The sequence below is a fragment of the Artibeus jamaicensis genome, unplaced genomic scaffold (genome assembly GCF_021234435.1).
Source record: "Artibeus jamaicensis isolate MK-2021 breed Jamaican fruit bat unplaced genomic scaffold, CSHL_Jam_final contig_64, whole genome shotgun sequence".
Classification (NCBI taxonomy): Eukaryota; Metazoa; Chordata; class Mammalia; order Chiroptera; family Phyllostomidae; genus Artibeus; species Artibeus jamaicensis.
Window position 1 is genome coordinate 416,522 of NW_026521911.1, and position 61,120 is coordinate 477,641.

A 61,120-nucleotide genomic window follows, 5' to 3' on the forward strand; every position below is an offset into this window, starting at 1 on the left:
TGCATTTAGCAGAGCTGACTGCCCCAGTCATCCCACAAATGCTAACTAGAGAAGCTGGTAGCCAGCCAACGCTTACATATGTGAGCAAGCCCAAGAGAAGTCAGCAGAGCCACCTAGCTAACCACCCAACATGTGTGAACAATGAATACTTACAATAAATTTAAACTGAGTTTTTGTGGCTGTTTGCCGTGCAGCAATTTTATGACAAGAGATAACTGACAAAATGACTCAACAGTGGTTTATACACAGCACGTCTGCAATAAAAGTCTTCTTCCTTTATCACATTGGATAAAGGAAGGATGTCTTTTCACTTTTTGATGATGAGTTCTGTAAGGACAGAAACTATTTTAAAGACAGAGTAAGGTAGTGAGAAAACATTATTAATTTAATAGGAAAGTCACTGTTTGACAAAATACATTGGCAAATTCTTGAAGGTAGAAGGTACTAACAGTGAGGGGATAGTGCCCATTCCAATAACTACTACTCTTTAATCAAAGAAATTCGGGATTCTCAGGGAAATGGCTGATTCTAGGGCTGGGGCATGAAAAGTGAAAGATGATCCTGGATTATCTTATTGTGCCACAAAGTAAGGAAGTGCTCAGATATAACGGGGGCCTGTCAGAAGGACAGCAGGACCAATGTGAAGGGCTTTCCAGTAGCCAAGTCAGGGAGAATTTGGGCAACAACATAAATAAAGGTAATTGATGATAACCTTTAGAATATGAATCCAAAAGTCCATACTGAATTAGATAAGTAGACAGACAGATAGATGGATGATAAGGGAAAGTTGTTCCTTATAGTAAAACTTCAATTAATTAATGTAGAAGGAATAATAGAGGTAGAAAATCGCCATTTGTCAAACATCACAGTAATAAACGTTTCAAGCAAGAACAACCAATGCATGCTAAAGTTAGCAAGCAGAAATCTCAAAATATTCCCTTGCAAGGTCCCTATTAATTACCAAGGGAAAACAGTAACTTTACCACAGAGAAACCTGGAAGTTTCTTAAGCAAACAATAGATGATAACATCCCCCGCAGTGGCACAAAGTGATATCAGGCACTTTCTGAAATGATCCCCTGAGAAGGGCACAATATCACTTCTGTGGTATTCTTGCAAAAAACTGCATAACCTGAATGGAATCAAGAGGAAACATGAAACCACCCCAAAATGAGGGGCGCTCCACAAAACAACTCGCTAACTGAAAGACAGGAAAAGCCGAAGGCCTGTTCCAAAGCACAGGAAGGGAGACATGAAAACTAAATGCAAACATGCAGTGCTGGGCTGGATCCCAGGTCAGAAAAGGGGTGTTAGCTCAGTATTCACATCTGTAAATTTAATAGTAGTAGTGTGTCCATCTCCATCTCCTGATCTTGATAATTATACTATGGTTATGCAAGATGCTAACACTGGTGAATCTGGGTGAAGGGTACACAGGAATTCTTTTTGGACTGTTGTTGCAACATTTTTAAACTCTGAAATTATCTCAAAATTAAAAGTTAAAAAATGTTAAAAGTAGGTGGAACTGTTCTCTTTGGAAAGTGGGGGAAATGTTCAGGTACTAGCAAGAAGGAAGATGAGAAAAACAAAATGGCGTAAGTGTACATAATTTTATAGTGTGACCCATTCCCTCTAACCCTCACAGAGAAAGCTACCAAAATCACAAAGCCACCCAGAAACCTAAGAGAGCAGCAAACACAACAGCAAAGCAAAGGCAAAGTGAATGTGAGGTACTAAACCAGAAGAACTTGCTGCAATCATGGTGAGGGCTCCGTATTATCACACCCCAGGAGAAGCTACATGCATGGTATATAGTATGTGTTACATTGTTAACTATTTATGTGAAATATTAAAGAAAGGTACATCTCAATGTAAAAGTCCAAACCATAAAGCTTTTACAAGATAATGAATATATCTCCATGACTTCAGGATGAGTGTTTTTAAAGAAAAGACAAGAACCACTAACCTTGTTACAAAAGAAAAAATGTTGTAAATTTGACTACATAAAGGAAAAAGGTGACAAATTTGATTATATTAAAATTCAGAACATCTGGTTCTGACAAAAGCCAGTGGAAGATGAAATTCAGCCCACATCACACTTGCAAAGCCAACAGACAGGGAGCCTTTTCGTAATTTGTGCAAAGCTACCCTGTGTACTAGACACAGTTTCAATCAAAAGATACCACAAGAGCCCTGGCCTATGTGGCTCAGTTGGTTGGAGCATCATCCTGTAACTAACTGAAGGGTTCCATGTCTGATTCCCAGTCAGGGCACATACCTGGGTTGCAGGTTCAATCCCTAGTTAGGGCATGTGCTGGACGCAACTGATTGATAGTTCTCTCTCACACTGATGTTTCTCTCTCTCCCTCCCTCTCTCTCTACAAGCAATGAAAAAATGTCCTCAGGTGAGGATAAAAACATTTAAAAAGAAAGGCACCACAAGAGAGTAAACAGGCAAGCCAGGGATTTGGGAAAGATATCTGCAATAAATTTAACCAACAAAGAACTATTATCCAGAATATATAAAGAACAACTACAAATCAGTAAGAAACAGGTAGATGACTTAAGACTTGAACAGTCACTTCAGCAAATAAGTATATGAAAAGGTATTTGACCTCCAGCCTCTCACATACAAATGGTCAGGCTGTGCACTATATAACCTCACAACATCTATCAGGTAGACATGGTAGATTTGTACATGAATCTCAACAATCTCCCTAGCAGATGACAATGAACACTGTCATCACTACTAGTGAGGCCGTAGATTGAAACAGCCTCTTGGGAAGACAATTTGCCACCATCTAGTGCAACTGAATATGTATGCATACCTTTGACCCCCAAACCTCCTCAGGTACATGGGCAGCAAAATACCTGTATAAGAATATTCACAGTGGCATTATTCCTAACTATGAAAACCCAGAAACAATGTAAATGTCCTTGAGCAATTAAATGCGTAAAATATGGTGCATTCATACATTGGCATGCTAACAAAGTAAAATAAACTTGTCACAATATGAATAAATTTTGCAAACATAATGCTGATTTTTTTCTTATTGTTTTCAAATCTTTTTAGGATATAATGGACTGTATAAAGCCAAAAATCTACTTCCGCCAAGATGGAGGCGTAGGTGGAAGCACTTCGCCTTCTCACACAACCAATTTTAAAAACAACAAAGTTTAAGCAACAAAAACGCAGCCAAACCACAGAAAATTGAACTACACGAAAGTCTGACAACAAGGAACCCTTCAGCCAAACCAGTAAGAGGAGCAGAGCAGGGTCAGGCAGGAAAGATCCACCGGGCTGACCCAGGCACGCGACCCAGGTGCACCAGCAGCCGTGGGTGGATCCCAGGTATGGAGAAGCAGGTGGACCTACTGAGGGCACAAGGTGGTAGACCCACTGAGGGCTGATCGCAGTCACACATTCGCGTGCAGATAAACCAGTGAAGGAGCTAGCCGTGGTGAGACAAACCGCGCAGGCCCCAGCGGCAGAAAGCGGTAGGGAGAACCGCCATTGTTCCTCTCTGACCCTGCCCCCACATATAGCGTCACAAACCAGCGACTTGGGTGGCCCCTCCCTGGTGAACAACTAAGGCTCCGCTCCTCATACATAACAGGCATGAACAAATCAAAACATGGCTCAAGAACAACTCAGAGCCCCAGAGCCAATAAATCTAAGCAATGAAGAAATAGCCAAACTTTCAGATGCACAGTTCAAAACACTGGTGATCAGGATGCTCATAGAACTGGTTGATTTTAGTCACAAATTAGAGGAACATATGAAGGCTAAACTAATTGAAATGAAGGGAAATGCACAGGAAACCAATAGTAATGGAAAGGAACCTGGGACTCAAATCAAAGGAGTGGACCAGAAGGAGAAAAAAAAATGACCAAACAGAAAAATATGAAGAAACAAGAATTCAAAAAAATGAGGAGAGGCTTAGGAACCTCCAGGATATCTTTAAACACTCCAACATCCGAATTATAGGGCTACCAGAAGGGGAAGAGGAACAGTCATGAGTGGAAACCTTATTTGAACAAATAATAAAAGAGAACTTCTCCATTCTGGCAAAGGAAATAGACTTTCAGGAAATCCAGAAAATAATTTTTATATAAAATTAACATTTAAATCAGTAGACCGAGTAAATCGGATTATTTTCCATAATGTGGGTGGCCTCATCCAATCAATTGAAGTTCTTAAGAGAAATAAGACTGAGGTTCCTTGAAGAAGGATTTCTGCCTCCAAATTGCCTTTGGACCTGCAGCATACTGCAGCAAGGACAGAGGAAAGTTACAGGGGAATCCCTCTCGTGTTTCACAAACCACAGGCCACAGAGACTTGTCCCTTCCTCAGCCCCTATAGACTGGCCGTGGGGCTCTCTCCTGGCTTTGTCCTCAGTGCCATGGATGATGACCTTGCTTTCCTTTCAGAATGTGAATTCCAGGACAGCAGGTGTAATAGCATACTTCTGGTGTGTTCACTGGAGTTTCCAGCACATAGCTACCATAGGCATACAGGGCATGCTTGAGTGTTGCATGTTGGTTGTTGAGTGGGCAAATGAGGAATGGGAAGATGGGAGGAGAATCAACTTTTAGTTGGGCTCTGAAAGCAGTAATTTCAAAGCTTTCGTCAGGCTTTTATATAATGAAGAGAGCAGATATTAAAAGAGATGTGATTACGTAATAAGTCTAAATCTTACCAAGATTCTTAGGGAGCAGGATTTGGTAGTGGTGAGTGTGATGACAAGAACTAACACTGGTAAAAGTAGCTAAAACCTATTGGACATTTGCACCTATCAGGCAGTGTTCTAAATCTATTAACTTTTTAATCCTCACCCAAGGACATGCTTACTGACTTTTGAGAGAGGGGGAAAGAGGATTGCTCCCTCTCTGCTCGCCCCGCCATTGCTCCCTCTCTGCTCGCCCCGTCCGCCTCACCGCTTGCCCCCGCTTTTATCTGAGTGTAAATGTGCGAGCCTGCCACCCTTCGACGGGGCCTGCGTGGTCTGTCTCAATGCTCACCTCTTCACTGGTTTACCTGCGCGCAAATGTGTGACCTCAGACAGCCAGCCCAGCCACGCCTTCCCTTGGTCTGCCTGTAGCTACCCCGCACCTGGGATCCATGCCCTCGGCTGCTTGTGGGCTGCCAGGGTGAGGGGGGGATCATTTTTGCCCAACCTGCTCCGCTGCTGGCTTCGCCCCTCTCACCGGTTTAGCTGAGCGGTTTATTATTTTCAGACTCTGTATTGTTCGATTTTCTGTGGTTTGGTTGCATTTATTGTTATTAAAACTTTGTTTTTAAATTTGGTTGTGCGAGGAAGAAAGTGTTTCCACCTATGCCTCCATCTTGGCAGAAGTCCTAAAAATGCTTTTCATAAAAAGCATTTTTATATGAAATTAATATTGCAAATTTTCATAGCATTGTTTAGATTAGTATTTGTACAAGTAGCCTAGCCAGCTGACATGTAAAGTAACCATCACAGATACCAAGGCTCCGAGCAAGCCTAGCCAGGTGTGGAAGGAGTGCTCTAGCACAAAGCCAATCTCAAAGACTAAGAAAGCTCCTGAAACCTAGTGAAATCTGTAAAAACACTAATGATGAATAAATAGAAACTATTTCTGGTGAAACTCAGTCATCAAGTTTCCTAGACAAAGACATTAAAACAACTGTCTTAAATATGCTTGAATAACAAAAGGAAAACATGAATAAGGAAATCAAGAAAACAACATATTGACAAAACTAGAACATTAACACAGAAATAGAATTATTGAGGAACCAAATTCTAGAACAGAAAGAAACAGTAACTAAAATTTTTAAAAAATCACAAGAGGGCTCAACAGCAGATTTAGCAGGAAGAATCAGTAAACTTGAAGATAGAACAACTAAAATCAGCAACTCTGAGAAGTAGAAAGAGAATGAAAACAGTGAACAGAGACTAAGACACTTGTGGAACACAAGCAACACACCAACAGATGCATATGGGAGCCCATGAAGGAAAAGAGGAAGGGCCAAAGACTACCTGAAGAAATAATGGCTGGAAACGTCCCAAATTTAATAAAAGATGTGAATCTACCAATCTGAGCAGTTCAACAAAATGCCAGTAGGATAAACTCAGAGACCCACACCAAGACACAGAATCAAAATGGCAAAAACCATTAAGATGGTTATCAGCAAAAATACAATAAAGTAACAAATGTTGGCAAAGATACGGAATAACTGGAACTTTCATATACTGCTGGTGGAAATTCAAAATAGCACGACTGCTGTAGAAAATAGCTCGGCATTCCTCAAAAGTTAGAGATTACCATATATTCCGGTAGTTTCAGTTCTCAGTATATAGCCAACAGAATTAAAATCAGGAATTTAAACATATTTCTGCAACAATGTTCACAGCATTATTCACAATAACCAAAAGGTGAAAATAATCCAAATATCCATTAACAGATAAATGGATGAGCAAACTGTGGTATATACATATAATCAAATGTTATCCAGCCTTTAAAAGGAAATCTTATGTGCTACATACATAAACCTTTAAAACTGCTAAGTGAAATATGCCAGATTGAAAACAACACATTTTGTATGATCCCATTATATGAGGTAGCCAGAGCAGGTTAATTGAGAGACAGAAAGCAAAATAGACTACCAGGGACTGAGAAGGGAATGGGAGTTATTGGGGTTTTTTTAATATAGTTTCTGTTTAGAATTGACAAAAAAAAAAAATCTAGAAATAGATAGCTGATGGTTATGCCACAAAACTGTCTGCTTGAAAATGGGCAACATGGTGGCATAGGGGAGTAATTACTCTCCTCATCAAAATTATAACTAAACTACAGAACCATCTTTGAGAACCACCTGATATCTAGCTGAATGGAAGTCCTAAAAGTATGGAATTCAAGAAGCCACATCAAAACTGATATAAGGATGGAGATACAGAATGGGCTGGTCCTACACGTGTGAATAAAAATTGGGAGTAACTCGGCAGCAGAGGTCTCCCTTAAGGAGTGAGGGGTCCCAGCTCCACACCAGGACCCCCATCCCAGGGTTCCAATGCCAGAAAAAGAAGGTCCCGCAACTTGTAGCTATAAAACCAGGAAGGGATTGAGGTCCAGGAGACAGAAGGTTTCTGGACTCCCAGGCAGTTCCTCCTATAGGACCTGATCACAGACTTACCTGAATTTACTCCCTCTGAGCTCAAGCGCTGGAGCAGCAGCTTGAAAGGCACCAGAAACAGAGAGAAAAATGAATCATCCAGCATAAGGGCCAGAGCTAGGGGTGGAGCACCTTTCTCTGACAGAAGTGCTAGCAGAGTCCATTGTTTTTTTTGATGAGCCCTTCCCCCCAGAGCTGGCAGGCAAGTGTCATATCTGAGACTCCTACCTGGCTCACAGTGTGCCCCACCCTGGTGATTCCCTCAGGTCCCACTACACCCAACTTTCAGGTCCAAAACACCTGTTTACAGTGGCTTTTCCATATCAATGCCCTATCTTGGCTCATGCTTCAGATTTTCCTAAAATCTCAAACAGGCAGCATCTGGCCTCAGTGTGCCCCAGAGCTCTCGCTAATTGACCCCAGGCCTGGCACTAGCAACAGCCAGGCTTGATTCACAGCATGCCCTTCCCTGGGCACCTCCAAGCCCAATACAAGTAGCAGCCATAGGCAGGTCTCTCTGTAGCTCATGCCAGGTGGCCCCAGGCATGACACTGGTGGCAGCTGACCTCGGCTGGAACCTCTTTAAGTCCGTAGAATCCAGCACACAGAATAGACAGCTACAGACAACTTCCAAGCATCACCACCCAAACACCTCCACAATACCAGAGCCCTGCTGAAGTCCTGCTCTGTGTAGTGGGCCCCTGCACAGCTGATCCTCCACAATGTTAGAGATCCCTGGTCACAGCCAGTCCTTGCAGCTGATCAGCCTGGGAGTAAATCATTTCCACCGGCATGCCAGTGACAGTCTAGGCTCAACTACAAGAGACTATACACAGTCCACATAGGGAGCACACCTCTAGTGGCCAGATGGGGTGATTAGGGAGGCTATGGCCCTGGACCCTACAGAATACTTACTACATTAGGCCACTCTGCCAAGCTTGGGAGACATAGCAGCTTTACCTAAAACAGAAACAAACACATGGAGGCTGCCAAAATGTGGAGGCAAATAAACAGCTCCCATATGAAAGAACAGAACAAAACTATAGAAAAAGAACTAAACAAAATGAAGACAAGCAAACTACTAGATGCAAAGTTCAAAATACTGGGTATAAGGATGTTCGAAGAACTCAGGGGAAGAGTATTTGAACTTAGAACTTCAACAGCATAAATAAGGACATGGAAACCATAAAAAAGAAGTAATCAGAAATGAAGGGTAAACTAACTGAAATGAAAAATAATTTATAGGGAACCAACAACAGTACACTAGATGAAGCCGAGAATCCAATCAGTGATTTGGAATATAAGGAAGAAAAAAACACCCAGTCTGAACAGAAAGAAAAAGTATAAAAAAGAATGAGTACAGTGTAAGAAGCACCTGGGAATTTAAGCATACCAACATTTGCATCTTGGGGGGTGCCTGAGCAAGAAACTGAAGGCCTATTTGAGAAAATAGTGACAGAAAACTTCACTAACTTGGTAAAGGAAATAGACATACAAGTCCGGGAAACACAGAGTCCAAAACATGATGAACCCAAAGAGGTTCACACCAAGACCAAGGGCATAATTAAAGACAAAGAGAGAAACTTAAAAGCAGCAAGAGAAAAGCAGTTAGTTACCTACAAGGGAGCTACATAAGACTGTCAGCTGATGTTTCAACAGTAACTTTGTAGGCCAGAAGAGATTGGTAAGAAATATTCAATTCAAAGTGATGAAAAGCAAGAACCAATAACCAATATTCCTCTACCCAGCAAAGCTATCATTTAGAATCAAAGGACAGATATAGGGCTTCTCAGACAAGAAAAAGTTAAATGATTTAATCAAACCAAACCAGTATTATATGAAATGTGAAAGGGTCTTCTTTAAGAAAAAAAAAAGATAAAAAATATGAACAATAAAATGGCAATAAACATGTATCTATCAACAACTGAATCTAAAAAACAAAATAAACAATCAAGCAGAACAGAAACAGACTAAAAGATACACAAAATGTTTTGATGGTTGCCAGATGGGAGGGGTTTAGGGGACAGGTGAAAAAGGCAATGGGATGAAGTTGTACAAATCAGGTGTTATAGAAGAGTCATGGAGATCTAAAGTACAGCATAGGAAATATAGTCAGTAATATTCTAATAACTATGTATGGTGTCAGATGGTTGCAAAATTTATCAGGATGATCACTTAGTAAGTTATGTAATATCTAATCACTGGGGTATACAACTAAAACTAATATAATAATGTATGTCAATTTTAATTAAATAATAAAAATGATTTTAAAATGGAAAAAAGAATCATTCCCAGAACGTGATATGAAATAATGTGACACACACACCGATAGCACAGCAATCCTGAAACACATAAACATCCCAACAATATAACCAAATAAACTCTAGATGTTATGCTAAAAATAAAAAAGAGAAAACATAAAAAATCAGAAATCTATACAGCGTATAAGTAATTTGCCTTAAAATATCCTCCTTGAACTCTCAAAGAACAGAAAAATGTTTTCAAATTTGACCTTTCTATTAAAAAAATGACAAAAATCAGTCTCACACAATCAGTTGCAAATGTTTATTTCAGAATGACCTTTATCCAGATAAAGGTTCTGTCAGCACTTCTCATGGTTTATGACATAATTTTGCTTCTATGGATCCACCAGACAATGTAGCAAAACCAAGTCTCTTTACCAAAACTGAAGTCACCAGAGAATGGGGTGCCAGATAAGTAGTGAAACCCAATCTCTCCCTATTTGTCAGAAGACTTCTGTTGCATTCCTAAAACTTCCACTTGGATTCCTAATATATCAATTTTTAAAAAACCTACATAGAAACAATACTTTAAATCAATTAATTGATCCATTTGCTGTAATAAGGTCCATCAAACCCTTACCACTTCAAGCAAATCTACTACACCTATCCATGCTGAAGTGGTAATGTGGTTACTGAAGAAGTGCTGGTCTCTAGGTTTTCCTCAGGATCCACACATCAGACACTCATCTCTATTCTCCAAAGAACACACCATGGCTGCTGTGTTCCTCTCCTTCTCTTCTTCCTCTTTTGATGCCTTTTCCTTATCTTTCAGCTTCTCTTTATTTAGAGTGAACTGGATTGGATTAGCAGCTGGTCTTGTCCTTAAATAATACATCCCAGTCTTCAAACCCTACATGGGAAGTAAATACAAATTTTGGAGAAACTGTTAAAACACTAGACATTCAAGGCCAATGTTTAATACATTTCCATAAACCAGGTTAAATTATTTTCTAAACTTGATATTCTATCTTCCCTAGGAAACCCTCTCAAAAATGCTTAAAGAGAGTCAGATGGTATACTCTGTTCTTTTTACTCCTAAACAAACTTATTATTTCAGGAAATGTCAAATGTTTTTCTTCTCTAGTCTTTTAAAAAAAATTTTTGTGTACAACTTCCAAGTTTGCCTAAGAGAACGTGTCTGTTTTAGATTATAACTATTTAGAGGGCTAGATTCTGTAAGAACAGATTATGACTACTTCAAGGATAAAAACCATCACCTTTTATTCCCTGGTACTGGCACATAGTGTATATTCAAGAAACATTTGCCAAGTATTATAAAAAAGGTAAATTATTGATTCTAAAGACCTAGCACAGTACCAGGGAATAAGAATAAAATCCAGAATCATGGGACTTTACAGTTGGCAATGACTAGCTATGTAATTGGCTTTTCCACTGTAGATGAAATAGGGAAACAACAGTTGCTTGAAGTTTGTTGACACGTGTAAAGTTTTGTTTTAGGAATGGTAGCAATGCACAAAATGCCCTACAGTGAAGATACCAGAAGTTAATAATAATAGTGGTATAACAGAAAGATGTTCAAGAAACAATACAAAGGGACAACCAATACAACTTGGTCAGAGACTACATAAAGAACAAAGGAGGATCATACATCACTCCAAGATTTCAAACATAGAAATGAAATAACTGTAAAGAAACCAAAAAAATCCAAAGAAAGAGACTGATCTAGTATAAAAACTATGGGCTATTTTTGACATTTTAGAACTGGAGGGAAAAGAACTTCTAGGTGGAAATATTTAATAGAGAGCTAGAATACAAAACTTTACAATTCCAAAATATCCCAAGTTGGTAATAAGACCTCCTTGATTTGCTCCACCAACCTGCTTCCAGCCATAGAAGTGCATACTAGTGAGTTTGCCGTAGTTAGGCTCAGCAATATGGATGTTCAAAGACTGGCTTTGATCAATGAAAGCACCTCTATCAGCTGCCATCTTGAGAACAGTTTTCTGAGAGATTTCCCACACAGTCTTATAAAGTTGCTTCAGGTCATCAGGAATTTCTGGTATGCTCTGAAGAAGGGAAACCAAATGTTTATTGTACTCCAACTGATGAAAGCAGTATGATTAACAAAATAATGACCCAAGGATCTGGCCTTCTACTCCCTGTCAGATCTGACCCTACCACTCAGTATGATCTTTATTACGTTTCCTAAGACTGCTCACCTCTGGCTTAGAAAGTCCAACAAAATCCCAGTCTGGTGGTAGTGATTTAAAATCCATCTTTAAATTAGTTTATGACCTAAACATTCATTGTGACAGAGGCATTTAATAAAGAGAAGAAATTGCTGAAAAGCAATAAATTACCGTTAAGCTTTGAAGAAAACACAAACTATCAGGGCTATTCCAAGGACATGATCCAGGGAAGCATGAAACAAAAGCCTTTAAATACGTCAGGAGTCCAAACTCCATTTGGAGTCAACAGAAATAAGTTTTTCTTAGATCCAGGGTTAACTTGTATCAAAACATATAGACTGACTAATGGTACAATTACTATCCAAAAAAAAAAAATTGAAATGTTACAGGAATCTTCATCTGTATTGCCAATCAGGTCAATGTTTAGCCAGCCTGTATGTACAAATAAATATTTCTTGATTCTCAGTTGCAAATATTTTATTGTTAAACATTATTTGTGGCTCTGTCTTTTGAACTATCAGTCCTCTAACTCCACCACACTTTTAAGTTAATTTTGACTCTAATCTCAGATTTTATATCAGTGGTCCCCAAATTGTGATGCATGCTGGAATTACCCAGGGATGATGCCTTGCTCCTATTCCCAGACACTTACCACTGCTTTATATCACTGCACAAACAAAAGGGTAAGACCAGGTACAGCTATGTGAAGATGTATATGATCCTAGCACAGCAAGCAGAGGTGAACAGAGCTACATAAGCCTATTATGACCATATGCCTATTACCACAGTGAACATTCTTTCCCTCCACTGCCTGGGATAAGTGAGAAGGTACCAATGTTCAACTTAGCTCACTTTTCTTTTCATTCTGTACCTGAATAGAGCCATTGCATGCAATAATCTGATTTTTCATCTCTTCATTCCACAAGCCTCGCTCAGTAAGATCTTTCAGTAAGTGAGGATTTACAACCTGAATGGAAAAGCAGAAAAGATGTGAAAGAATAAATAACAATGACAGGGCCTAAAGAGAATTATGAGCCTAAAACTTAAAGTAAATAAAATCATTGAAGAATTACTTAACATTAGCTTGATATTTCTAATTTTCATAAAACTGAGTCCCATTCTGTTACATGAAAATTATATTCCTTCAAAATATTGATATTTTTTATTCAGGCAAATGTAATTTGGTATTTGTAAAAGTACAAAGAACTAACATTGCCCTGACTGGTGTGGTTCAGTGGATTGAGGGCTGGCCTGTGAACCAAAGGGTCGCTAGTTCGAATCCCAGTCAGGGCATATGCCTGAGTTGCAGGCCAGGTCCCTAGTAGGGACTGTGCAAGAGGCAACCACACATTGATGTTTCTCTCCCTCTCATTCGCCCTCCCTTCCCCTCTCTGAAAACAAACAAACAAACAAACAAACAAAAGGACTAACATTGCCTAAATTGGGTAAATCTATATGGTTTGATTCTTTTTCCCCTAAGAATACAATAAATACTTTAAAAAAATAGAAGCTGTGTATTCACCCCAAACCTTACAGAAATTTATTCAATATTATCAGCAAATTCAAATAAAAACCTTTTAAATTAGTGGTTCTCAATCCTAGCTGCACATCTGAACTACCTGGGAACTTAAAAAAAGTATCACCAACTTAAACATCTGATGTTGTAATACATATCACTGATTACCTAATAATTAAATAATCACAGAAACTCTAATATCAAGTTACTTTCATACTCAACCCTCAATCACTCATTTTTAAAAAATATTTTTATTTCTTTTTTAGACAGAAGGAGGTAGGAGAAAGAGAGGGAGACACACATCAACGTGTGGTTGCCTCTCACATGGACCCCGCTGGGGACCTGGACTGCAACCCAGGCACGAGCCCCGACTAGGACTCAAACCAGCAACCCCTGGTTCACAGACCCATGCTCAATCCACAGAGCCACACCAGCCGTGGCTATCATTCATTTTTTGACAGATATTTATTATGTCTAGTATGTGTTAAAGTTACTTAGAACAGTATTAAGGATGAAGATGACCCATTTTATCAAAGCTCTGCCCTGCTGCTGAGAAAAAGGGGCACAAAATAAATACAAGTTAGCATTTATTCCCAACATCAAGCTTTTAGAAGATTTTCCTATAGTACTGGTTGTGACCTTCTCACCTGAAATTCTCCTGACAAGACTCTGCGAGTGTAGATGTTGCTGGTATAAGGTTCAATGGATTCATTATTTCCCAGAATCTGAGCAGTAGAAGCAGTAGGCATCGGGGCAATAAGTAAACTATTTCTTATGCCATACCTAAAGAAAAGGAGATTATAAGGTGCTGGTCCTAAAGCTATACTCTGCAGGAAGGCAGTTATTTTAAGTCATTGTACTTAATGTACCTACTATAACATAATACATACATTAGACTCACATAGGAATTTTTAAATGTAACCCCTACCGGCATGCAACTCCACAGTATGGGTGGTATAGCTCACCCCTTTCCTAAATGCCTCATAAGCAGAATTAGCACAAATTCTATTATTGGCAATCTTTATTATACCATGCCTTAGGCGACTGGCACTGTGGCACTCAGAATCAAAGTACTTAATATACTATCTTGCCCAAGGAAACACTCAAATAGCTGTTGGAGTGTCCCCACCTGTACCTGGGTACAACACTCATTCGATGCTCTCTCTTTTCTAAGTGCCTATGTGATCAGTGTGCTAGGCCCTTTCAGGAAATACAATGACATGAAAGTGGTCAGAATCTGACATCTATCACCACAAGTCTCCATTATCCTGACTAGGACAATGAAGAGTGAAAACTATGATCCAAGTATATTCCTGACTTCCTCTATTACCTCTTCAATTACCAGTTCCTAGAAGCATGTTAATATCTTTTGACTGAGCTTAAGGAAGAATATAGTATTTGAACCCTGAGAAAACTTCAACCTGCACTCAACTCATCCTTCAAAGTTCAGCCTAAGAGATACCTACTCTAGAACATCTTTCCTGACTGGGCAGAAAACACTTCAGTGTCAAATACAAATATTTGTCTACAAACACATTCCATGACCTGTACCTCTATATATCCTTAAACTGTTTGTGTTAAATGTCTTACTTTACTTAGTTTTAAGTTTCTCAAACCCAAAGAGTTTGTCTTTCCTACATAACATACATCTGAATTCATACAGTGCTTGGTATAGAGCTTCATATTCTAATGGAATCTGTACAAGTGGGTTCTCACCGTCTCCCTAATTGTGAGACATCAATTGAACCACCAACTATCTCAGACAGGAAAATGTTTGAAAACCCATATATACAATATAGCCAAACTATTAAAAACATTAGGCAGAACTGCAGGTACTAAGAAGAACTCTAAAAAAAATCAGAAAAAGATCAAGATTGGTCACATTTGTATAATAAAAACGTACACACGCATCTACAAATGCCATGAAAAAAATCTAGAAAAATACATACCATCAACAGTGGTTATCTCTGGAAAAATGAGTAAGTTGGTTTTTTGTTTGTTTAATGGGACAAATGGTTGGCTGAAGAGGTATAAAGAAGAGCTTATACCTATTTCTGTATTTGAACTTTATTAACAATGAATATACATTCATGTATTAACAATGAATTTTTAAAAGTTGTATGTAAAAATACATAAACTATAGTATTCTGAGGGAAAAATACAATAAAATAGAGGACAGGTCCATTTTTGTAAAAGTTGTATTTGCATATAAATACACACAGGCACACATGCTCAGAAGTCAGAAGGATTATGGGTGAAAAAAATGCAAAAAGGTTTTTTGGGGAAGGTAGTACTGGCATAATTTTCATTTTTTCCCCCTTCCACACATAGGTTTTTCTAAATTTTTGAACATGTACTGAGTAATAAAAAAATTTTTTTAAGGCGAATGGATATTTTTTAAAGAACATTTTAAAGTCACTGCTTCTTTCTTCAAATTAAAACTCTGCAAATGTATTAACCTAGATGACAGACTCATAACAACAGAACATAACAACTTTTTTCATTATTCACTCAGCAAAACATTCTGCCTGCCCTCAAATCTCTTATGTTTATTAGTTTGAAGGACCTATAAAGACTCAATTTTTGCACTGTTCTTTCACACGGTTTAATCCATTACCCTCCAAAAGCTCTCCAAAGATCTCCTATTCTTATGACAATTCAACAAGTCATTTATGTGCCGAATGTAGTTAAGCAATAAATAAAAGTGAACATATTTTAAAAGCAAGCACTGATAGGAATATGAAGATTTAATTAGAAAAAGAATTACCTAACCTAGGTAGTTAAGCCTCTAAAATACAGGTGGCAAACACAAGGCCTGTGGGCCGAATCCGGCCTCCACCTCGTTTTATCCAGCCCAGCACCTTGTTTCTGCCTGGGGGCAGTGCCAAGCTCTTGCATAACTTTTAAGGAGCAGTTACATTTATACAGTCCTAGAATTACATTCGGCCCTCTGAAGGCAACTGTGAGGCTGATGTGGCCCCCAGTAAAAATGACTTTGACACCCCTACTCTAAAACAAGATTGACTGATAATAACTACCATGTATTGAAATGCTTTCCTACACCAAGCAATTTTCAGGTTATTATAAATGAATTATATTATGAAGTATTTAAAAAATATTTCCAAAGACAGGTCATTTTAGGCCCACATAAAGAAGGAAAAAGTTAGTTTCAGCAATTAAAATAACAGCTAACCACTGAAGAAGTAGAATGAAAACCTGAATTCTTACTTAGAAGCCACTTTACATATTTTACTTACTTTGCAATCTTCTCCTTGAGAAGTTTCCAGTCCCATAGGTCTGTGGGAGTAATATTCCACATATCATACTGAAGGACCTAAGGAATAAACAAGTCGACTAATGATAAATCAATCTACGACAATTTAAAACTATGGCAAAAACCAAACAAAGACTAACTGTATATCCTACCCCCCCCACCAAAATCCCAAAACTCTGTCCTCTACTAGAACTGTGTCAAGAATACGAAGTCCAGAGATTTTTCATAGACAGTGTCCATGAAGTCATATTCATCAGAAGCAGGGTTAAGAAAACTGGTTGAGGTTTACCTCTTCCCCATGATGCAGCTGAGCCCCCTCCGAAGCCCCGTGTGTCTACAAACCAGGAAATCCTAATATTCATGAAAGTGTGTTGCTGAGATGCATTCTCTTTTTCTATAGTAAAAGCTTTGCTCTAACCTCATCTTTCTTAATTGCCGTGATCTGGCTCTTTATTTACTCAGCTAACAAACACCTATTTCTACATCATACATTTAGATTTCCTAAATATCAAGAAGGTCAGAACTAAAAATAACACCTCATTTTACATGGAACAGACTCATACAACTGATAATAAAGACAGTGTAGAAGGCAGAATTCTGACAGCTCCCAAATTCTCACCCCCTGAAACACAGGCCATGTATAATCTATTCTTCTCTGTGTACTGGACCTGGAAATATGATGACGGCACTCACATAATTAAGGGTGCAAATCACTCAATTTTGAGTTTAAAAAAGAGATTATCCTGGGTGGACCTGACATGTCAAATGAAAACCCTCAAAAGAATGCTTAAATTAAGCCCATCTTGAAATGAAGGACTCTCCCTCCTCCAACTGGCTTTGAAGATGCCATGAGTTCTAGAACTGCAAGGAAATGAATTCTGCCAACAAGCAAGTGAGCTTGGGGCAATATCCTGACCCTCAAATAGCATCACAGCCTCTGCTGACACCCTGATTGTACCCTTGTGAGACCCAGAAAAGACAACTCAACTAAGCCAAGCCTACACTCCTGATCCATGAAAACTGAGATAATCAATGTATGCTGATGTCTTTAAATTTCATTTCTTTAAATATATTTTTTAATTAAAGTTGACATAGAATATTATTTTAGCTTCAGGTGTACAACATAGTGACTAGACATTTATATGATTAAGTCGTTGCCCCAATAATACCCTAATACCCATCTGACACCATCTATAGTTATTACAATACTATTGACTATATTCCCTATGGTATACTTTATGTCCTGGTCACTATTTTATAACTTCTTACCCCCTTGACCTTTTCCACAATCCCCCAACTCCACTCCCATCTAGTGTTCTCTTCTGGTCCTCTGCCCATTTTTTAATCAATATATTCTTTGTATATTTTAGTTTTTTCATTTGTTCATTTGCTTTTAGATTCTATATGTAAGTGAAATCACATGGTATTTCTTTCTTATTTCCCTTGGCATAATATTCTCTAGGTCCATCCATGTTTTCAGAAATGGTAAAATTTTATTCTTATTCATAGCCAAGTAACATTCCATTGCATATATGTACTACATCTTTATCCACTCACCTATTGACACTGAGGTTGCTTCCCTATTTTTACTACTGTAAATAACACTGTAATGAACATAGGGGTATACACATCTTTTCAAATTAGTGTTTTGGATTTCTTCTGGTAAATACCCAGAAGTGGAATTGCTGGGTGACATAATAGTTCTATCTTTAATATTTTGAGGAAACTGCATACTGTTTTCCATAGTGGCTGCACCAAATTACAATCCAAAAAATGCACAAGAGCTTCCTTTTCTCCATATCCTCAACAACACTAATTGTTGATTTATTGATGATAACCATTCTGACTGGTGGTATGAATGAGGTGATCTCATTGTGGTTTTGATCTGCTTTCCTCTGATGATTAGTGACGTTGAGCTTCTTTTCATGACTGTTGGCCATCATGTTCTCTTGGGAAAAAATTTAAAAGATAGTCATTCAGGTCCTCTGCCCATTTTTAAAATCACAGTTTGGGGTTTTTTTGGTATTAAGTTGTATAAGCTCCTTATATTTTTTAAATATAAACCCCCTTACCAGATGTTTCATTGGCAAATATCTTCTGCCACTCAGTAGGATGTCTTTATGTTTTGTTGATGGTTTTCTTTGCTGTGCAAAAACTGTTTGTCTGATATAGTCCCACTTGTTCATTCTTGTTTGTTTCCCTTGCCTGGGAAGACAAATCCAAAAAACTTCTGCAAAGAGCAATATCAGAGTTTACTGTCTATGTTTTCTTCTGTAAGTTTTATGGTTTCAGTTATTACATTTAAGTCTTTAATCCATTTTGATTCAATTTCATTAAGTTATTAGTCGGTTCACATTTTGTTTCTTCTTGATTCAGCCTTGGAAGATTGTATGTCTCCAGAAATATATGCATTTCTTACAGGTTGTTCAATTTGTTGCTCAATAATATAATTATTCATAGTATTTCTTTATAATCCTTTGTATTTCTATGGTGTCAGTTTCCACTTCCCTTTCATTTCTGATTTTATGTATTTGGTTCCTCTCTCCTTTTTTCTTTATGAGTTTTGTTAAATGTTACCGATTTCATTTATCCTTTCAACACGCTAGCTCTTGGATTCATTGATCTTTTATATTGTTTTTTAGGATCTATTTCTGTTCTGATCTTTACTATTTCCTTCCTTCTACTTGCTTTGGGATTTGTTTGACCTTTTAATAGTTACTTTAGGTGTAAGGTTGTATTACTTACTTGAGATTTTTTTTGTTTATTGAGGTAGGCCCGTATTGCTATGAACTTCCCTCTTAGAACTGCTTTGGCTGTATCCCATAAATTTTGGATGGTCAGACTTTTATTTTCATTTGTTATATGGTACCTTTTGATTTCTTCCTTAATCTTATTGTTAACCTATTCATTTTTAGTAGCATCTTTTCTAGCCTCCATTTGTTATGTTTTTCGGTTTTCTTCTTATAACTGATTTCTTTCCTATCATTGTAATCAAAGATGCTTAACATAAATTCTATTTTTAATTTATTGATACTTGTTTAGTGGCCTAACACATATGGTCTATCCTGGAAAACATTCCATGTGAACTTGAAAAGAATATATATTCTGTTGCTTTGAAGTATTCTAAAAATATCAATTAAATCCATCTGGTCTGATGTGTCATTTAAGGCCTCAGCCTCTTACAGCCCTTTGTCTTTCTTGGCAATCCTCACTGGTTTTTACAACCAGATGTTATAGGTAGTTCTTTTCCTGGCACTGATATTCTGGTTCAGGGAGCCGGGTTTTGAACTGGGTCTCCTCATTACTCAGTGGAGGATCTCTGCAGCTGAGATATCCCTTCCAATTCTTAATTGCCACACTGTGACTGTGGGACCTGTTCAGCCCACATGTAAGCTCTTCCTACCAGTCTTGAGTTGTCTTCTTCTTTACGTTCTTAGTTTTCAGGTGGTTCTCAGTGATGGTTATTCTATAATTTAGTGGCAATTTTTATGTTATTGTGGTAGGAGGCAAGCAGTTTACATACTCTGCCATTTTGATCCAGGCACAGCCTTCTGTGAATGTATGTTGTTTTAATTCATTGAATTTAGAATTAGAAAACTAATATTGATAGCTTTAAGTCATTTAAGCAATGACTAGTTTTAAAACAGAATATTTGTTTTATTCAAGAGGAAAATATTGCATTAGTTTCTGATAGCTGGTTTTACACAATTTGGTGGATTAAAATGAAAATTTATTTTCTCACAGTTCTGGAAGCTAGAACCCTAAAATAACATGTTGGGAGAGCCACATTCCTCCCAGAGGCTCTAGAGAAGATGACGTTTTTTGCCTCTTTCAACTTCTAGTGGCTAACAGCATCCCTGAGTTATAGTTGCATCACTCCAATTTCAACATCAAAGGTCATATTGCCTCCTCTTTCTCTGTGTCTCTTATAAGGACTTTGTCGCTGGATTTAGGACCTATCTAGAAAACCCAAAATAATCTCCTCATCTCAAAATCCTTAATGACATCTACAAAGATTCCCTTAAACCAACTTTCACAGGTTCTAGGAATTAGGATATAAGCTTATCTTTTTGAGGGCTACCATTCAGCCCACTACAGGAACTCATTGGCAAAATGAAGTTTTATCCAACACAACCAGCATATTCTAGCCATGCATTCACATACCACACACACTTGCAGGCCATACCAGGCTGCAGCCGAGGCCACGATGTCCCATTGGCTCCCAACGTGGCTGGCCTGCCTCCTCATAGCCAGGAGCATCACAGAGGGTAGACAGTAAGTGGACGGGGAACTGCAGGCAGAGGGTTCAGCAGATAGAGGGGACTCCCAGTGGAGGATGGGGCAAACACACAGGCCATGTCCAGCAGTACTCAAGGAGGGAGGCCCACAGAATGAAAAAAGGAAGAAAAAGTTAACCATATACTTACTCCTTTGCTGACCGGAGAGCCCTCGTAGGTTTCATATGGGCCATCTTCCTTGGCCAGATCACAGCTGGCTTCCAAGGCTCCATAATAAATGGTTTCAAAGATTTGCTTATTCAATAACTGGGCCTCTGGACTCTCAAAAGGGTACCTCATTAGAATAAAAGCATCTGCCAGACCTTGTACCCCAATTCCAATGGGACGATGGCGTTTATTTGATAAGTATGCCTTTGTGCCAATAGGTTTAGAGAAGAAAGAGACATTACTAAACAGAAAAAGCAACGTTCTATACCAAATGACACACACTCTTTTTTTATCTCAGCTTTCTCACACAATTCCAATTATAACTATTTAAATAGTGACTGGCAAGCAGACTGTCATAAACTCCCTCCACCATGGATTTCAATGATTACCAATAAGCAGAAATATCCACTCATACCTCTGGGACAGGGTAGTAATTAATATCAATAATTTTATTCAAATTTCGGACAACGACTTTGGTGACTTCAGCCAACTTCTTAAAGTCGTATGTATGTTCTGATGTGACATACATATTCAGGGCCAGGGAGGCCAAGTTACAAACTGCAACCTGGAATGAAAAGACGAAGGGTCAATAATCACTAAATTTTTATTTCTTCCCTGGGTAGATAACACTATCATAAGTCTCTAACACTTTGACATTAAAAATTTTCATTTACATCTCTGACATCTCCCTCCATCTTCATCAATCCTCGGTAAAACTTGTAAATCCCAATACCTCTTCACATATATGCGTTGTAACATGCACCAGTGACATAGGTAAGAAGCCTGTGTTCCATAGTACATGGCTCTAGTACCAGACTTATAGCACATTATGCTATAATTTTTTATGTATACCTGAGTAGAAGGACACTGTCCAATACAATAACAGAGTGTTATAATAGAAGCAAGATCTATCCTTTACACCCTACCATTTTGATGCTATTTTCCTTTCAGGCTTCCTACCTGTGATACATCCTAGCTTTCACCCAGTTCCTTTCCCTTGGTTAGAGCTGTCTCTCCTACAGCAAGGGTGTCAAACTCACTTTTACCAGGGGCCACCTCAGTCTCGCAGTTGCCTTCAAAAGGCCAAATGCAATTTCTCCTTAATAGTTAAGGAGTGGTTATATCTATACAGCCCCAAAATTATTTTGGCCCTTTGAAGGCAACCGTGAGGCCAAGATGGCCCCCAGTGAAAATGAGTTTGACACCCTGCCCTATACCAAACCTTAATGTATTTTACTCCATGAAAACAAACTTACTTGACACTGCATAAAACCAAATCCTACCCGATCTGTCATACAAGCTGTATTTCCTGAATTAAAGCTTTTCCAAACACTCTTTAAAAAAAACGCTAAATCTATATCCCATTTCTGGCCTTGCCTCTTCTGTGAACCACCTTAAAGACTTGAGATTAGAAATTTGTCTCACCACTTCTAGCCGAGGTGGAGGCGTAGGTAGATATGCTTTGCTTCTTCGCAGAATCAAAAGACCACCAACAAATTTAAAAACAAAAAACAACCAGAACTGCCAGAAAATCAAACTGTACGGAAGTCTAATAACCAAGGAGTTGAAGAAGAAACATTCATCCAGACTGGTAGGAGAGGCGAAGATCAGCAGCCAGGGTGGAGGGGATGTGGCAAGGCAAGATGGCAGCTGGAGGATGGGGTGTTCCCACATTCACGTCAAGATAAGCCGGATGAACAACTGGAGAGCTAGACGGGCCACATAATCCAGGGTTCCAGCAGAGGGAAATAAACACTCAAAATCTCTGGTGATAAAAATCTGTGGGGGTTGAGGCAGCAGGAGAAACTCCTACCCTCAAAAGAGACTTAGCTGGAGAGACCCACAATGTCCCAGAATGTACATAAATCCACCCACCTGGGAATCAGCACCAGAAGGGCCCAATTTTCTTGTAGGTTATAGGGGAAGTGACTGAAAGTGAGGTGAGAGCTGAGCAAGCAGCATTGTTTCCTCTCTGACTGCTCTCCAACATAGAGTCACAATGCAGCGATGTGAATGCAGCGTTGTCCTGCCCTGGTGAATACCTAAGGCTCTGCCCCTTACAACATAACAGGAGCACCGAGACAAAGAAATATGGTCCAAATGGAAGAACAGACCAAAAACAACTAAGCAAGAAATAGAGAGCCAACTCTCAGATGCAGAGTTTGAAACACTGATAATCAGGATGCTAATAGAAATGACTGAGTACAGACAGACACAGAATAGAGGAAGAAGTGAAGGCTATGCAAAGTGAAATAAAGAACCCAGAGTGAAGGGAAGGAAACTGGGACTCAAATCAACAATTTGGAACAGAAGGAAGAAATAAACATTCAATCAGAACAGAATGAAGAAACAAGAATTCAAAATAATGAGGAGAGGCTTAGGAAACTCTGGGACAACTTTAAACATTCTAAAATCTGAATCATAGGGGTGCCAGAAGGAGAAAAGGAAGAGGAAGAAATTAAGAGGAAGAAGCTCAGAGAGGCCCAAAGAAGTTGGACCCAAGGAGGAACACAACCAAGGCGCATCATAATTACGTTACCCAAGGTTGAAGAAGAGAATCTTAAAAGCAGAAAGGGAGATAGTTACCTACAAAGGAGTTCCCATAAGACTGTCAGCTGATTTCTCAAAAGAAACCTTAGACAGGCAAAAAGGGGATGGAAAGAAGTATTCAAAATCATGAAAGGCAAGGACCTACACATCCAAGATTACTCCATCCAGCAAAGCTATCATTTAGAATGGAATGGCAGATAAAGTTCTTCCCAGATAAGGTCAAGTTAAACAAGTTCATCATCACCAAGCCCTTATTATATAAAACGTTCAAGGGATTTATCTAAGAAAAATATGATCAAAACTATGAACAGTAAAATGACAACAAACTCACAACTATCAACAACTGAACCTAAAACCAAAAACAGACTCAGCAAACAACTAGAACAGGAATAGAATCACAGAAATGAAGATCATATGGAGGGTTATCAGTGGGAAGGGGGAGAAGGGAGAATAGGGGAAAAGGTATAGGGAATAAGAAGCATAATTGGTAGGTACAAAATAGTCAGGGGGAGGTTAAGGATAGTATAGAAAAAGGAGAAGCCAAAGAACTTGTATGTATGACCTATGGACATGAAGTAAGGGAGGGGAGCACTAGTGGGAGGGGTTGTGCAGGGTGGACAGGGATAAAGGGGAGAAAAAATGGGACAACTGTAATAGCATAATCAATAAAACGTACTTAAAAAAGGAAAAAACAAATTGTCTCACCATTTATTGAAAGGATTCTCTGTAAGTTTACATAACTTTAACTGAATCAGCATCCTAACACATTTTTGTATGTCCTAAACTACCATGACTATATATTAGTATTTTTCTCAAGTAAAGGTTATTACAACAATATTTATGTAAGAAACAGCTGACAATTTTCTACATGGCTCAGACTAAAAGATATTCAAGGGCACATGTAATACTCCTTCTTTCCTTTGTAATTTCTATTTCAGTGCCCTTCTGTTTACCAATAAGCTAGTAAAATTCCCTTTCCCCATCTCAAGTGAAGTCAAGTGAGGGATTGACAAACAATAACTTCACTTCCTAAGATTCATATCTCAGTACTAGATTCAGGCAGAAGTTTTTCTACCTACCTCATCTTTGCTAGTATACTCTACTATTTCTGTGCACAGGTTGCTGCATTTGATCGTTCCCAGGTTCTGCTGGTTACTCTTCCGATTACAGGAATCTTTGTAAAGCATGTATGGGGTGCCTGTCTCTGTCTGAGACTCAATGATGGCATACCAAAGCTGTTGAGCTTTTACAACTCTGCGGACACGGCCCTGTTTCTCATAACTGAAAGACAAAGCTAGTGTTATTTTAATATTTCCGAAGATCTTTTATTACATGAAATGCATGAAGGAAAAAACATTAAAATATAATATTACAAAAACTCAGATTTTTTACTAAATTTTTTGAAGAAAAGGAATATATTATTCATTTTACTCTCACGAAAGCCAGATTTCCATCACCTCAGCCTTAGAAGAAAACCCAGAAGCTTTAAGTCCCTTCAAATACCCCCAATTCCACTAAATCAAAAATACCTTCCATAATATAAAAGAAGAAAATCCAAAGTAGTCCAATTGCGCTATTATGCTAAAGTGGTGCTGTTGTGCTATTACTTAATGAACTATGGACATGTACTGTCCTACTTGATCTTGATCCCTTATGTGCAACTTAAAGCATAACTTATTTTTATCAAAAGTACTATATGACAAAGCAAAATAATCGCCCTGATAACTCTTTATCTTCATTTTTAAAAGCATCAGTTGAAAAACTCAAGACCTGGCTGGTGTGGTTCAGTGAACTGAGTGCTGGCCTAGGAACTGAAAAGTCACCAGTTTGATTCCCAGTCAGGGTACATGCCTAGGTGGTGGGCTAGGTCCCCAGTTAGGGGGATGGGAGAGGCAACCAATCTATTTATCTCTCACACATCAATGTTTCTCTCCCTCCTTTCCCTTTTTTCTAAACATAAATAAATAAAAATCTTTAAAAAACAATAAAAACAAAAACTCAAGCAAAAATTTACATGTCCCAAAGTTATTTTTTTAAAGATTTTATTCACTTTTTTTTAGAGAGGGAAAGGGAGGGAGAAAGAGGGAGAGAAGTGTCAATGTGCAAGAAATACATCCATCAGCTGCCTCTCACACGACCCAACTGGGGACCTGGCCCGCAGCCAAGACATGTGCCCTGACTGGGAATTGAACCAGCAACCTTCTAGTTTGCAGGCCAGCATTCAATTCACTGAGCCACGCCAGCCAGGGCCCAAAGGTTTAAGAAAGAAAACAAAAAAAATTTTTTTGTTAAAGATTCAGAAAGAAAACCAGACCAAAATACAATTATTAATCACATTGACTCCTACATGCTTCCAAATTCCTAGAATCTGACTAATGAATGATACAGTTTTGAAATGTGGATCCCCCAAATAAGAGAAAAGTGTATAACACATTATTATTTTGATACTTTTACCATACCTTTCATATAGCTTCTCAAATTCCTCTCCCCAAACCTCATCCAGACCAGGACACTCATTTGGACACATCAAAGACCAGTCCTACAAAGGGAAGAATAGTACCACTCATGAGAAACTTTAAGTAACCAACCATACATAATCCATGCAGAGGTGTCCAACCTTTTGGCATCTCTGGGACACAATGAAAGAAGAGTTGTCTTGGGCCACACATTAAATACACAAACACTAACAAAAACTGATGAACAGAAACAAAAGTTTTAAATAAATTTACAATTCTGTGTTGTGCCACATTCATAGCCATCCTGGGCCACATGCAGCCCCCAGGCCATGGACTGGACACCCCAGGGGATAGGGTATCCTCCACAGACTGTATTAGAAATCTGCTGAAGGAATAATCATTTTAGGCTCAGGCCTAAACATCAAGTTCTGCCTGTCTGTATATGACAGACAATATCTATTTGGGAGAAGAAAAATCAAAAAAGCAGGAGCAGCATCTCTTACATTACTCAAAATGCCTTCCATAGCAAAACACATAGATGGACTTTCCCTAAGCATGACTTAAGGTGACTGAAGAGAAAGCTTATGTGAATGGAGTTGTTATTACTAATAGGTACCTATCTCTCACCTGATTAGTCTCCACTCGTTTCATGAAGAGATCCGGAATCCAAAGGGCAAAGAAAAGGTCCCTGGCACGCTGCTCTTCCTTTCCTGTGTTCTTCTTTAAATCAAGAAACTCAAAGATGTCCGAATGCCAAGGCTCCAGGTAAATAGCAAATGCTCCAGGTCGCTAATAGTAAACAATCATCATTTTTTTCAGAATCAGAATGAAACAAAGAAAAGTCCCATTTTCCAAAGCACTTTTAATGATACATCCTTGGATCTTCTCTATAATTAATTAATTAAATGAGATAATACAAATAAAAGTACTATAAAAATATAAAGTAGTACCATAAAAGTACTATAAAAATATAAAGTAGTACCTAGATTTTCTTACAAATCTAGGAGTAAAAATGAGGATTTGACAAAAAGAAAATGTGAAAAAAGAAAGATTAAATAATTTGTCCAGTGATACAGTGAATAGAGATGGAGCTTCTTCAGCTGTCGTCCAGCTCGCTTTACACTATATGCCATGTAGAAACCCCAAAGAAAATCACTTCGACTCTGACAATAACAGGTTGTGTGCTTACTAAAGTCAAAAGGTAAATTATCAAGGTCCCCATGGATTTTTTTAAGTACTCCAGACAGAAGTTCATAAACTAAGAGATGATTAGTATGCCTACATACCCACAAGAGGCAGGCTCAACTTGCAAGCTAACCTACTGATAATATTAAAGAAACAACCCAATCCTCTCAACTTTACTTTTCCCTCTATAAAACAGGCAGAGTTTTATTTTTTTAAAAGAAAAGTTAGAAGACATATGACAATTCTTTTTCAAGATCAGGTATTAATGTTACTACTTTAGAAATTCTTAGCAAATATGTAAAAAAAAGCTGTCGACTAGATCGCTGGCTGCCTACAGGCAGTATGTATGAGTGGGAAGGAAGAAGGTGATTTATATAAAGGTACATGAGCCATCAGGGAGATGCAAATTAAAACCACAATGAGATATTTCACACTGGTCAGAATGGCAATCATTAATAAATCAACAGATGTGAAAGGTTGGGCACTGTGCCCTGAGGAAGCTCCATGGGCCATGGCCAGGCAGCTTGTCTGGCTTTGTCTTGTCCACCCCTTTCTTCTCTTGTCCGCACAACGTCTGGCCATGGCAGAGTGAGATCTCCAACTGTACCCATATGTGTGCAAGGATGTTAGTAAGGCTGCTCAGGGGAACACCTAGCCGATCTTTTGAGGAACAGAATGAACAGCCAATGGTATTCAGGCATATGTGAAGGTTGGAGGGCAAAACTGTAGAGGACATTGGAAAAATAAGACGGTAAGGAGATTGCTTCGGGACCATAAGGTCCCTAGGACCAGTGCAGGGATCAGGGTGGCTGCAGCCGCAGGCCTGGCACCTGCTGGGCTTGCCATAGGATTCTTGGAAGAAAGCCAGGTCAACAGGGAGGTTTGAGCAGCACCAAGATGGACCTGGATGCTTGAAGTTGATCAGGGGAACAAAGATAAGTGGCAAACACACAGGGGCAGTATGTACTTGCTGAGACTATGGATGGGTCATTACCAGAGAAATTGCAGAGCCAGGTGATGCCTGAAGAGAGAAGAGCTGGGCCATGATAGACCCTGCCCGGGATAGCCTGAAGTCTGGTTGGAAAGTTGGGCCGTGTGAGAGGTGGGGTGCTTGTTTGGAGCAGCAGGCTTGAACAAGAGAAATTTTTCAAAAAAAAAAAAAAGACTCTCAGTGGTCCTTTAGGGAATTCTCCCACAGTGTCCACCCCTGCCTCCCCTAGATTTGACCCTCCCCTCCCCCAAGCTGCAGCAGCAGAGGGCGCCCGCCCACACCATAGCCCCAGCAGCACATGCCCAACCCAGTTGCCACCATAGCACGGGAGGCCACACACCCATATCTCCTGCTACCACACACCTGCCCCCACAGCCCCACCACAACAGCAGAGGAGACCTCGCCCACACACCCACCATCCCAGCAGTGCACACCCACACCCACTACCTCAAGGGTGTGTATCTGTGCCTGCCCATGGCAGCAGTCCTACCCTAGTATTTAGTATTTCTAATAAAATATCAGAAACAGAAATCAGAGAAAAAAAAATCCCATTTGATATAGCAACAAGAAAAATAAAGTACTGAGGAACATACTTAACCAAGGATGCACAAGACCTGTATTCAAAAAACTACACACCACTGAAGAAAGAAAATTAAGAAAGACACAAACAAATGGAAGCATGTACCATGCTCATGGATTGGAAGAATTAACATCATCAAAATGTCCATATGACCCAAAGCAATTTATAGATTCAACGCAATCCCTATTAGAGTACCAATGACATATTTCAGATATAGAACAAACATTTCAAAAATTTATATGGAACCATAAATGACCCCAAATAGCTGCAACAATTTTGAGAAAGAACAAAGTGGGAGGGGATCATAATAGCTGATATCAAACTATATTATAATGCTATTATAATCAAAACAGCCTGGCACTGGCCTAAGAACAGGCACATAGACCAATGGAACAGAATAGAGAGCCCAGAAATAAACCCAAGTCTCTATAGTCAATTACTATTTGACACAGGGGGAAGAAGCATAAAATGGAGTAAAAACAGCCTCTTCAACAATGGTGCTGGGAGATCTGGAAAGCTACACACAAAAAAATGAAACTCGATCACCAATTTAAACCAGACACAAAAATAAATTCAAGGTGGATAAAAGTAAATATAAGTCGTGACACCGTAAAAGTCCTAGAGGAAACCATAGGCAGGAAAATCTCAGATATTCTACACAGCAGTATTTTCACCAATAAGTCCCCTGGAGCAAGGGACATAAAGAAAAGAATAAACAGATGGGATCTCATCAAATTAAAAAGCTTCTGCATGGCTAAAGAAAAGAGCATTAAAATGAAAAGAGAATTAGATATATGGGAAAACATATTTGTCAATGATACATTGGACAAGGACTGATCTCCAAAATATATAAAGAACACACAAGACTTCACTCCAGGAAGACAAACAATCCAATTAAAAAGTGGGCAAAAGACTTGAACAGACACTTCTCCTAGGAGGACATACCAAGGGCCCAGATACATATGAAAAGATGCTCAGCATCACTAGTCATCAGAGATACAAATTACAACCACAATGAGATACCATTTCACACACCAGTCAGAATGGTCATTATAAACAAATCAACAAACCAGTGTTGGAGAGGTTGTGGAAAAAAGGGAACCCCAGTGTACTGTTGGTGGGACTGCAGACTGGTGCAGCCACTATGGAAAACAGTATGAAATTTCCTCAGAAAACTAAAAATGGAACTGCCTTTTGACCTGGCAATTCCATTGCTGGGATTATATCCTAAGAGCCCCGAAACACCAATTCAAAAGAACCTATGCACCCCAATGTTCACAGCAGCACAATTTACAATAGCCAAGTACTGGAAGCAACCTAAGTGCCCATCAGTAAATGAATGGATCAAAAAACTATGGTACATTTACACGATGGAATACCACGAAGCAGAAAGAATGAAGGAGCTCCTACCCTTTGCAACAGCATGGATAGACCTGGAAAGCATTATGCTAACCAAAGTGAGCCAGGCGGCAAGGAACAAATACCACATGACCCCACCTTTAACTAGAACCTATCAACAAAACAAACAAGCAAGCCAAATATAACCAGAGGCAGTGAAATTACGAACAATCTGACAGTAACCAGAGGGGATGGGGGAAGAGATAATGGGGGAAGGGTTTTCAGGAGCAACTATAAAGGACACATGGACAAAACCAAGGGGAGGTGAAAGCAGGGAAGGGAGGTGAGGAAGGTTGGGGGTGGTGGGGGTTAATGCAGACAACTGTAATTGAACAACAATCAATCAATCAACAGACAAGTGCTGGCAAGCTTGTGGAGTAAAGGGAACTTTATTACACTGTTGGTGGAATTCAGACTGGTGCAGCCACTGTGGAAAACAGTATGGAATTCCCTCAGAAAACAAAAGATGGAATTGCCTTTTGATCCATCAATCCCACTGCTGGAATTATACCCTAAAAATTCTGAATCACCAATTCAAAAGAACCTATGCACCCCAATGCTCATAGCAGCACAATTTACAATAGCCCAGCACCGGAAACAGCCTAAGTGCCCTTCAGAAAATGAGTGGATCAAAAAACTATGGTACAGGGCCCCAGCTGGTGTAGCTCAGTGGATTGAGCGCGGGCCTGCGAACCAGACAATCGCGGTTCGATTCCCAGTCAGGGCACATACTGGGGTTGCAGGCAGGTTCCCTGCAGGCCAGTTCCCAGCAGCGGACGCATGAACGGCAACCATACATTGATATTTCTCTCCCTCTCTCCTTCCCTTCCCCTCTAAAGATAAATAAATAAAATCTTAAAAAAAAAAAAAAAAAAGAATGCTTTTAAAAAAAATTTAGGAAAAGAAAAAAACTATGGTACATTTACACAATGGAATACCATGCAGCCAAAAGAAAGAAGGAACCCTATCCTTCCTGACAGCATGGGTGGAACTGGAGAGTATTATGCTAAGCGAAATAAGCCAGGCAGTGAAAGACAAATATCATGTGATCTCACCTATAAAGTGGAACCTAATCCACAAAACAAACAAATAAGCAAAATAGAACCAGAGACATGGAAATAAAGAACAAACTGAAAGTGGCCAGAGGGGAGGGGTATGGGGGATAATGGCGGAAAGAAGGGGAAGGCACCAGTCAAGGAACATGTATAAAGGACTCATGAACACGGATAACGCGGCAGGGGGAGGGGCAGGGCGTAGCCACAGGGTAAAAGGTGAAACAACTGTAACTGAACAATTAAAAAGAGAGATCATTAAAAAAAGGGTGCATGAGGAAACATTTTGGGGTGATGAAAATGTCCTGTTATTTTGATCAGTATAGTAATTATACACTGTATACTTATTATACAGTGTATAATTACTATACCCATCAAACCCATCTAAGTGTATGCACTTTAAAGTACAATAAATCATACAAATTAAATGGATTTTAAAATAGAAAAAAAGGCAATGTTGTTAGAAATATACAATAAATCATCTTATGATAAGCATAGATGGCTAATAATTTTTAGTTCTGATTTCCAATACTTTCAAATAATAGAGCATACCTTGTTTCCACCTTGATCCACATATCGAGCTGTATTGTTATACACTCTCAGCATCGGTACAAGGCCATTGGAATTGCCATTAGTCTGAAAGAGAGACCAAGAATAAAGGCATCTGGAGGTGAAAGAGGGGGAGCTCAGCAATAAAAACAAAAAAAAAATAGCTCAAGAATGAACATGCCCTGGCTGGTATAGCTCAGTGTATTGAGCGCGGGCCTGTGAACCAGAGGATCACAGTTGATTCCCAGTCAGGGCACATGCCTGGGTTGCAGGCCAGTTACCAGCAGGGGACACACGAGAGGCAACCATACATTGGTATTTCTCTTCTTCTCTCCTTCCCTTCCCCTCTAAGGATAAATAAATAAAATATTTAAAAAAAAAAAAAAAAGAATAAAAAGTCAGGATAAATTCCACACCTTCTAAAGATCATTCCCAAAAGAATTCAAGACTTTATACAGTAAGATTTATATGCAATGGATAAATCGAGACAGTAAATAAGGTAAACAGATTCTCAGCAATAAGTGTATTCTAGAATGAAAATAACAAAATAGACTCCTAAAACTAGAATAAACCTCAGGAAATTTCAAAAATAATCCTCCTAACCCAAGGCAAGTCTTCAAACAGTTTAGAAAGACTCCTTAGCAATGGCTCATCCTACTACTAAGTGAAAGTTCTGTATACAACACAGCACCTCCAAAACACTACATAATGGAATGGTTTTCTTTTGGGCTCTCTAGCTTTATTCTATAGGATTACATATTTTCTTCACATTACACATGAAGAAACAAACACAGAGATGTAAATAACTTGTGCTAGGCATTACTAATAAGTAGTGAAGATAGAATTTAAAAGTGTCTTATCTAATATCATTTTCTTGACTCCCAAGGAATCATGAACCAGCAGAGCTTGAATTTACATTAAAAGTGTCAATATTTAAAACTTGAATCCTGGCTCCGTCATATATTAATTGGCTAATCTCTGGAAGTAATTTAACCTTCTAAGCTTCAGTTTCTTCAATTGTAAAGTAAAAATAATAGTGTGTATAGTACCTGTACTCATAAGAGTTACTGTGAGGCATAAAGTTCCTACCATGTGTCTGTAATGATATCTATCTCATAAGGTTGTAGTAAGGAGTAAATGATTAATTCATGTACAACTTTTAACAGGTTTAGCCCACAGTAAACCATCTATAAATGATAGCTGCTACTACTATAAATGAAACCAAAATTCTAAAATCTAAATTCAAAATATAAAATAAACCTAAATCTGAGATTAGAAAGATCCTAGAGATCATCATCTAATCTAAACCTTTTATAAGATGGATAAAAATGAAGCTAGAAGCAGTGAGATGACTCACTACAAGTCACACAACCATCCAGTAAGTAACAGAGACATAGGTCTCCCATGCCCTAGCACATGCTGTCTCAACCATAAGCCTGGTTGCTTATGGACTTGATCCCTCAATTCTATACATTTTTAGTCATACAACAGCTTACCCCAGCAATGTAGCTGCCAGTAGCTCGAATACAACTCACAGCAACACCAATTCCCCCAGCAGACTTGGAAATCAATGCACACTGCTTTAGAGTGTCATAAATGCCTTCGATACTATCATCTTTCATACTCAGAAGGAAACAGCTATGAGGGAAAAAAGTCACAACTCAGCAAGCAAATGAAGCAAAGCAGAGTAACAAAAATGACTATATAATCAAAGACACTAAGTTAGGCAAATAAAAGATTTAGTTTACAAAATTCCTAGGTGAAAAACAATACTCAGAAGAAAAAAACTTTCACTAGCTTTAATGCAGTAAGACATATCAACGTATCATCATAATGTTGTAAAATTACCTTGCTGCCAAACCTAGATGTTAAGCCTAAAAGTAAGTCTTAGAAATAAGTCTAAACTATTAGCTTACATGTTCACCAGACTGCAAACATGCGATTATCACATCTCGTGCAAATTCCTGAACATCCATAACATTTTCAACAAAAATTAAACATTAAAAAAGCCACCTATGCAATGGTCAACCAATTCTTTGATATGGCACCAAAATTCAGCTCTCTTAGTCTTTTTGAAGACAAACTCTCTACCTGTGCTTTGGATCTCATTCTGTTTCCTACCTCAGGAACCACACTCTACCAATGATTCCTTCACTACTTTGAATAATTAACCAGTCAAATGGACTCTATCTATTGACTTCTTCTACTGAACATTAAGACATTCTGAAAGCTGTAAATAGTAATATACTTTGCACTTATAACTGGCTACCTGAAATTAGACATGATAAACAAAGCCTAATTAAAGTCCCATACTATCTCATGTATCTCTACCTTTCAGTATTTATATCTTCTACATTTTAAAACTTTGATTGGCAATTTATCCTTTGCCACTTGTTTTTAATTCAACATTGCATTAGAGATTCTTTCCTACTGATACATATAATTCTTGTTTATTTTCACTGCTGTAAGGTATTCCATGGTATGAATACAACTACCAATATATTTGTTCATTTGCCTGTTGATGCACATTTGGATTATTTCCAATTTGTTTGCCATTCTAAACAATGCTTCTGTGAAAATTCTTGAACATAGTTCCTTGTGCTAATATCTAAGTATTTCTTTCTGCTATAAACCTAGGAGAGAATGAATCTCCTAGGGTCAATGGGTAGGCATATGTTCCACTTTATTAAAGATTCTCCAAAGTGAATGGTTAAGTACACTCTATCTAGCAATGTGTAAGAGCTCCCTGTGTTCTACATTCTCACCAGCACTTGACATTATCAGGCTTTGCATTTTTATCAAACTGGCAGGTAAGATGTACCTCATTATACTTTCATTTTCCTAATTGCTAGCAACATTTATTATCTCACATGTTTACTGGCCAATCAAGTTGCTTCATCTATGAATTATTTCTTACATCCTTTGTCCATGTTTCTATCTGGTTCTGTCTTTCTTATAATCCCTGGACAGTTAACATACATTGCAAATTATCTTCTTGCAGTCTGAAACTTGTTTTTCACTGTTTTTGATTAACAGTAGTTTTCAATTTTAATGCAATTTTCCTTTATGTTGTTTTGCTTACATTTATTTTAAGAAACCCTTCACTGCTCTGAGGTCATATATAGTCTCCTAACAAGACAGGTTGAGGCATTAAGAGTCATGATATCTACAACTCATCTTTTAAATTAAGTATATTTTATTGATTATGCTATTACAGTTGTCCCAATTTCTTCCCTTTGCTGCCCTCCACCCAGTACCCCCTTCCCTCCAGCAATCTCCCCCACTTAGTTCATGTCCATGGCTGGTATGTGTAACTTCTATGGCTTCTCCTTTTCCTATGCTATTCTTAACTTCTCCCTATTGATTTTGTTCCTACCAATTATGCTTCTTAATCCCTGCACTATTTCCCCATTCTCTCAGCTGGTAACACTCCAAATGATCTCCATGTCCATGAGTCTGTTCCTGTTCTGGTTGTTGGCTTACTTTGTTTTTTAGATTCAGTTGTTGATAGTTGTGAATTAGTTGCCTTTTTAATGTTCATGGTTTTGATATTCTTTTTCTTAAATAAGTCCCTTTAATATTTCATGTAATGATGGCTTGGTGATAATGAATTCCTTTAGTTTTACCTTGTCTGGGAAATTCTGTCTTTTCTGAGAAGTTTTACCTTGACTGGGAAGGCATTTATCTGCCTTTCCATTCTAAATTATAGTTTTGCTGGATAGAGTAATCTATGTTGTAGGTCCTTGCTTTTCATCACTTTGAATACATCTTGCCAGTCACTTCTTGCCTGCAAACTTTCTTTTGAGGAATCTCGTGATAGTCTCATGTGAACTATTTTGTAGGTAACTTTGCTTTTTCTCACTGCTTTTAAGATTCTCTTTATCTTTAACCTTTGCCATTTCAATTATGATGTGTCTTGGTGTTGTCCTCTATGGGTCCAACTTGTTTAGGATTATCTGTGCTTCCTGGACTTGTAGGTCTTATTTCCTTCACCAAATCAGAGACATTTTCTTTCATTATTTTTCAAATAAATTTTCAATTTCTTGCCCTTCCTCTTTCCCTTCTGGAGTCCCTGATTTGAATGCTGGCACACGTGGAGATGTCCAAGAGGTTCCTCAACCTATCCTCATTTTTTAAAAAATTGTTTCTTCTTTTCATTTTGGTTGAATATTTATCTCTTCCTTATGTTCCAAATTGTCGGTTTGAATCCCAGCTTCCTTCCCTTCTCTGTTAGTTTCTTGTGGATTATTCTTTATTTCACTTAATGTGACCATCATCTCTTCCTTTATTTTTTTTGACATACTCAAGGAGTTCTCTGAACATCCAGATAAGCAGTGTTTTTGAACTCTGCATAGGCTGGCTATCTATAGGTTGGAAATCTGATAGGTTGGCTATGTCCATTTCGCTTATCCGTGTTTTCTGGACCATAAGACACACCTAGGTTTTAGTGGAGGAAAATAGGAAAAAAAATTTGAAGCAAAAAATGTGGTAAAATAGTTAAGAACATAAATAACATAATACCCCGTGTTTGCTTCTATGTATTCAGTAGAGCTGCTTTTACTCCCTTAGTAGAATGGCTTATGTAGAAAACGCATCTGTATATTGTATAGGGCAGAGCCTTAGGTAATTGCTAGGGTGGGGCAACGCTCTTTACTGCTTTGTGTCTGTGTGGGGAAGGCTCCAAGAGGGGACAATGTGCCACCCAGGTTCTGGCAGTTCGCCCACCTGTCGCTCACCATAGTTCCAATCACTTCACCCCATTCCCGTATGCAACTGCTGCCCTTCTAGCTGCTGCCTGGGTAGTGAATCCCAGAGTGGGTAGGTTTAAAATTTTCTAAGACATGCTGGCTCTTTAAATGGAAAACCCCCAGCAGTTTCTTCCACTGCTCCAACCCCTGTTGGTTTTACAGCCAGAGCTAATGGGGATCTCTACTCCTGGTGCTGGACCGCTGGGCTTTTAAGTTTGGCCTGGTACTAGGATCACCCCCTTCCAAAGTATCCCTCCCATCCGTTCCTCCACTGCTACCTTTCAGCACTACACTGTCTCTCCACCATTCTCCTAGACTTGGACCCACCTACCTGTCTGTATGAACGTGTCTTCTTTAAATCCTCAGTTGTTGAACTTCCATACAGCTCGATTTTCTGACAGTTCTGGTGTTACTAGTTTTGATATCTGGTTGTAATTCTTTCTATGTTGTTCAAGGAGGTGAAGCATGTCTACCTATACCTCCATCTTGACCAGAAGTCTTCTATAACTCACTTTTAAAGGGCTCAGCCAAAAACAAATTTTAAGAAATAAATATATATGAATATTATATACACTTGATATTATATATAATATGTATATTATATTATACACAAATAATACAGTTATATAAATTATACTTATTTATATAAGTATAATTATATAAGTTACATGTAATTTATATTATATAAATATATAAAATATTAGTAATATTTTGATCTAAGCAGAAGTAGGTATATGAGTGATATTCAATGTCCTTTTAAAAAATTTCTTGAATGTTTGAACTTCATAGTAAAAATTGAAGAGGAAAACAGGTATCTGTTTTCTCTATATGCTCTTCTAAAAGACTTTACTTTCACATTTAGAATTTGTATTGTATGTCTCTATACAGCATGAAAAAGGAAACTAATTGTACTTTTCCCCATAGCCAATTTCCCTAGCAACACTTTGCTAATAAAATGTAATGACACCTCAGTTATTCACGTTCTGATACAAGCCTAAATCTGTTTCTGGGCTGTCACGCTCCAGTGGTTTTTTTGTCTACTCCAGAGTGAATACCACACTGTTTTGATTACCATATCTTTCCATTAGTCTTGAAATCTGGGCCTTTTCTTTAAAATTGTCTTGCTATTTATATCAGTTTCCTGTGGCTGCCCTAACAAATTATCACTAACTTGGTGACTTATAGAAACATTATCATCTCATAGTTCTGTAGGCCAGAAGTTGAACATAGGTTTCTCTAGGCCAAAATCAAGAACACTTCCTGCAGCCCTGGCTGGTATAGCTCTGTGGATTGAGCGTGGGCCTGCAAATCAAAGGATTGTGGTTCGATTCTCAGTCAGGGCACATGCCTGGGTTGCAGGCTAGTTCCAAGTGGGGGACACACAAGAGGCAACCATACACTGATATTTCTCTCCCTCTCTCCTTCCCTTCCCCTCTAAGGATAAATAAAATCTTTCAGAGGAAAAAAAAAAAAAAAAGAACACTTCCTGCAGAGGACTTAGTAAAGAATATATTTCTTGCCTCTTCTAGCTCTGATGAATCCCTTGCTTATAGCCACATGAACTCTAATTTCTGCCTCCATCTTCACAGTGCCTTCTTTTCTTCTATATGTATCACTATCTCCCTCAGCATCTCTCTTCTCTTATAAAGATACTTTTGATTGGAGGTAGGGCTCACCTACATAATTCAGAATAATCTCCCTGTGTCAAGATCTTTCTTAATCAAGAAACCTACAAAAACTATTTTTCATTGTAAGATAATGTTTAGAGGTCCTAGAAATTAGGGCCTGCTATCTTTGAGTAGCCTACTAGATTATTCCTTTTATTAATTTTTAAAAAGATTTTGTTTATTTACTTTTAGAGAGAGATGAAGGGAGGGAGAGAGAAAGGGAGAGAAACATGGATGTGTGAGAAAGACAACCATTGGTAGCCTCTCACATGCCCCCAACTAGAGACCTGGCTAACAACTCAGGCATGTGCCCTGAGTGGGAATCAAACCAACTTTTCGGTTCATAGGCTAGCACTCAATGCCCTGACCCACACCAGCCAGGGCATCCTACTAGATTATTCTTAGTCTTTTGCTCCTCCATGTAAATTATAGAATTACCATGTTGAAATTTTTATTCAAATTACACTGAATCTGTATGTTAACTTGGGAAAAAATGACATCTTTGCAAAATCCACTTTTTAATATAAAATCACTTTCCACTTATTTTTAAATGTCCTTCAACTATGTTTTAGAATGTGCTCCTTTAGGAGACTTACATGTCTTTTATTAGATCTGTTCCTGGGTAACCTTCCAGTATTATAAACGATATTTTTAAAAAATTAATCTTCTGCCCTGGCTGGTGTAGCTCAGTGGATTTAGCACGGGCCTGCGAACCAAAGGATCACGGTTTGATTCCCAGGCAGGGCACATGCCTGGCTTGCAGGCCAGTTTCCAGCAGGGGATGTAAGGCAACCATACATTGATATTTGTCTCCCTCTCTCCTTCCCTTCCCTTCTAAAGATAAACAAAATCTTTTAAAAAATTAATCTTCTAACACCTAAAGTTAAGACACCCAACTGATTAATTTATATTGAATATATCCAAATATTTTGCTAGAATCTCTAATAGAGTTAGGTTTCTAGTGGATATCTTTGACCAGATTAAGGAAGTTATTTTCTGTATTGATTTTGCTAATTTTTATTATAAGAGTATTAAAGGGTACAAAAATGTTAGTGAGTAGAGTAATACACATTTTGATCCTCACATATTCTTGAGTTCTTAGAATAAACCAACTTGCTAAGTGTTTATTTTGTTTAAACATCACTCCATTCTGTTCCAGTGTTCCACTTTCCAGATAATGACATCACCTTCATCCTGTTATTCTACCCATAAACTCAGGAACCATCCTTGACTCATATCCAAAAACATCATCCAATTCTGTCAGTATTACCTCCCAAATATCTTTTTAAAATGTTTTACTGATTATGCTATTACAGTTGTCCCATTTCCCCCCTTCATTTCTCTCCATCCTGCACACTCCCTCCCATCGACATTACCTCCCTTTAGTTCATGTCCATGGATCGTATTTATAAGTTCTTTGGCTTCTACATTTCCCATACTATTCTTACCATCCCCTGTCTATTTTCTACCTACTATCTATGCTACTTATTCTCTGTACCTTTCTCCCCATCTCCCCCTTCCTCCAACTCCCCTTGTTGCTAACCCTCCAGGTAATATCCATTTCTGTGGTCTGTTCCTGTTATCTGCTTAGTTAGTTTTTGTCTTTTAGGCATGGTTGTTAATAATTGTGAGTTTGCTGTCATTTTACTGTTCATATTTTTTTATCTTTTTTTCTTAGATAAATCCCTTGAACACTTCATATAATAAGAGCTTGGTGATAATGAACTCCTTGAACTTAACTTTATCTGAGAGTGCTTTATCTGCCCTTCCATTCTAAATGAAAGCTTTGCTGGATAGAGCAATCTTGGATGTAGGTCTTTGGATTTCATGACTTGGAATACTTCTTTCCAGCCCCTTCTTGCCTGTAAGGTCTCTTTTGAGAAATCAGCTGACAGTCTGATGGGAACTCTTTTGTAGGTGACTGTCCCCTCATCTCTTGCTACTTCTAGGATTCTCTCCTTCATTTTAATCTTGGCTAATGTAATTATATTATGCCTTGGTGTGTTCCTCCTTGGGTCTACCTTCCTTGGAACTCTCTGAGTTTCCTGGACTTCCTGGAATTCTATTTCCTTTGCCAGATTGAGGAAGTTCTCCTTTATTATTTGTTCAAATAACTTTTCCAATTGTTGTCCTCCCTCTTCTCCTTCTGGTACCCCTATCATTCAGATGTTGGAACCTTTAAAAAATGTTCTGGAAGACATCTTCATTTTTTAAGCCTCTCATTTTTTTGAATTCTTATTTCTTCATCCTGTTCTGGTTGAATGGGTCTTCCTTCTGGTCCACACCATTGATCTGAGACCCAGTTTCCTTCCCATCACTATCGATTGGTTCCCTATACATTTTCCTTTATTCCACCTAGCATAGCCTTCACTTTTTCATCTAATTTGCGACCAAATTCAACCAATTCTGTTAGCATCCTGATTACCAGTGTTTTGAACTGTGCATCTGATAGGTTGGCTGTCTCTTCATTGCTTAGTTGTATTTCTTCTGAAGCTTTGATCTGCTCTTTCGTTTAGGCCATTTTTTTTTTGTCTTGACATGCCTGTTACGTAGTGAGGGGAGGAGCCTCAGGTGTTCACCAGGGCAGGGCAACCCACGTTTCTTCCTTGTGATGCTCTATGTGGGGGAGGAGTCCAAGAGGGAACAATGGTGCTTGCTCTGCCAGATTTCAGTCACTTCCCCCACTTCCCACAAGCAAATTGGGCCCTTCTGGTACTGATTCCTGGGTGGGTTGGCCTGTGTATATTCTAGGACCCTGTGCATCTCTCCAACAAACTCTCCTACAAGGCTGGGAGTTTCTCCCAGCACCTCAACCCCCACAGGTGTTTTCAATCAGTGATTTGAGGCTTTATTTCCCCACACTGGGACCCTGGGTTGCGAGGTCAATCTCCCTCCCCATTTTCACCTGGTTTATCTGCGCAAAAATGGGGAACCGCCCAGTCTTCCAGCCAGCTCGAGCACTACACCGGACCCCTTTCTGCCTCGCTGGGTCCACCAGCCATCACCTTGCCAGCCGCCACTTTGCTGAGAGCCCTCTCCTCCCCGGCTGCCCGACTCTGCCCCTCCTACTCGTCTGGATGAATGTGTCTTCTTTAATTCCTTGGTTGTCGGACTTCCAGACAGTTCAATTTCCTGTCAGTACTGGTTGTTTTTTGTTTTTAAATAGTTGTTGTCCTTCTTTTGGTTGTGCAAGGAGGCACAGTGTGTCTACCTACACCTGCATCTTGTCCAGAAGTTCCCAAATATGTCAAATATGTCTTAAATGTCTATTTCTTTCAAGTTCTACTTTTACCACCCTAATCCTAACTACCATAATCTCCAAAACATACTACTATAGGAGTCCCTAATTACCTGTCACTATTTAGTTTGTTCAAAACAACCTCACTGAGGTGTAATTCACATACCATAATATTCTCCATTTAATGTGTACAACTAATGGCTTTTAGTATATTCAGAGACTTGTGCAATAATCACCACAATCAAGTCTAAAATTTCATTATCAGCATTTGTCCCTCTCCAATTCACTTACCACAATGAAGAGGTTTCCAGAGTTAAGTCTCATTTCATCAGAGCAGGAGTGATTAAATGTCCATCAAATTCATTTTTTCTGTGATCAACTGACCACTTTTTCAAGCCAATGTTTAATTTTCTGGTCAAAACCACTTCAGAACTTTAAAAAAAAAACTATAGACGACACATACCTAGAAAGTTGTGGGCGGTTGGTACCAGCATTGAAGAGAGTGGGAGAGGCATGGGTAAACCACCTCTCAGAAAGAAGGTTGTATGTTTCAATAGCAGCACTGATATCTTCTTTGTGAATCCCCACAGCTACCCTCATCAACATATGTTGTGGTCTTTCAGCCACTAAAATCAAAAAAGGGGTTTTTATATATTGGAACGTGTTGGACAAACTAGGCTAAGACATGTACTTGAGTTAAAAAGAAACACTAAAAGATGATTTTTAAAAATTTATACCAGTAAGTAGGACAGTTATTCATAAACTGGACCTAAAGTTAAAAATGTTATTTAGAGTTTAGAAAGAAATATTAAGGCTAACAGCTCAAAGCTCTAAATTCAATATATATAAGGAACAAAAGATAAAACACACAAACATGCATGTCTCACCTTTTCCATTGATCTTCAACAAATAGGACCGCTCCAGCGTCTAGAAGAGCAAAGCAACCAAAAAACTTTCAGAGCAGTTTTTAAAGACATAGCAGATATGCATTCACGATAAGGCAATCTAATCTTCTCAGCTTTTATATAATTTTAAACGAAAATAATAACATATTTACTCTTACTAGCTTCAGTTTAGCTATGTTTTGGAAAAGACTGCATGAAATTTTTTGGGAGAAGCCAGCTCTATATTAACATGTATAACATTAATAGCAGAAGTTATGGTATTCACCATCATCACCATAATAGTTAACGCATATAAAGTGCTTATAATAGGCTAGGTACTGATCTAAGCAACACACATTCACTTATGCTCAACAGAACTTAATGTTGAAATTGTATTATCGTCCACATTCTAAATCTGAGGAAACTGAAGCACAGAAAGATTAAGTCACTTGCTAATAAGTAGAGAAGAAATGGGGTGAGGAGAACTCAGCAAATCATGGCCATGGCCAACAGTGTGGTGACTGCAGGGGGTAGGGGAGAAGAGAAGTAAAGGAGAGTATAGGGGGGATAAAGAGTGATGGAAAGAGATTTGACTTGGGGCGCTGAATACGCAACAGTGCACAAATGATGTGTTGTAAAATTATACACCTGAAACCTGTATAATTTCCTTCACCAGTGTTACCCCAAAAGTGGGAAAAAACAAACCATAGAATGGAGATTCAAACCTAGAAGATCTGACACCAACATTCATGTTCTTAATCACTATTTATAAGCGCAAAAGTACCTAGAAAAGCATTGGGCACACAGTACGGATTTTATAAACAGTTGCTATATGGAATCACTATGGCAAATTATCTGCATAACTCCTCAGGTAATCCAGAAGTAATATTTGGAAACGCTGAAAATTGCAAGTGGATAAGATATCTTTCTTTAACTCAACCACTCCCACAAAACAAAAAAAAACAAACACTCCCCATCCTGACCCCACTAATCCCCCAGGTCCCTTCCAACTCCCATCACTTTTTGTCTTTATAATTGTGTTACTAAACATAAACAAAAAACAGTATTTCTATATTTGAAACCCATTATTTACCTTAAAGCCAAAGTAATTATAAGAGAAATCTCGGTCATAGATAATGGCAGAATTCAGGCGCTGAAAAAGGTAAAAAAAGATGCCACGATTAACACAGACTTATTTTCACAAAATCAACATTTCAGCCTTGACTCCAGAATTAAAAGTGATATTGGATATAAAAAAGATACACTAAGTATTATTATTGTAGAACAGAAGTCCATATCTAATGTTAAGGAAAAAATATATATAAAAAATTTTTCAATTAAAAAAAGTACCCTAATTAGGTTAAACACATATACATTAAAAGACTAGACAAGCCCTGGCTGGTGTGGCTCAGTGGATTGAGTGCCAGCCTGGGAATCAAAGGGTCACCAGTTTGATTCCCAGTGCCTGGGTTGTGAGCCAGGTCCCCAGTAGGCGGCGCACAAGAAGCAACTGAATAATATTTCTCTCCCTCTCTTTCTCCCTCCCTTCCCTTCTTTAAAAAATAAAACCTTTAAAAAAAAAAAAGACTAGAAGAAAACATAAATATAAATATAAACGTGACTTTTCAAACTCTGCATTATCTTATAGTACATCTCTAATTAAGGAAACAGAGAACGTGACCATAAAAGGAACTATATATTAGCCTTCAATAAGTTTTTAGTGACCAAACTATTGTAACTATACTTGCTAATACATGCTTTTATTATAAAAATCAGACCATTTAAAACTGCACATAACAATATATATGATAAACAATAACACGTAGGATTACATTAATTCTAAGCCTCTTCAAAATCCATGTTCCTTTAACAGGTTTTCTAAAAACTACAGTTATGAAAATAAGATATTATAAAAGAACTGTCTATGGTCATAGAGTATTTGTAGTCAATAAAGCCATTTGGAGGAAAACAAAAGCAATTAGGTACAAACAGTCACTCTGGATAAGAAAAATGGGGCCAGTTTTACAAAATACCATCAGAGTTTCTGTATAAGGATCCATGTCCAACAACTACAAAAATCTGGTCCTTTCTGTTAAATTATTAAGGGCATCTTTATTGCCAAAGGCTGGTAGAGGCCTTGAGTGAATAATGGAGAACTGCTTGATATTTATTTTTCAGGTAAAATTTTTAGCTGGTATATTATTTTTGTTTTTAACCTGCCCTCAAAATTATACATATGAACAATGCACCAGACACATATTTAGAGAGAGAGCCAACTTATCATTCTATTGCCTAAAGTTAAACTGCTTTCCATCTGTGCAGATATCCATGGTAAATTAATTTTGTGTACAACAGGGCTGGCTGGACACTTTCCCTTCTGTCCTCTGGGATCTAGTTAAGAAAGAAGTTGGAACACAAGTAGGTCATTTTTAAGTTGTTGAGCAAGATCTTCCCAATGTCTACTAAAATTTTAAATGCACAAATTCTTTCGCTCAGCCATTCCACCTAAAGGATTTAGCTTAGCAATATACTCTATCAGCAAAACACTACCATATACGGATGTTCACTACAGCAAAAAATGAAAAAATATCCACCAGTAGAGCAATATACACACACACACATACAATGACAACTTATCTATATAATCACATGCTACACAGCTGTTAGAAAGAACAGGATAATCATACATGCTAATACAGAACTATCTCTAAGATAAAGTACTAACAAGAACAGTACGCACAGGAGACTGTCACTAAGAGGAAAAATATATATGTATTAGAGAATACACAGGTATTAGAGAACAGCACTAAGAAAATACATTTTAAAATGCTTTAATATTGTTTCTAGACAGAAAAGCTAGTATACAGAGAAAAAGAGGATTACTTTTTACCTGTATCTTTTGTAGTGTTTGAATTTTTCAAAATGTGCTTGTTACTCTAAAAAAAAGAACCTATAAAAAGTGTTTACCAGGACTTCTAGCCAAGATGGAGGTATAGGTAGACACACTATGCCTCCTTGCACAACCAAAAGGACAACAAAGTTTAAAAACAGAAAACAACCAGAACTGCCAGAAAATCAAACTATGTAGAAGTCCAACAACCAAGGAGTGAAAGAAGAAACATTCTTTCAGGAGACTGGAAATAGGGGTGGAGACAGGCAGCTGGGCAGAGAGGACTCGTGGCAAAGCAGCAACTGGAGGAGCAGGGCAGGCAAGGCAGCAGCTGGCGGACCTGGCAAGGCAGCACCTTGAGGACTAGGCAGTCCCACATTCAGTACAGATAAACCAAGAGGAACAACTAGGGAGCAAGACAGACCTCAACACCCAGGGTTCCAGCATGGGGAAATAAAGCCTCAAAGCCTCTGACTGAAAACACCTCTGGGGACTGAGGCGGCAGTGGGAGAAACTCCCAGCCTCACAGGAGAATTCGTTGGAGGGACCCACAGGGTCCTAGAATGTACACAAACCCACCCACCTAGGAATCAGCACCAAAAGGGCCCAATTTGATTGTGGGTAGCAGGGGAAGTGACTGAAAAATGGCAGAGAGCAGAGCAGGCACCATTGTTCCTTCTCAGATTCCTCTGGCACATACAGCATCATAAGGAAGCAACATGGATGGCCCCACCCTGGTAACACCTAAGGCTCTGCTCCTTACTATACAACAGGCACAACGAGACCAAAAAAAGGCCCAAATGAAAGAACAGACCAAAGCAGCAGAACAAATACAACTAAGCAATGAAGAGACAGCCAACCTATCAGATGCACAGTTCAAAACACTGGTGATCAGGACGCTCACAGAACTGACTGAGCTCAGTCACAAAATGAAGGAACAAATGAAGGCTACCGAAAGTGAAATAAAGCAAAATATACAGGGAATCAACAGTGTCAGGAAGGGAACCAGGACTCAAATCAACTGTTTGGAGCAGAAGGAAGAAACATTCAACCAGAAGAGAATAAAGAAACAAGAATTCAAAAATATGAGGAATGGCTTAGGAACCTCAGGACATCTTTAAATGTTCTAACATCCAAACCACAGGGGTGCCAGAAAGAGAAGAGGAAGAGCAAGAAACTGAAAACTTATTTGAACAAACAATGAAGGAGAACTTCCCTAATATGACAAAGGAGATAGACTTCCAGTAAGTCCAGGAAGCTCAGAAAGTCCTAAAGAAGTTGAACCCAAGGAGGAACACGCCAAGGCACATCATAATTACATTATCCAAGATTAAAGATAAGGAGAGAATCTTAAAAGCAGCAAGATAAAAGGAGATAATCACTTCCAAAGGAATTCCCAGAAGACTGTCAGCTGATTTCTCAAAAGAAATCCTTTAAGCAAGAAGGGGCTGGAAAAAAGTATTCCAAATCACGAAAGGCAAGGATCTACATCTAAGATTGCTCTATCCAGCAAAGCTATCATCTAGAATGAAAGGGCAGATAAAGTGCTTCTCAGATAAGGTCAAGTTCAAGGAGTTCATCACCACCAAGCCCTTATTATATGAGATGCTCAAGGCACTTATGTAAGAAAAAAAATAAAAAATATGAACAGTAAAATGACAAAAGACTCACAGTTATTAACAACCAAACCTAGAAAAACCTAACAAACAAACTAAGCAAACAACTAAAACACAAACAGAATCATAGAAATGGAGATCACATTAAGGGTTATCAGCAGGGGAGTGGGAAGGGGAGAGAGGGGTAAAAAGTACAGAGAAGAAGTAGCATAAATGATAGGTAGAAAATAGACAGGGGGAGGTTAAGAATAGTACATAAAATGCAAAAGCCAAAAAAGTTATATGAACAACCCACAGACATGAACTAAAGCGGGGGAATGCAGGTGGGAGGGATGAGCACAGCAAAGGGGAATAAAAGGGGGGAAGTGGGACAAGTGTAATAGCATAATCAATAAAATATATTTTTTAAAAAGAAAAAAGTGTATTAGAAAAGCATTATACATACATCTTTATTGGCCAAAACAATATCCAGTGTTGACTTGGCCACCATGGGAGAGTGTTTGCCATTTTGTGGATTTATATAGTTAAAGAGGTCTTCCATCACATCTTAAAAAAAAAAAAATGAAAAAGGTCAAAACCACTTTACAGCTAATTCATTCTTTGGGTAACAGTTTAAAACAGTGCTTCTAAAACCATTTTCTTCATCCCAACTTACCTCAGTACTTAGCATAGAATGTGCTCCATAAACATATACATGCTGAATAGATAATGCCTCACTTAAGAAAACAAGCTTCCAGAATTACAGTGAATGTGGGTTCTTCAAAAAAGATCCTCAGGTGATTGATAACCCAACCCCATTGAGAATTATTGGTTGAAAATACAAAAAGCAGAAAGGATAATCTCTTGTCAATATTTTTATCCTGACTTCCAGCCAAGATGAAGGCATATGTCTACCTCACACAATCAAAAGAAGGACAACAACAGTTTAAAAACAAAAAACAACCAGAACTGACTGAAAATCAAACTGTATGGAAGTCCACCAACCAAGAAGTTAAAGAAGACACATTCATCCAGACCAGTAGGAGGGGCAAAGTCGGGCAGCTGGGGCGGAGAGGGCTCGCAACAAAGTGGCGGCTGGAGTGCAAGGTGATGGCTGGTGAACCCAATGAGGGGGCTGATTGTGGACTAGACAGTCCCACAGTCCTGCACAGATAAACCAGATAAACCAGGAGAATCAACTGGGGAGTGCAACACACCTCCCAACCTGGGGTCCCAGTGTGGGGAAATAAAGCCTCAAATCACCAATTGAAAACACCTGTGAAAGTTGAGGCAGCAGGAGAAACTCCCAGCTTCACAGGAGAATTCATTGGAGAGACCCACGGGGTTCTAGAATGTATACAACTCACCCACCCAGGAATCAGTACCAGAAGGGCCCAATTTGCTTGTGGGAAGCGGCAGAGGGGACTGAAAAACTGCAGAGAACAGAGCAAGAACCATTGTTCCCTCTTGAACACCCCCCCCACACATATAGCATCACAAGGAAGAAATGTGAGTTGCCCTGCCCTGGTGAACACCTAAGGCTCCACCCCTCACTACAAAACAGGCCCATCAAGACAAAAAAGGGGAAGTTCTTTATTATCTGTTTAGATAACTTTTCCACTTGTTGCTCTTCCTCTTCCCCTTCTGGTACCCCTATCATTCAGATGTTGGAACATTTAAAGATGTCCTGGAGGTTCCTAAGCCTCTCCTCATTTTTTTGAATCCTTGTTTCTTCATTCTGTTCTGGTTGGATGTATCTTTCTTCTGGTCCATACCATTGATTTGAGCCCGTTTCCTTCCCATCACTATTGGTTTCCTGTACATTTTGTTTTATTCCACCTAGTGTAGCCTTCATTTTTTCATGTAATTTGTGACCAAATTCAACCGGCCCAAGCAAAAGAACAGATCAAAGCTCCAGAAAAAATACCACTAAGCCATAAAGAGATAGCCAACCTATCAGATGCACAGTTCAAAACACTGGTAATGAGGATGCTAACAAAACCGGTTGAATTTGGTCACAAATTACATGAAAAAATGAAGGCTACACTAGGTGGAATAAAACAAAATGTACAGGAAACCAATAGTGATGGGAAGGAAACGGGCTCAAATCAATGGAGTGGACCAGAAGGAAGATACATCCAACCAGAACAGAATGAAGAAACAAGGATTCAAAAAAATGAGGAGAGGCTTAGGAACCTCCAGGACATCTTTAAATGTTCCAACATCTGAATGATAGGGGTACCAGAAGGGGAAGAGGAAGAGCAACAAGTGGAAAAGTTATCTAAACAGATAATAAAGAACTTCCCCATTCTGGCAAAGGAAATAGACTTCCAGGAATTCAGGAAGCTCAGAGAGTTCCAAAGAAGGTGGACCCAAGGAGGAACACACCAAGGCACATCATAATTACATTACTCAAGATTAAAGATAAGAAGAGAATCTTAAAGGCAGCAAGACAAAAGGAGAGTTATCTACAAAGGAGTTCCCATAAGACTATCAGCTGAGTTCTCAAAACAGACCTTCCAGGAAAGAAGAGACTAGAAAGAAGTACTCAAAGCAGCAAGAGAAAAACACTGCTCATCAGTGATTTTTCTGATTTTTTTTTTTTGGTGATTCAAAGTCATGAAAGGCAAGGACCTACATCCAAGTTTGTTCTATCTAGCAAAGCTTTCTTTTAGAATGGAAGGGCAGATAAAGCACTTCTCAGATAAGGTCAAGTTAAATGAGTTCATTATCAACAAGCTATTATATGAAATGTTCAAGGGATTTATCTAAGAAAAAAAGATTAAAAATATGAACAGTAAAATGACAGCAAACTCACAATTATTAACAACCACACCTAAAACAATAACAAAAGCAAACTAAGCAAACAACTAGAACAGGAACAGAACCACAGAATGGAGATCACATAGAGGTTTAGCAACAGGGGAATGGGAGGAGCAGAGAGGGGGAAAAGGTACAGAGAATAAGTAGCATAGATGGTAGGTAGAAAATAGAAAGGGGGAGGGTAAGAACAGTATAGAAAATGCAGAACCCAAAGAACCTATACGTATGACCCATGGACATGAATTAAAGAGGGGGAATGTGGGTGGGAGGGGGTGTGCAGGGTGGAGGGAAATGAAGGGGAGAAAATGGGACAACTGTAATAGTATAATCAATAAAATATATTTTAAAAAAAGAAATAGAAAAACAAACAAAAGATTATTTTTATTCTAACAAATAAAATTTCAATTTGAAATTCAGAATCTATCTTTCTAAGCACTTCACATCTATAAATGCACGTTTAGTTTATTAAGATCTCTCATTTGTTCTTTATGACATCATAGCAGTAATTGACTCTGCAATTATGTGTAATACTTACAAACATACATAAAATGCTGGCATTTTAATTGGAATAAACTCATATCTATAGATCAATTTTGGGAGAACTGTTACCTTTACAGTAAATCTACTAAATAGGGAAATATAATGTTTGAGGCCCCACATAATAGACCTGGAATCAAAAGCTAAAGATTTCTGTCATAGTCTTTTTATATATCAAATTATTTAACCTTCCCTTGCTCACATTCCCAAAGCTATAAAATGGCAGCAATGGAATGAAGTATTTGCTAATGGTGACAAGGGTTAACTGTAATATTTTGCTTCACACAGAAATTGTCAATATATATTACTCATTTTTCCAATCATATCACCACCAACTACCTAAAAGATGGGCTTAAAAGAAAAAAGCATACATGTGAGAGAACAAAAAAGTCCACTGACCTTTCCATTCAGCAAGTCAGCAGCATGAAGAATTAGGAAGTTCTAGTCCCCACTCTGCCACTAACTTGCACATTTTGCTTTTTAAAAACAAGACGTAACTTTTCTTTTGACATTCAAGATTTCATTCTAGTACCCTTATAAATTTTCTAAGAATTTTAAATTTTTTCTAACTTTTGCTCTAGACTCACCACTGAACACTTTCTTTGTTTCTTTGTGCAAGTTAGAGACAGCAATCCTTGCTGCCAGAATGGCATAATCAGGGTGCTTAGTAGTCAAGGTTGCAGCTGTTTCAGCAGCCAAAGTATCCAGTTCCACAGTAGTGACCCCACTGTATAAGCCTTGGATTACTTTCATGGTGATCTGAGCCTACAAAAATAAAATCAAGAATTACCTGAGCTTTCCCAAAAACCAACAGCTTCCTTAAGATGGCACAGAGGAAAACAAAATTTATATCAAAATAAAACAATCAACTTCCTTTTCTTTTCTAAATAATTATCTTTTAGAATGGTCGACAATAGGAAACCTCATAACAAGAATTCATAAACCAACAGAACTGCCAGAAAATGCATACTACACACACGATGAAGAGGTATAAATAATAAATTTTATTTCCCCATCTTTTATTCAACTTCTCCCCATGTGACAGGGGTTCCAGCTACATACTTACCCATTTCCTCCCAAATCTACCTAAGTACAGAAAAGCAAATTAATTAAACTTTAATCATTCCAATTAGAGACGAAGGTATAAATTAGGGTTGAGGCTGAGTCACCAAATAATTTTATGACCTCTCTTTCTTTAGAGCTTCAGAAATTACAGTATCTCGACTCTCATAATCTCTGACATTTCACAATCACCTTGGGAGACAAATATTACTACCACCATTTTACATGAGGAACCTGAGGCTCAGGTTACTCAATCTTGCCCAAGGTTACTGTATAAGTCTTCTGGCTTCATGTCCCATTCAACCTCACTTCATTTCACTATTTTCAAGACCATATTATAAAAGGTTCCCCTTTTAAGGATTTTATTTATTGGTTTTTTAGAGAGAGGGGAAGGTAGGGAGAGAGGGAGAGAAGCATCAATGTGAGAGAGAAACATCAATCGGTTGCCTCCCATTCACACCCGGACCGAACCCACAATCCAGGCCATGTGTCCTGACTGGAATCAAACTGGTGACCTTTCACTTTGCAGGACAACACCCAACCAACTAAGCCACTCTGGTCTGGGCAAAAGGTTCCCCCTTTAAAAATACACAATGCACAAGTTATTATCATACATATTTAAGAAGAACAAATACTAAGTTATATATATATATATGGGTTTACTGAATTTTTTTTAAAAGCTTAGCTCAACAAAAAAATGAATGTACCACCCAGCTGACCAAAACATGTCCCCCTCAAAAAAAGTGTGTATAATTACTAGTTTACAATCTATCCTAATTATATTTTACCCAAGACCACGTTGTGCTCCTGATCACTTTCTTCCCAGAACTGGCATACAAATAACACTCAGTAAAAGAGTAGTGAAGTCTCTAAATAGTTTCTGATGCTACACGGCAAATAATCAGAACTTAGGATAAAATAACATCTGTGTGCGGTGCCAGATATAACAGCATACAGACTTTTCCAGTTGAATCTACACTAGAAAGCATGAGTCTGCTACAGCAGCACCCTTGTACTGTGAAACGTAGCACCGCATGAGGCAACAGATTGTCTTAGAGAAATCTTGGTTCTTCTCCTTATACCCCCACTAACTTGTCTAAATTGCTCCCCTCTCTGTCTTTGGATCTTTCTTATCTACAAAATAAGGAAGATGAAGTCAGATGATCTCTCAAGTTCGTTCCAACTGTAACATTCTATTATTCTAATTATTGCCCAGAATTCCTAAATATAAAAGAGAATTTATATAATAAGGATACTTTAAAGTTGTATACAATTATTTTATTTTGACAATTTTGGTAAATTCACTATCACGTGTCTAATTATAAATGTGCCAAGCATTGTGGATATCACAAGAATAAGATACAGACCACCCTCAATTCTAGAAAAGGACAGAGATATGTCATTAATTTCCACATTATGTGGTTAATGTTATGAGGCCAGCACAAGTGCTACAGTACACATAAAATACCTAAATAATGCTGGGGCGATATGGGTGGGTTTGGAAAAAAGGTTCTTAAGTACTCCATTTTAAGATGATTTTGGAAGCCATGTTGAAGATGCATTTGAAGAGGGCAAGATTAGAGAAAGACCAGGAGAATATTTTAGAGATCACTAGAGGCAGCAGTCTAGATAAGGGGTGGAGGAGTTACAGAAGATAAGGACAGAGGCAGAGTGACTTGCTTATGAAGTTTGTTCTCTTTAATTTAAATGTTGTCTGTGAAATCTATTTTGTATTGCTTAAATATATTCTTTCTACATAGATAACAAAAAAGCAAATTTCAAACCAGTTTCTACCAAATGACCATGATTCTAGAACAAGCCGTACTACAAGCTTTTTCTCTTATGAATAAAACAATTTACTCAAGGAAGTCTCTAACATAAAATGTCAATGACAAGTTTCCCTTTTTCCTCACTTTTTAATTCTCTCAAATGTCAGAATTCACAGGCTAGAGCCCAAAATTTAGGGGAAAAGTTCTATGCAATGAATTCACATTTTATATTCAAGGCCATAAGCAGAATATCAAACCAAAATATCTATCAAGTGAAAGGCCAGAGATAAGAGACAAGTAAAAAGAACACATGAAGCAAGGAACACAAGACAGAAATCATGTTTACTTACAGGATCAACAAAGTCCATGTTGAGTCCATAACAAAGTTTCTGGATTCGAGATGTTATTTTGTCGAACATGACCCGCTCTTGGCGGCCATCTGAACAATCAAACCATACAATTCATGTTAGCACTTATTAAGATAGCAATGTCAAAGAATCAAATGTAATCAACACATGAACTTTTTAAACTGCCCAATACAAAAGGCTATTTCAACATAAAAAATTCAGATCCCCCCAGTAGATTCATCAAGATATTATTTTTGTATCTTCAAAAAAAAGAGATTCTATTCTGAAAGTTTTTGTTTCTTTCACTGATTTTGTTTCCCTCATCTGATTATAAATCAGATGAACTTTTACAATAACTTCCCAAATGATGTTTCTCCCCTTGTCCCATATGGCAACCAGAATTATTCTTTAAAACTTAAATCAAAATCATTACCCTGTCCAAATTGCCAATAGTTGTTGATCATCGCTTTCAGTATCAAAGTAAAAATTTTTACAGTAGTCTATAAAATCCCCTTATCCATGACAGATACATTCCAAGAACCCCAGTGAATGCCTGAAACCACATATATTACTGAACCGTATATGTATTCTGTTTTTTCCTCTACATACATACCTTTCTCCTTAACTTCTTTAACTGTCTGGGAAATGTGGTAGCAGTTTGTTCATCAGCAAATGTAGCCTCTCCAGTAATTTTTATATTTTTCAGCCCAAACCTACTCTTGAATCTGTGTAACCATCCATTAATTGCAGTATAATGTCTTGGTGCCATTTGTTTCACAGGATTCCTCACTGAAATATTCATATAGGCTTGATGATTTCTGATCAGCAACATGCTGACATCAATTGGAACATGTTCTTTGTTGATCTTTTCCATCCACAAATGTCTTCGTATTTCTCCATCATAACAAAGCACTTACCATACAATGTAAACGTAACTTTTGCAATCTCAGGTTCCACAACAAAACATGGACTTTTCTTCTCCAATTTCAGATAGAAGGCTCATTCTTACCATAGATCTTGGCAACCTCAGATGTTTTTCTAAGTCGAGAACTTGCACACTTAAAGGAAGCACTTTGCAGCTTCCCTTTGGCACATCTGACTCACCAACGCCAATTCTCTTGTGCTTTGGAACCATTAAGTAAAATAAAGGTCACATGAACACACTGATACCTCAACAGGCATCTGATAAGAGACAGCTAAGTAGCGCACAGAGCATGGATATGCTGGATAAAGAGATGATTCACATCTCCAATGAGATGGAGCCAGATGGCACAAGATTTCAACAGATACTCAGAACAGCTCACAATTTAAAACTTGTGATTTATTTTTTATTTCTGGAACTTCCCATTTAATATTTTTGGATCATGACTGACTGCAAGCAACTGAAACCACAGAAAGTAAAACCACAAATAAGGGGAGACTACTGTATTTGTTTATTGTGATTCTCTCTACCAATCCATTAGCATATAACTTCCAAAAGAAAAAATTTTTTGCATGTTTTATTTATACCTTATCTTATTTTCCTTTCATATGTTCCCCAGTGCCCAGAGCAAGGACTAAGACCTAGCACAGAGGAGGTACTCAATCTTTTACTGGCTGCTAAATGATTTATGAACCTATCCCCATTCCAACACCTTCATGATAAAGTTGGCTTAGATACTCTGCTAGGGTAATTATTGATTTTGAATTTATTACACATGAAGTAATACTTTTTATTTATAATTCAAGACAATCTTCCAGAGGCAGCCTCTTAGTTTTAATATTTTAAGGATATAGAAACTAATACATGTAGACCTTATCTAGTTGGTCTTTTTATGACTTTGAACTTAGATCATATTCCTCTTTGTCCTTTCTAACAAAAAGTCTTATTATTCTGAGTTCAACTTCAAATAGTAGTTCACCCAACCTCTATTTACTCTTACCAGAAATAGTGGATATATCCAACCATTAAATAGCTTCAACCTTAGGCAACCCACGTAACATATTAGTCTGTAAATCTAAAAATAAAAGACCAAAGTGAGACGTAATAAGCATTTATTTGAAATCCAAGAGCAGCTATTCTGGAAAGCACTGGTTTAGGCAGAAACCCAAACAGTCTTCCCATTAGGAGGTAAAGGCAAAAGGTATTTATGACAAAGGGGACATGGACAATTACATAAATAGAAGGAAGGAATTTCTATAGGTAAGCTAACATAATGATGCTAATTTTAAAGAATGTTTTTAACTTTCAGTCCAGTAGTCATAATAGCTGCTTTCTTGTTATCTTTGCTAATAGTTGTTTGGGAGACAATGCTGATTTAGGTCCAGTCCAAAGATTATTCTGCCCAGTTTTCACACTCCAAAAGTTTGAAGAATAAGACAAGCAAGGCACTTCCCCTGGAATGGCAGTTCCAGCTCCATTTTAAATTGGCTCCATATGTATTATTTTCACATTTCCCCCTTTTGATCAAGATCCTTCCTTGAGAGCATCATCAAAAACAGACAGCAATGTCAAAAACTGGGAAAACAATATCAAAAATAGAAAGCAACATTGGTCAGTTAAAAGTAATGTTGGTCCCTCATCGTCTGGAAGATTCATTCTCAGTATGTCATGTCCCACGTAGGAAGGAAAGAGATTTTCTTTTTTCTTAGGAGCTTTAGGCTGCATTTGAACAACAACGGCATCAAAACAAAGGAAGACTTTACTGTCATGTTTAAGGACAAACATCTTCTGCAGTTCTTGAGGTTTCTCCTATGAAGTCTCATAGGCCTTGGTGATCATCTCAAAATGCTGAGTGACCATTATTAGAGTGCCTGCTGTCTTTATAACATCAAGCTGTGCAAAACAAAGTTTTATAACAGTAAAAATCCCTGTAATAGCAAACAAAATGCTAAGTGCAATTTATAGAATAGATCTGAAACAGGAGGCAATATTTGAGGTGAGTCAGATGAAAATATTAAAGAATCATGAGGTGTCGATGGGCTCTGTATTTAATTATTTGGTTTGTGCCTAGACTATATGTAGTTCTATCTTTATTTCACCAGAGGTGTTTTATTCTAAGTGCAACAAAACATGTTAGTAACAGCAAAACCCCACCTTGTTTAGCTAGAATATGGTCAAGAGCAATTCTATTGTCTAAAATAACTGTACAATGAAATTTAAAGATTTTTTCCTGTTTTGGTAGTAGCCCCAGCAATTCCCTCCCAGATTGTTGAAAAGTCTGATGATGTATTTATTTATTGTAATGCCTGCCCAATGAAAAAGTATTTTTTCTAAATCTAGTACCTTTACTGAGGTAGACATCGCCAGGTATTGAACATCTTTAACTACGTGTGTAACCAACTGCACATTTTGACCTGTGACATAGGCTTAAAGATGATACCCAATGTTGAGTTATCTTCCTAGACAGAAATTAAAGCAAAAGGAAGTAGATATTATAGTTAGCACTTGGTCTCTCATATTATTTGTGAGACAAGAAGAAAGTGAAGGAAAGGAACTACAGGAAAAATGGGAAAATTTGTGAGGTAGGAAAGAGCTGAAGTAAAGGAACTTAAGAAAAAAAGGGAAAATGAAGATGTAGATTATATAGGCCTGGTCCAGTATCTTGGATTAGTAGTTCACTACAGATGTCTGCTTCATTTCCTAGTAATTTTAAATTTCAAATCCTGTTGGTTGAGCAGTACAGTTAGGTACAAGAGCTTTCTTTAAAAGGAAAACATGAATCTAAGATCTTTGAAAGCACAAACATGTCTACCTACTCACCACTGTAACTTCAGTGCCCAGCACAGTATCCACACAGATTTGTAAAATAATACAGTGGGCTATAAAGGAGATGAGGGAGGTAGGGAGGGAAAGGACAGGGAAAGGGAAGGGAAGGGAGAAAGAGAAAGAATCTGGAATAGAAGACAAATTATCAGGGTGCAAACGGCTGCTTTAGATTTAGTTTAGAAGGTGTTATTTTACAAATTTTTGTTTCATCTTTATGTATATACATATATACACATGCATGTGTACTAGGTCATTATGTAAAATGTTATTTTTGCCACAAGTTACAATCCAACGTTTTTAAAACACTATACTACTAAATTCCAAAACACACTTTACAACTCAATCAACTTCACTGCATTTATTCCATTGGTTCTCAACTTTCATTTTTTAACCTGACCTCCTTAGGCAATATGATACTCTCCCACAAGAAAAACAGCTCAAGATAGCAGATGAGAAAAATGTATCTATTATTCCATTCATATGAGTTATTCCTACATCCCTAACGACCCTAAGATCTCTGAAGATGGAAATGCCTCTCCCTCTTATGTTTCCCTCATAGTGCTTGGCAAGACATTAGCATATTCAATAAGTGCTTAAAGGTTGATTACCAGTTGCTCTCCTGAATAATTACATTAAAATTAACAAAAACTACTACTACACTGACATACCAAAAATAAAAAGGGGGAACAAACCCTAAGCACAAATCTAAGTATAATTTTGTATTTTAATAAGCAGTGCTCAACGCTACACTGAAAGATTCTACCAAACCATCTGAATCACATTATGTTCTCTGGAGAAATAATGTAAGTTCTGCCTTTTAGAACTTGTATAGGTAATACTTTTTAGTAGTTGAAAGTGGATCCAAAAGGTCAAAAATTCAATACAAAGGTGTTACCCATTCCAGTAACCTACATCCACGTTTTCAATTCATGTTACAGATTTATTCTAAGAGCATCCTCATCCTTCCATAATTTTTTTCTACAGGTCTAAAAAACTTGACGTACATCTCTGAATCACAGGGTTTAACCAATAAAAGTGCACTATGTCTTTTGGTCTTTGGTCTCATCAGCTAAAATGAGAGACTAGGGAAATTCAGAAAATGTTCTCAAGATACTAAAGACAGGATGAAGGGCCAACCACTGTCCATCTCTTCATCTCCTGCCTATAGTTAAATCACCAGCTACAACCAAATCAACTACCTACCTACCCACAGCATTCATTATATCCTATATTTAAAAATAATTATTCTTATTCATTCTTTGAGCATTTATTCATGGCAGGTCCAGTGCTAAGTATGGGCATAAAGTCCTATCTTTGAAACTGAGCCTACCAGATTAAATAAATATCCAGTCAGCCCACTAGAATTTATTGAGTGCCTACAATTGTGAAATAACTTTATTGCTTTAACACAGACAAGTCGAATCAACTCAAAACTTGTTCCTACCAGTCTCACATAGTTCTGTGTTAACAAAGTACGTTTGGCTCTTGTCTTCCCCTAACCTGGTTAAGCCCTTTCCCTGTCTCTCCTAATGTCACACAGCCAAGCAAAAGGCTGGCACAAACGAGGTACTCCACCAGCCTAACGGGAAGTAACCGTTGAGGAAGAATACAAGTGCCCGGCTGTCCCGGACCCCATCTAGTCAGACGCCTTCCTCCCCGCCTCCCCTCGCCCCCAGTCTCATTCAGTATCGCTTCCCATCACGGGGAAAAGCAGCTAGTCACCGTCCCAAATTCCTCTGGGACTGACTAATCTTGGGACAAATGGCAAACTCCAGGGAGATGTCAGTGTGTGATATCCGGTTTTTTGACCCGCAACCCTACCTCACCCCACACGAAAGATCAATTCTGCCATCAGTCAGTCTCCGAACCTCTCTCTGCACTTCAGTTTTTTAATGTTAAATGGACCTAAGAACTCCTACCTCGGGGGCTCGTGGTGAGGGAAAAAAATACTGTCTGGAAAGCGCTGAGTGCACACAGGAACTACTCGGAAAGGTGAAGGGGTTCCTCTTTGGAAAGCCGCAGGATGGCAAAGCTAAGGGGGCGCAGACTGAAGATCGGAGCGGGCGGTGGGGGGAGGGAGACCGAGGAAAGCCCGTAGGCCACGCAAGCCTGACAAGGCGGGAAGCCCCGGCGGACCTGGCGGGAAGCGGCGGAGGCGGGCGGGTGCTGCCGACTGCTCCGGCGGCTGCAGCTGCGTCCCCTTACCCGCTCTCCACTACCCCACCGTCCCCTTCCTGGCCTCTCACCTCGCTTGATCACATGCATCGCAGCTAGTGGCTGAGGCGGCACGGACTCGAAACGGGTTTGCAGCGCTGAGGCGCCGGCAGGATTTAGAAGGTTGGTGGAGTGCGAACAGGCGAGCTCTAGGGGTTGCTCAGGTGCAGGGAGCTGAGTTGGACCACAGAGCACTTCCCTCCGCAGAGCAAAGGCGCGACAATCCGAATCTCCTTCCCGCTCCCGCCACCCGGGACGCAAACGCGAGGCGACGTAGCGCGATTGACGTTACTCGACGCTGCCACCCCCGGGCCAGTGGGCAGTACTAACAGAGCTGAAAGTCAGCATCGCCCATTAACCTCCAAGATGAACGTAGGCGGGGCTCCGGAAACCACGCCTCTCCCACCGCGACGCTGACCCTGTTAGCGGCAGAGGAAGTGGGCGCGCCGGGCGGGAAGTCTGCACTGCGGCCGCCATGTTAAGTATGGGGGGGGGGGGGGGGCCCAGCTGACCGCACCTCTCACACAGTGCTTTAGGTGGACTCGCCTAGAGGGAACGCTGAACTCTCAACGCCGTGTAGGGTGCCCACAAAGCCAAGTCTGGGACAGGACCGCGTACGCAGAGCCAGCCATCCCTGGCCACTCCCCCATAGTGCCCTTTTGGCAGCGCGTCCTTGCTGGGGTTAAAACGGTTCGAGTATTTTTTGAATAACTATTAAAAGGCAACTCTCCAAAATACTTCTTCTTGTCTTGACTACTGTTCCATTATAACACGAGACTGCTGTCCGATGCCCACAATGGGCTTGAGGCCTGAGATCTATAGCCGGAGGCTGCCCGGGGCCCCAGGGCTCTTAAGACAGAAGAAAACCTAATACTTAAGTCTGATTGGGAGAAAAGCCTTCCTAGACCAAGGGCGTTTGGATGTTATCCTGACGGAGGTGCCCTGGAAGGGTTTTGAGAAGGGCCGCATCAAGACCCATTTGCTTTTAGATTTCTTCAGTGGGTAGTGGCAGAGACAGGGTCAGCAAGAACGCATTGTGGAGGTAGAATAGACATGGCTTGGTGACTGAATGTGGAGAGTAAGAGTAGATGAGATAATATACAAAGCTGATATAGAAGCTTGTGATTTGGGCTACATGAACTGAATTTTATGAAACTTCATGTGGCATCCCCTCCCTAAAAGCTTTTATGATTTCTTTTTCTTTCTAGGAAAAATGTGGTTTTTTTAAATTTATAATCTTACAGTAAAGGGAGAAGCCTTAACTTGCAAGATAATTCTTTAGCAGTATGTATTCTCCAGGTGCCAACCTAATTTTTTCATGTGAAAATACTATTATATTTTATCTTTCAATTAGTTTACATTCAATACTTTTTGTATTAGTTTCAAGTGTATAGCATTGTGGTTAGACAAGCATATACTTTTCAAAGTGTTTACCCCTATATTTCCAGTACCCACCTGGCAGCGTAGTCATTATCATATTATTGACTAGATTTCCTATACTGTACTTTACATTCCTATGACTATTTTGTAAATAGTAATTTGTACTGCTTAATCCCTTCACCTTTTCAACCCAGTCCCCCCACCCCTTTCCTTCTGCAACTATCTGTTCTCTGCATCGAGTCTTTTTCTTTGTTCGTTTATATTGTTCTCTAAATTCCACATATAAGTCATATGGTATTTGTTTTTCTATGACCGACTTATTTCACTTAGCATAACACCCTGTATGTCCATCTGTGCTGTTGCAAATTGTAAGATTTCTTTTTTATGACTGAATAATATTCCATTGTGTATCTGTACAGCTATTTTTTTTTATCCATTTGTGTATTGATGGACACTTGGATTGCTTCCATATCTTGGCTATTGTAAATAACACTTCAATGAACGTAGAGATGTGTGTATTCTTTTGAATTAGCATTTGGGTTTCTTCAGATGTATACCCAACAAATGGAATCTCTGGGTCATAAGACAGTTTCATTTTTAATTTTTTAAGGACCCTC

General features: G+C 38.6%; 1 protein-coding gene across 2 annotated transcripts; it reads right to left on the minus strand.

The window, feature by feature from the left end:
* Positions 1 to 9,703: 9,703 nt before the first annotated feature.
* Positions 9,704 to 59,448, minus strand: RRM1 (ribonucleotide reductase catalytic subunit M1). Of its 2 annotated transcripts, XM_037135674.2 has the most exons (19): positions 59,156 to 59,448; positions 53,165 to 53,253; positions 50,571 to 50,748; positions 47,090 to 47,190; positions 43,232 to 43,291; positions 42,142 to 42,181; positions 41,718 to 41,880; positions 33,098 to 33,239; positions 31,605 to 31,688; positions 26,474 to 26,635; positions 25,850 to 25,929; positions 24,470 to 24,671; positions 21,256 to 21,405; positions 20,823 to 21,044; positions 16,379 to 16,455; positions 13,769 to 13,904; positions 12,477 to 12,572; positions 11,294 to 11,482; positions 9,704 to 10,305 (listed from the first exon to the last, which is right to left on the minus strand). In XM_037135674.2, the coding sequence occupies exons 1-19, from the start codon at positions 59,172 to 59,174 to the stop codon at positions 10,117 to 10,119; spliced, it is 2,379 nt and encodes a 792-aa protein (XP_036991569.2). In that variant the 5' UTR covers positions 59,175 to 59,448; the 3' UTR covers positions 9,704 to 10,116. The 2 variants fall into 2 exon arrangements, with proteins under 2 accessions (XP_036991569.2, XP_053526760.1); XM_053670785.1 differs by lacking the exons at positions 41,718 to 41,880; positions 42,142 to 42,181; positions 43,232 to 43,291; ... (2 more) ...; positions 53,165 to 53,253; positions 59,156 to 59,448 and adding an exon at positions 36,681 to 36,908.
* Between the last annotated feature and the right edge of the window lie 1,672 nt (positions 59,449 to 61,120).

What these genes read in the sequence shown, in the direction of transcription:
- RRM1 (XM_037135674.2), bottom strand. An exon ending in CTGGCAGCTACATTGCTGGG is followed by an intron (nt 31,689 to 33,097) that starts GTAAGCTGTTGT and finishes TCTCTCTTTCAG; the next exon opens with ACTAATGGCAATTCCAATGG. An exon ending in CATGCAATGGCTCTATTCAG is followed by an intron (nt 11,483 to 12,476) that starts GTACAGAATGAA and finishes TCCCTTCTTCAG; the next exon opens with AGCATACCAGAAATTCCTGA.